This window comes from Carassius auratus, chromosome 28 (genome assembly GCF_003368295.1).
Source record: "Carassius auratus strain Wakin chromosome 28, ASM336829v1, whole genome shotgun sequence".
Taxonomy (NCBI): domain Eukaryota; kingdom Metazoa; phylum Chordata; class Actinopteri; order Cypriniformes; family Cyprinidae; genus Carassius; species Carassius auratus.
The window spans coordinates 8847207-8919295 of NC_039270.1; the positions used below are offsets into that span (position 1 = coordinate 8847207).

General features: G+C 39.9%; 2 protein-coding genes and 1 long non-coding RNA gene across 5 annotated transcripts; all 3 read left to right on the forward strand.

Moving 5' to 3' along the window:
- Positions 1-7681: 7681 nt before the first annotated feature.
- On the forward strand, positions 7682-29340 carry LOC113046702 (beta-1,4 N-acetylgalactosaminyltransferase 1-like). Of its 3 annotated transcripts, XM_026207622.1 has the most exons (13): positions 7682-7805; positions 10928-11059; positions 20733-20762; positions 20852-20977; positions 21307-21410; positions 21549-21607; positions 22004-22184; positions 26584-26670; positions 26845-27026; positions 27243-27386; positions 27475-27559; positions 27642-27700; positions 27819-29340. In XM_026207622.1, the coding sequence occupies exons 2-13, from the start codon at positions 10941-10943 to the stop codon at positions 27846-27848; spliced, it is 1206 nt and encodes a 401-aa protein (XP_026063407.1). In that variant the 5' UTR covers positions 7682-7805; positions 10928-10940; the 3' UTR covers positions 27849-29340. The 3 variants fall into 3 exon arrangements, with proteins under 3 accessions (XP_026063407.1, XP_026063403.1, XP_026063404.1); XM_026207618.1 differs by having other exon boundaries at positions 7683-7805; positions 27475-27700; XM_026207619.1 differs by lacking the exons at positions 20733-20762; positions 20852-20977 and having other exon boundaries at positions 7684-7805; positions 27475-27700.
- On the forward strand, positions 25096-25481 carry LOC113046703 (uncharacterized). The gene is made up of 2 exons (XR_003276142.1): positions 25096-25142; positions 25174-25481. It is a non-coding gene; the product is annotated as an uncharacterized LOC113046703 (long non-coding RNA).
- A 19732-nt stretch (positions 29341-49072) lies between the features above and the next one.
- gngt2a (guanine nucleotide binding protein (G protein), gamma transducing activity polypeptide 2a) lies at positions 49073-51403 on the forward strand. The gene is made up of 3 exons (XM_026207623.1): positions 49073-49614; positions 50653-50742; positions 50903-51403. The coding sequence occupies exons 2-3, from the start codon at positions 50659-50661 to the stop codon at positions 51026-51028; spliced, it is 210 nt and encodes a 69-aa protein (XP_026063408.1). The 5' UTR covers positions 49073-49614; positions 50653-50658; the 3' UTR covers positions 51029-51403.
- Positions 51404-72089: the final 20686 nt, after the last annotated feature.

The window sequence follows — 72089 nt, forward strand, 5'->3', positions numbered from 1 at the left end:
TAATATGGCGGTTTGGGTATTCTCGTTCCCAAAGCGTTATCGACGCATCGTCTCTCCCTCGATGGGGAACGTCTCGGTTACGTCTGATGCGTCTCCCTGCCATACTTCCTTCGTTCCTGTGATCGACTTGCTTCGGCACTGTCGAAGCTAACACCGGTTGCTCCGGTTAGGGTTTTTATCAATTCCTGGTCGTGACGTCACTCCTGACGCTCACTCTCGCCATTGGACTAGTTGACATGGATGCTTCAGACGCACTCACGCAGAATGCGTTCCCAAAGCATTATCGACGCATCGTCTCGTTCCCTTCTCGGGGAACCGAGGTTACAGACGTAACCGAGACGTTTTTTTAGCTGCTAACACGTAAGTATTTGTACGTTTTACTGCTATAAATATGTCTAAATTGTACGTTTCTATGTGCATGAAAACGTAAGTAAATATACGTGTGATAGAACCACATTTAACGTAAAAATACACGTATTCTCATGAGATCACGTTGAACACTCGAGTAATGAGTCATGGATTTCACAAGTAATTTACAATAAAATTATCTGACACATACTGTACAGCCATATATTTCTGTGAGGAACTAGTGATATTCTACCAGACATTGTAATCTGGAAGATGTTGTTTTGTGCTTAACACTATAAATGCAGTCAATGTTTTCATGAAGGATGCAAGTTTTGACAAGAGAACATCATTATTTATTGTCACTTCCTAAAGAGAAGCTCTCCCCAGCATAATATCACTAACGTTAAAGTTATTATAGTTGGAGACATTGAACTTAATGGAGCTCATAAAATATATCATATGGATAGGCTATATATATATATATATATATATATATATATATATATATATATATATATATATATATATATATATTACTTATACTTATTAACAACTTATTATCGTTACTTATTAACAACGGACCATTATTTTAAAGTGTTACCCTTTTCAGTAACACTGAAAAGTTTAGGTGTAGGTGTTGGGTGTCAAGATTTTTGAAGATTTTTGCTTCATTTAAGTCTTTTTGTAAAATAATTGAAATCGCAAGACAAATAAAAAGAAAAGAACATCTGCAAAGTCTTTCTTTTAGAGCATTTATTCCTCACGCTACTTCTCTCTGACCTAGACCTAGGGATTTGACATAGTATAAAGAAAAAATGTCTACGGTATCTGTGTTCAATATTGCCCTTTTTGATTTTTATCAGACAACCATAGAAATAAGCGCAGCACCCGAGACGCGCTGTGGTGAGGAGCAGAGTGTTCACTCAGAGTTGCATTAATAGAGTCAGTAACTACTAGATAGTAAATTTATAGTGTACAATTATGGATGTTCGCTGTATTGTAAAGAGCTGCGACAATAAACAGGGGAGACCAGGTAATAATATGATGTTTCATAGAATTCCAACCAAAAACGCTGACCTGATGAATCGATGGCTACTTGTTCTGGGTATAATTCCAAACACACCTGTAAACACCATCACAAATTATTTTGTTTGCTCTGAACATTTTACTGTAGACGACTATTTTGAAAAAATGCACGTTGCCACACAGACCATGAAACGTGTGCTAAAGGATACAGCCATCCCATCGATAATAAAGACAGGGCAAATTGGATCACCTGTTGCTGCGGTAAGTGTTCCATTATGTTTTGAGATGACTAACATTAGTCATACTGTAACAGTGCCATGCTAATGTAATATAACCTTAGTAGTGACACTATTACGTGAATTGGCATGTTCCACATTTAAACCACCAGTCCGTGTTCGTTCTGATTCTCCCTTCGACATCAATCTGTTCGGCATCTTGTCTTACAGCTTCCAAAGTTTGTAACTCCTCGTCTGTGTATTCTGACTCAAAACTATATGGTTCTGGATCTTGGTTTGATACACAGTAAAATTCCTCTGAGTCTGACAATTCCACAAAGTCAGCCATGATCACAAGTCACGTCTAGCTAGTTAGTCACTTTTGTTTTGTTTACGGAACCATCAACAGGGCGTCTCGTGTGCTGCGCTAATCACTCTGCCCAAGTAGCCACTCCGCCCGAGTAACGTTAGCTGTGCTCATATGCCTAGTGAGAATATAGTTCCCAGTATTTACACAATTAAAAATGGTCTCTGTCTCATATAGCCTTGTTATTTGTACACGCTGTGACTATACAGATCACAACATGTAAATAGAATTTTTTTTCATTTTGCATTATTGTATTAAATGCATTATTTTGTCACTTATTGGGATTACTATGCTACCATAATCCATTGACATCCAGTCTTTGTGCTAAAATAGGCTAGCGGTGGGTGCGTCAAATAACACTTACAGAACGGACAAAAATGAAAAAGGTATGTATGGACTTATCTAACTCTGGGGGATACTGTGAATAAGCTAAAGTCCCAAAAAGTCGGGGTGTTCCTTTAACTAAAATAACTTGTGCACTGTGATCAATGAGAACAAGATTGAGTGACTATTTTAAATGGCCGTATTCAGCTAATAATAAAAAGAAAAAGAGGGAAATTATTTTTTCTTGACTTTTGTTGTCACAGTTGGTAGACTATTTACAAGATTTCAGTCTGAAGTTATAATGCAATGCATCATACTGATGTATTTATAAGAATTATAGAAGTATGAAATGCTCATCAGACAGAATAGATTACTATTTTTTTCTGCATACTGCAAGGAAGGAATTGCTTTTTTCCAGCAAAGAAGAACTTGCTTATTAAAATAAAGAACTGCTATATATATATATATATATATATATATATATATATATATATATATTGTTAACTGGATGAGATACCTACAATTTTGGAAAGTTGCACAAGATACTGACAATAGCAGAGATTGCTTGTATGCAGCTGTGGTCAAAATGTACCATGCGGTTCTCCTGAGTGTTCATTTCATAGAAACCAGATGACTTCAGGGACAGCTGCCAATGAGCGATACAACGAGGCTGTGGAGAATAGGAAAAGCTGATGGGCGATTGGCTACACCCCCTGTAACTGTAAGAGGAATCTGACACTACTGAGAGGGGCTAGAATGGAGAAAGGCTGAGAAACAATGCAGACATGAAAAATCTGAGCATGAGGAGAGAGAGAGAGACTAAAACAGCCAAAACATGTTCAACTAACTAATGATATCAGAGACTTTCATATTTTCCCTCGTGGGCAGGTACTGCACAAGCAATGAATGATCACTACAGAGACTGCCTTAGATTTTTATTTTTTCATATTAATTTGCAACTCTCTAATCTGTTCAACTAACAATACACTGCTTTCTTTTAATAGGCACCAGTCCAACTTTATGAAAGAAGGTATCTGTTTGCTTGATTTCTCAAACCGCTAAAACTTGGACTGGATTTAGCATAGAGAGTTAAGACTCTGACGTAATGACCGAGCATCTTGTAAAGCTGATAAACATTGATGTGCCAGGATTCCAATAGGACTAGTAAATAGTAACTAGTAAAGACTAAACTAAAGTACACAGATTAATTATATCTCAGGAATTGGTTTCAAAAATTGGTTCTTTCAATAATGGCATGCCTAGGCCTAAAATATTATTTTGACAAAATATTGAAATATTTTGGGGTTATGGATGCGATGGGAAATTCAACCCCATTGTGATGGACATTGTCCAACTGTTTAAGTCCAATGTTTAAACACTCTTAAGGGGAATGCCACAGTGCCACGTTTAGTAGCTTCTATCGTTACCAAAATTGTTTTAAAAGACTAGACTTGGTGGTATTCCACCTTAAAGTGTTAGTTCGCCCAAAAATGAAAATTATGTCATTAATAACTCACCCTTATGCTGTTCCAAACATGTAAGACCTCCTTTTATCTTCGGAACACAGTTTAAGATATTTTAGATTTAGTCCGAGGGCTCTCAGTCCCTCCATTGAAGCTGTGTGTATGGTATACTGTCCATGTCCAGAAAGATAAGAAAAACATCATCAAAGTAGTCCATGTGACATCAGAGGGTCCGTTGGAGTTTTTTGAAGCATCGAAAATACATTTTGGTCCAAAAATAGCAAAAACAACGACTTTATACAGCATTGTCTTCTCTTCCATGTCTGTTGTGAGAGAGAGTTCAAATCAAAGCAGTCTGGATATCCGGTTCGCGAACGAATCATTCAGCTCACCAAATCGAACTGAATCGTTTTAAACGGTTCGCATCTCTAATACGCATTAAAGGGGGGGTGAAATGCTATTTCATGCATACTGAGTTTTTTACACCGTTAAAGAGTTGGATTCCCATGCTAAACATGGACAAAGTTTCAAAAATGAAGTTGTACGTTTGAAGGAGTATTTCTGTTCCAAAAATACTACTTCCGGTTTGTCACAAGTTTCGGAAAGTTTTTTTCGAGTATGGCTCTGTGTGACGTTAGATGGAGCGGAATTTCCTTATATGGATCCTGAGGGCATGTCTGCCGGAAGAGCGCTCCCGTATAGCACAGCACTGAGAGCACAACAGACTTCACTGATCAGAGCGAGAGCGTCGCGAAATGTCACAAAAGGAGTGTGTTTTTGGTTGCCAGGGCAAGACAACCCTGCACAGATTACCAAAAGAGAAACAGCATTAAGGGACCAGTGGATGGAGTTTATTTTTACAGGGCATCAATGGAGTTGTGCAAGTGTTTGTGTTTGTTCTCCTGCATTTCGAAGATGCTTGTTTTACAAACAAGGTCCAGTTTGACGCTGGATTTGCACATCGTTTATTTCGATTATGCAGTCCCAACGAAAAAGGGTCACGATCGTGTGTTGGAACCGCAGGCGGTGAGTAAAACTGCTTCAAATATCTCTGTGTTGTTAACTTAGCTATCGGCACGTAAGCACATCAAGTAAACAACATGCGATGTTGTCATCAAACTACACTTTCCACATGTACAGCTTAAAAGAAGAAAAAAAAAGACGACAAAGAAAGTGGAACTTAGTCATTTTCCAAAACCGCTAAGCAAATATATACAGTTTCAGTACATACCACATAGAGACTGATTGCTGATGCTGCTCTTGTTCAATTTCAGCCTCTGGATCTGATTCTGGATCATAAATATACGCTGAATCTGACTGTTAGTCGTGGTTTGTTTTGGTTGGTTTTATCCTCACAGTGTCACAGCTTCCAGACGTGCTCAACACAAAAGCCTACTGGCGCTCGTGATTCTTTAGCTCCGCCCACACGTCACGCCTCCAGGCACTCGTGTTTTTCCGGGAAAAATTGGTACAGACTATCTTTCTCTTATGAATATAATAAAACTAAAGACTTTTTGGAGTTATGAAGGATGCAGTACTACTCTATAGGTACTCAAGATTAACAGGATATTGAGTGAAAACGAGCATTTCACCCCCCCTTTAATCCACAAATGACTTAAGATGTTAACTTTTTTTTTTTATGTGGCTGACACTCCCTCTGAGTTCAAACAAACCAATATCCCGGAGTAATGCATGCACTCAAACAGTACACTGACTGAACTGCTGTGAAGATGAACGCCGAGCCAGATAACGCACAATAGACTGACTCGTTCACGAGTGAAGAACCGGTTGCATCGGTGTTCGGATCACCAGTAGTTCTTTCAGACAGTTGGATTCAATAAACCGGTTGAAGAAAGCGGTTCACCGGTTCTTTTGCGCTCGACGTAATGGCGTCATTTGCGATGATTGCCCTTGATTCAAGCCTTCGGTTTACCCGCGCCCATAACACTAGCACAGAATCAGTTCAGAATCAATCACCAAAAGAATCAGTTCAGTTCAGACGCTCTGTGTGTCGGTCTGCTTCACGTTGAATCACACATGCGCAGTATCATCAGCTCGGTTCACGAATCGGACGCGTCTGACAAAAACGGTTCTTGACTCGTGAACGATCAATGTTTTGTTCGTTATCTGGCTCAGCTCGGTGTTCATCTTCAGTTCTCTCTTCACAGCAGTTCAGTCAATGTACTGTTTGAGTACATGAATTACTGCGGGATATTGGTTTGTTTGAATTTAGAGGGAGTGTCAGCCACATTAAAAAAGTTAACAGCTTAAGTCATTTGTGGATTAATGAGTATTAGAGATGCGAACCGTTTAAAACGATTCAGTTTGATTTGGTGAACTGAATGATTCGTTCGCGAACCCGATATCCAGACTGCTATGATTTGAACACTCTCACACAGTCACGGAAGAGAAGACAATGCTGAATAAAGTCGTCGTTTTTGCTATTTTTGGACCAAAATGTATTTTCGATGCTTCAAAAAATTCTAACTGACCCTCTGATGTCACATGGACTACTTTGATGATGTTTTTCTTACCTTTCTGGACATGGACAGTATACAGTACACACAGCTTCAACGGAGGGACTGAGAGCTATAAATATCTTAAACTGTGTTCCAAAGATAAAAGGAGGTCTTACATGTTTGGAACAGCATAAGGGTGAGTTATTAATGACATAATTTTCATTTTTGGGTGAGTTAAGGTCTTATTAATGATATCCAATTGTTAAAAAAAACTTTTAGAAACCAAAGATCTGAACAATGTAATGCAAAAGCATTTCAATTTTTGCAATCTAATATCTTATGTTTTGAAAGAGAATAATGTGAAAGAAACTAGAACTTGCAAGAATATTCCTAAAATTATTAGGCCATGGCTGTTAGACTGGTAATATGCCTGGCGTATTGAAAGCCTGCTAACCTGTACACATTTCCTTGTAGATATGGGTGAGGAAAACTGTGTAGATAATGCAGATACACCATACATTTTCTATGAACATGTTGTAGTGAATAGCCAACCCTATTGTTAAGACTGAGGCCAAAGAAAAGCTACAAGGCTCCACCGCGGTCTTCCGGAGCCCCGCTGCTGCCTCGGTCACCTCACCCTACTGCTCTGCCTTGGCCTTCCAGATCTTCTGTGTCAACCTGGCTCTGCGGATGCTCTGCTCCATCCTGGGCTCCTACTGCACTTGCATCCTCTCTGTCAGTCGGCCCCCAGGTGTTGTTGGTCCTATCTCCACCATGGTTATTCCCACCATCGATTTGACCATGGGCCGCAAATCTGGCTGGCTTCTGGATCTCCAACTGGAGACTCCTGCTCAAGGCTCCTACCTAGCTCCTCCCTCAATCTAATCCACCCTGGTCCTATGAACTGTGACCCTTTCCGATTGCCTGCTCCACGCCCGCCTCCTGAACCCCCCACCCTCCCTCTGCTGTTGGACTGTTTGTGGGTGCGAGGATGTGCCGTTCCGGGAGGGAGCGAACTGTCATATGTATGAACTGTATTGGATTAGTTTTATGTGTCTCTGTTATCCTTCCCTAGTTAGTTTCCATGTTTTTTTTATTAATTAGCTCTACACCTGTTTCTGTTCTTTTTTATTAAATTCACTGTTAATAAGTCCTGGTTCTCCCCTGATTCCTTTGTCTGCTATTGTTTGCTATTGCCTGTTCTCTCCTGTGGATTATTAAAAGAACTCTTTGTTTATACTCCTTCGTTGAGCACTTTATTTTGCACACCGAACGCATGACAGCTGATAAGAGATAAATATATTTTCTTTGTATAAAAGAGTCTGGGGTTCAGGTGGCTCTACTCATAATTATTTGTTCTTTGCCCCTTACTTTCTGCAGATTTTCCACTGCTTCAATTCTTAAATGCATTATGCTGTTGTTCAAGAGATCTGATACACATTAACTTTCTACGTCTAGCTTGGAGGTGTGGTGTAAAGTGATCATTCACTGGAAAAAGAAAGAGCAGGATATCTCAAAATGTTAGAAAGAGAAAGGAGCTAAGATTGGGAGGTTTTAAAAAGACTCGAATTTACTGCTCTTCTGGAATGGTAATTTTATACTGGTAAGTACAGTACATCTCACTTTTGTCTGTTTTCCATATGTGTTTGTCATTTTGCTAATTCATAAGTTTGTACAAAAGAGGCTGGATCTATACGAGTACAGAGAAGAGACGATGATGGCTTTTGAGGCTACTGTGTTTATTAATGACTGCTTTGAATGCTTTGACCATTGGCTTTCATGCTTATATTTGATTTTGTGAATTCCTTTTGATCTTTAGTACAGACCATGTAAGATCCACAGTCAATAAACAAAAAAACTGTGGCTGCCAGGCATGTTAGGCAAAGCAAGGCAAGTTTATTTATATAGCGCATTTCGTACACAATGGTAATTCAAAGTGCTTTACATAAAAGAAAGTAAAATAATCATGAAGAAAAATAACAACTAAAATAAAACAAGCAATTTTAAAACTTTTAAAATGATTAAAAATTTTACTTAAAATGAATTTAAAAACAGTTAGAAAATGATTTTACATTAAAAAAAAAAAACAGTGAAATATAGTGCAATCAGTTCGGACATTGCACAGTGCTCATTCAATAAATGTACAGCTAAACAGATGGGTTTTGAGTCTAGATTTAAATGTGACCAGTGTTTTAGCACATCTGATCTCTTCTGGAAGCTGATTCCGACTGCGGGCGGCATAGTAACTAAAGGTGCGAACCCTTGGTATTTCTAACTGACTTGATCCTAGTGATCTGAGTGGTCTGTTAGGTTTTATTCAGTGAGCATATCTGCAATATATTTCGGTCGTAGGTCATTTAGTGACTTATATACGAGTAAAAGTACTTTAAAATCAATCCTAAATGTAACTGGAAGCCAGTGTAAGGACCTGAGGCATGGTGTGATATGCTCAGATTTTCCGGTTCTAGTCAGAATCCTGGCAGCTGCGTTCTGGACGAGCTGCAGCTGTCTAATGGTCTTTTTGGGAAGGCCAGCGAGGAGCCCATTACAATAGTCCACCATGCTGGTTATAAAGGCATGAACAAGTTTTTCCAAGTCTTGGCTGGAAACAAAACATCTAATTCTTGCAATGTTTTTTAAATGATAGTATGCTGATTTAGTTACTGTTTTGACATGACTACTGAAACTAAGGTCTGTCTCCAGACCGTGAGGGGCTGACGCGCTGTTTTGTCTTTATTTTATTATTAAAGTTTAATTTGATTGTCAAAACATAAAATAAAGTCCAGGCCCAGTCCTCTCTTGTCCTTCACTGTCTTCGCTCCTGTTTTATATCCTTCCATCTGCTCCATGGGACTCGAGACTGGTGGGTCGAGCAGGTGTTGCTCATTTCTAATCACTCCACTGACCTCGCCCCATTCCCACGGCTATCGGCCCCGCCCCACTCGTCACACACACCCAGATTCCTGACTTGATTTTTAGTTGTTTGACCCCTTTAAAGTCAAGGTATGCATTCTCCTTGAAAACTTCATCTTTGTTTCCAAATGCAATTCAGTTTTTTTCCTTGTTTAACTGAAGAAAGTTCTGGCACATCCAACTATTAAATAAATAAAAATAAATGTAAACAAATTTATGCATTTAGCAGACGCTTTTATCCAAGGTGACTTAAAGTGCATTCAGGCTATCAATTTTTACCTATCATGTGTTCCCGGGGAATCGAGCAATGATCTACCAATTGAGCTAAAGGAACACTATTAATTTCATCAATGCACTGGCAGCAGGGAGTCAATGGGGCTGTAGTCATTTGGAGATATTGCTAGGTAAATCTGGGCATCATCAGCATAGTTGTGATAGGCAATTAGATTTTTTCTCATTATTTGACTTAGTGGAAGCATATACAGGCTAAACGAGCGGTGCAAGAATTGAGCCTTGTGGGACTCCACATGTCATGGACGTCCACTTAGACTTATGCTCTCCTAGACTCACATAATAGCCTCTCCCTTCTATGTATGACCTGAACCATTTGAGTACCATCCCAGAAAGCCCAACCCAGTTTTCCAGTCTCTGTAGAAGTATGTTATGATTGACAGTGTCAAACGCAGCACTGAGATCTAGCAATACCAGCACCGATATTTTGCCAGAGACACAATTTAAGCGAATATAATTTATTATCTTAATGAATGCTGTCTCTGTGTTGTGATGCAGTAAATATTGGTCTAAAATTGCTGCTATGTTTTCCCACTGTTTTGGAAGTCCAGCAAGTAACTTTGTTTGAAGAATCACAATCCTTTGTAGAAGTTTGCAGCAGTTCATGAAACAAGTAGATCCAACAGGAGGTATTTTCTCTCTCTTCTGTTTGAATGTAGGCAGTTGTTATCCCGTCCCTGTCTCAGGAATGTAAGCTGCTAGCAATGGGAGGCAAAATCTTCTTTTTGTAGAATTATTCCAGTCCCAAAGTTTTTAGTTTTAGCGTTTGTGCCAAAAATCTGTTGTTTGAGCACTGGGGTTTGAGTAAAGGGAGCATCTACTTGTTTCATGATCTGATGTAGTAAAAAATCTTAGAAAAATCAGAGAAAAGTACAGAAATAAAAAGCAAAGTGCAGAGCAGTAAGATAGAACGTCTGAACGGTTAAAAAAAGTACTGATATCATTCAGTATATAAGCTCATGGGTGGCACTCAAATATGTTGCAGTAACAAATACAGCACAGTTATGTGATGAATGATGCAATTAATGATGTCTTTTTGCAGAAATATGCACTTTTTTGTGTGTGTGTTGGCCTTTGGAGCATTTATAGTAAGTGTGTGTTCTGCAGCTGTGTTAATTTCGGCCTATCCCTGTTCCTTCTCACTTCACCCATTGCTTTGTGTTTTTCTCTGTTTTATCTAATAAATGTGAAAATATAGCTTATAGGAAAACCTCTCACTAAAATCTGCAGAAAATGTACTCCCCCACAGGCCATCCAAGATGTAGCAAGATGCTAAATTTCTCCAAATCTGTTAAAAAAAAAATATATATATATTTTTTTTTTAACTATTCTTTTAGAAAACTAAATGTGTACATGAAATAGCTGTTTAAAATTCATTTAAGTCACCAAAAATTTAAATTATTTACTTTTTGTGTTGTTACAAGCATTACATTAATTTTGCATGTTTAGCATTCATTAAAAAGTTCCTGTATAAATGTGTTACAGTGTGACTTTTATTGCTGTGTGTAACTGTTCTTTCAGATCATCCCCCATAATGAGGTGCATGAGGTACATCCGTCTTATTTTTTTCCTGATTTTTCTTGGTGCGGCACTGGGCATCTACTTTATACAAAGTGGCATGTTTGAAAGCAAGAAAAGCACACTTGCAAGCTGGTATGCATAGTCCTTTCTTCATATTTACTGCTCTTAGCCTGTATTTGTTTATTGATATTTAGAAACTCTTAAAATGATCTACACTATTCTTAGAGCACCTGTGCACTGTGGTGATTTTAGTAACAGGGTGTTTCTTCGACTTGGAGCACTTATAGAGTCTGAACTTCTGCAGCAGGTCTCAATTATGTTCCTGAAGTATAACACTGCACATTTTTGTATGTCTTCTTCAACTCATCTGTTCATTAGTAGAGTAGAGTTTAGTTTCAACCTTAAGCCAGCTAATCAAGGTCTTCCTAGGCATACTAGAAACCTCTAGACAGGTGTGTTGAGGTAAGATTGAACTAAACTCTGAAGGGCAAAGTGGTGGCCTTCAGGACTGAATTTGGACACCCCTGCTATAAAGTAGTGTGAGCCTGGCTTTATGTGAACTCTCTTAGTCCAAATTTGCTGAAAACAACCGATGAAAACATCACAATAATCCACACAACTGTCCACTCATTCTGATAAAATCAGAACCAAAATGTAAACAAGCTGTTTCCTCATAAAAGCAGTTAATTCAGGATAGTGAAGCTTCTCCTTCTTTGACATCAATATAAAAGTACTGTACGTCTCTGATTCCCACTTGGAAAGAACCTATACTTGGATATATGCGCATATATGAAACCTATAGGCAGTGTATATGCACATAAATGCACATATATGATTATATATGCTGCTGCGTATATATGCTGCATATATGCTGTATATATACTGCATATATGGTGCATATATGCGTATATTTTGCCACATATAGGCAAAATTGAGGTGCATATATGTGCATATACAGGAAATATAGGTCTCCTGTATTGCTTCTTCATATCCACATATATACATACAAGATATGTCTTCTATATAGCTAATGGCAGGATCTGTTCATTTTGTAGCTGTTACGTGATGTAGTGGTGTTTGACTAGGGGCGAGACGTGGGCTAGTGACGCCATATTTTCAGAAAATGTACGGATTTGTCATCGAGACGAAACGCAAAGGCAGCGTTTTCAAATATATCCACTCTGGGACCCTGTTTCAAAACATCGAATTCACTCTTCCAAAATGCCAGATCCGTGTGGACGAAAAATCTGATAAAATATTTGTGCGCCAAAAAAAAGAGGAAAAATAAAAATCTCGGACACCCTATCAAACGTCATTTGATAGTGCAGGAAGGAAGAGGAGGAGGCAGGGGGGCAGGGTTTCATATTTTTTTGAAGCACGCCTGTGCGCCGCCACCTGCTGTTAGCATTCCATTGACTCCCATTCATTTTGGTGTCACTTTGACAACGAATAACTTTACATCTGAGGCGTTTAGACTCCATTTGTCCATTCATTATTTCTAAAGAAACACAAAAATGTATAAAAGGCTCCATTACCTTGTATCTTACTTTATGGTCCCGTAGAAGCAGTTTTTGTAAAAAATAGGCTAACGATTGCGTCATAACCAGCGACTCTCTGTCGCACAGTAGAGAAATTACCGTATGGACAGGAGGAGAAGCTCGCAGGCAGTCTTTTACTGTCTATGAGGCTATCGGGGGGATGTGGAGGCATGAAGCCCAGGGCTATCTGTCAGTCACTACGAGTTATGTCAAATGACATATGGGGTCCTATGGAAAACGGCAAAACCTGAACACCGTCACAACCCTGTGGCGCTGCAATTGTCAGCAAGCCGTGGCGCGCCACAAAAGCTACGCTTAAAGTCATAACCTTCCCAAAGCCCCAGCGCAAATTCACTGACCTTGATACCGAAGGGGCCAAAGGGTGAGTACATTGCTTCTGGAGAAGGATACGCTGCTGTTCCGCCCACACAAAGTTTGTGGAAGGGATTTCAACCTTTGGAGAAAGATTGCTTCAAATCTTCCCTATTTGTTCCTTTGCCAACTTGGCAAGACGATGGGGAAGCGCGCCTTAGGAAAAGGTGGCTATGGAGACCACATCCTACCTGTAGGGAGTTGATGTGGAGATACTGATATGGACTGACCCAGGGGGCAGTACTACATGTGGAATGGGCCTCAAAGGCAGGTTCTACCTTAGAGTAGGGATGGAACAGCTGCCAGAAGAAACTGACAGAGCAGGTCTGTCAAGAGGGAAACCTTACCATGGAAGGATACACAAATGGGATTACCCATAGGGAATCAAGCCATATGGGCTGACTGGAACTCCTGGCATGCTTACACCAGTGCTAGGCCGGGCGACAGACTGCTCCGCCAAGTCTGACTGCCAAGGGTGCTGGAGGATGCTCGACCGATGCTCGACCAGGGTACGCCAACCGGGGAACTCTACTGGGAGAAGAAAGGCACTCGCATCCCTGTGTTGGGGGAATGGTGCAGCAAGCTACACCCAGCCAGCCCTTCCCGCGAATTACCTATTACCCAACACATTGGAAGAAACTGGCTGTACATGATGGTTGTAAAACCTTGCGAAGGTATTAGGTGTTGCCCACCCCTCAGCTCGACAGATGTCCGCCAGAGATGCACTGTGCGGCAATGCATAGGAGGAGGACACAGTCCGTGTGGAGTGGACCCTCATCCCCAGGGGTCACGGCTGGCCTTGGGAATGGTATGCCAAGGTGATGGCATCCACTATCCAGTGGGCCAACCTCTGCTTCGAGACAGCGTTTCCCTTCTGCTGACCTCAAAGTAGACCAGGAGCTGCTCAGAGCTTCTGAAGCTCTGGCTGTGGTCCACGTATATGCGAAGCGCTCTTACGGGTCATAGGTGGATACATTATCTGCCTCCTCCAGGGACAGCGCTTGCAAGTTCACCATGGGGTCAAAGAAAGGAGTGGTGCAGGGGCATCGCTAGGCCCTTTTTAGGGGGGCTTCACCCCTAAACTTATGCCTAGCTCTCCTAAAAAATTATTTGATTAATTAATTGGTGATTGCTTCAGTCACCTTTAAAAACTCATTTCAAATGGCGGCAAGCTACGGCAAGTCTCGGCTCCTCCCCTGAGCTGGATCTGCATGGATTCAGCACATTTTTCAGACCACAGGGGTGCCTAGCAGAGAGTACAACAGGGAGTACAAGGTGTGTGTGTGTGTGTGTGTCTGTGTGTGTGTGTGTGTGTGTGTGCGTGTGTGCGCGCGCATCCAATACCGATGCTTTCAACTTCAGCCCTAATCACAGTGTGACAGTTGTTTTTTCTTCCAACAAAAATGAAGCGACTTACACCTTTGAAAACATACTTTGTAAAACGATCATGATTTATATTAATTTACTTTTTAAAGTTTAAAACATATTATTGTGTATTTCGGCATTACACTATGCAGCCATGCACAGAAATTATTAACGACACACATCATTGTCTGAAAGCACTAAATGTCACAAAGAGAGAAACATCATGTGGAGTTATCTTGTTTTGTATTATTAAATATAATTTTGTAGTAAGTAATAATGAATCATTAGTGTATCATGATATATATATATATATATATTAGAGTAAGAGTAAAGGGATCTGTGTTTTTTTTTGTAAGTAGTTGATTCATAGAAGTGGCAAATTGATAATTCATGTTGTTATTTTTAATAAATAGAAATAAATACATAACAGATTAAACATATTGCCAATAGACAATTACATTAATACATGTTTTGTCTATGTTCTCAATGAATATTAGCTGGTTAGTTAAATGATTTGAAATAAAATAAATTTTCAGGGAATGGCTTGGTGTATAACCAACCGTATTGTTGATTATAAAGGCACTTCAGAGCATAGGTCTGCCATGTAGAGGGGGCTCTAGCCTGAGTGATAGTATCTACCACTGCTGGTAGGTCTGCCGCGTCCTGTCCAGAAATCACACGTGGAGGTTCCAAAGATCTGGAAGAAGGTGCCAAATGGTGCCCAACCACTGAGAGAGGATGTCCCTCCTTAGGGGGATGCGCCAGGGAAGGCCTATCACGAGGAGCATGAGTTCCGAAAACCAGGTCCAGGTTGGCCAGTAAGGCACAACCAACAGGACCTGTTCCTCGTCCTCCCTGACCTTGCACAGTGTCTGTGCGAGCAGGCTCACTGGTGGAAACGCATACTTGCGTAGAGCCAGAGGCCAGCTGTGTGCCATTGCATCCATGCCCATGGGGGCCTGGGACAGGGAATAGTACAGCTGGCAGTGGGAGGACTCGTGGGAAGCAAACAGGTCTACCTGGGCTTACCCCAATCGACTCCAGATCAACCCGACCATCTGGGAATGGAGTCGCCATTTCCCAAGGAAAGTGAGCTGCACGTTTGAGCTCCCCCCGGATGTGGATAGCGTGCAGCGACTTGAGCTGCGTCTGACTCCAGAGGAGGAGATGGCGAGCGAGTTGAGACATACAACGTGATCATAGACTGCCCTGTCGGCTGATGTACGAAACAACCGCAGTGTTGTCTGTGTGGACCAATACGTGCTTGTCAAGCAACAGTGACAGGAACTGCCATAAGGCTAAATGCACAGCCAGCAACTCCGGACAGTTGATGTGCCAAAGCAGTCGAGGTCCTGTCCAGGACCCTGAAGCTGCCTGCCTGTTGCATGTCGTGCCCCAGTTTTGCGGGCACAGGTGTACCGCAATCACTCTCTCCCCCTGGGGAATGTCCACAAATACACCCTGGCTGCCCCACCATCGAGGGTGATGAGGATGGAAGAGGGAGACGGGCGGCTTCTGACAATGAAAGAGGCCGTCCACGACTTCATCAACTCTTCATGCACGTCTGGAAAGAAAGGAACCAGAGCAGAACAAGGATGTGAGCCGCGCTCTGTGCCAAGAGACCAATCGTCCAGCTGTGTGGACTTGGGGCTAGGCGGTGTAGTCACCTCCAAACCAATACTCACGGCTGCCTGGGCAAGCACGGCCGACAACTCCAAGTCAGATTTGGCAGCAGTAACAACACCCGAGGGGGGAAGCCCCTCTGAATCTGTGGCCCGGCGGAGAAGCTCTCACTGTAATCCTCAGATCTCCCAGAGCGCCAGCTGGCGGTCCCCTGCTCGAGCCAGGGAGAACGGGATGGGAGGCAACAGAGGGGTCTGCTGCGTATATTCATACGCCCACAATACACATTTCACCTATTTATACCCATAGGCTCGGGGAGTGGCTCAGATATGTTAAATCCACTAGCCAATTTTCATTGCCGTTTTCTCTTAAAGGTGCCATATGCAAAAATTGAGGTAAAAATATCCATAACATGATCTACACGCATCAAAAGAATGAGAAGAAATAAGGGCGATGATGTCATAAAAAAATGTCAAGTTATAGTGCTGCAGAGATATCAACCTTAATTAGCATTAGCATTACTAGCCCCGGCCCGACAGGTGTCGTAATACCAGTTCCGGCCATGGGAGGTGGTATGCGGGCAACATAACCACCAGCCAACCTTCAATACACGAATAACTCGCACGGCTTGTGGGCGTGTACTTGAACCTGATGTCAATCATGTGGGAAGTACAGCCCACTAGTTCATTTCAGTTAAGGGAACAGAGCGTCACCCGCTACAGGGAAACAACCGCACTCGGAAACACAAATCAAGAGTATAAATCAGCACTGCTTTTAATCACTGGAGACAACTGATGGACCTGAAAGAAATGAGGTTCGACTCCGATCTTGCAACATTTCTTTTGGATTGGTAAGTTAGATGCTGTTAGTATTTCGCTAGAAGTTTGTTTTATATGTTTGTGTATTTGTTTTCGGGAAGTTATAACATAGAAATGTATCAAAGGCTGTTCGATAAACGTGCTAATGTTAGCGATGGCTAACCGTAGCTGCGTTTGATAATTAGCTAGCTATAACTTAACGGTACCCATTTTATTATATAGGGCTGTGCATGTCTTTACTCATGTACATCTCATCAGTAAAAACGCTCCTGTAATTAGAAGTATATCTCCAGCACTTGTGTTCAGATCAGGGCTGCCAGGTTTTCACAACAAATCCTGCCCAGTTGCTTCTCAAAACTAGCCCAAGCCCGCTTCCAGAAGGTTCCCCGATAAAACATTGCTTCCCAGGGTTAAAATATACGTTTTTTAGCAGGGTTGCCTTGGTATAATTCGCATTTTAGGGGCTAAAGATCACGTTATTTGTATTGGGGTGGCTGCGACCCGCAGACATGAAAAACAACCACCACAGACTTGGCAACACTGGTTGGCATTTACTACACAGAGCCGTAATTCACTGACAATCTACACAACATCGATGTTAAAATCGCAGGTGATTCTTTGTCGATTTTGAAAACGATTTTGTGTTAGTTGTCGGTAGACTACGGCTCTGTGTAGTAACTGCCCCTCCACCTGAACCAGTGTTGCCAAGTCTGCGGTTGTTTTTCATGTCCGCGGTTTGAAGCAATCACAATACCAATAACGTGATATTTACCCCTAAAATGCTAATTTTACCAGGGAAACCCTTCCCAAGAATGTATATTTTAACCCCGGGAAGCAATTTTTATCGGGGAACCTCCCGGAAACGCGATTGGGCTAGTTTTGAACTAGTTTTAAGAAGCAACTGGGCAGGATTTGTTGTGAAAACCTGGCAACCCTGATCTGAACGCACAGGCTTCTAATTACAGGAGCGTCTTTACTGATGAGAGGTGCATGAAAATCGCATTCGATTTTTTGCACAGCCCTATTATTATATCATAACTAACCTGCTCTGTCTAGTCTGTTGGTCTCTGTGTCCTCTTTGCTTCGTGGTTTTTCTGTGCGTGAAAAAATGTATGTGTGGCGTGAAAGCGTGTGAAAAGAGTCAATTGCGTGTGTCTCACGGTGAATGCTTGAGAGTTGGCACATTAGTTTCCAAGCAGAATAAAGGACAGGTTGATTATTTCTGTTTAGCGTTTGTATTAATCTATGTGTCCCTGTTTACGTACAGGGACATAAAAAAATTAATTAAAAGTGATACGTGGACCAAGGTGTCTGAGATTGTTCATTTTAAGTAAAGGATCCTAATATTTTGTCCACAACAATATTTAATGAGGTTAACTTATAACTCCTTGTGGTTAGTCTGCACGAGATCAACAAGCTTGTGTGCTTTGCGGCCGCTTTAAATACAAAATAAGCATTCAATCTACGTTAAAGCGTCTGAGCGCTCACAAATCTTTCTGCAGCGTCGTGAGCAGAGCGTCGAGAGCGATTTTTGACACTCTCGACGCCGGCGGTGTGAACACACAGTTAGGCTTCGGCTATGGCTGTAGTGTTGTTGTGAAAGTAGGGGCGGAGCATAGAGACTATGCCGTTTCTCGTTTGTTACTCTAGAGTAGACCAATTCACTTTATTGAGGCATACTGCCCCCATCTGTTATGGAATGTGGAGTATGACTTGATTTTTTTTGCCAAACATTACAGATGGCACCTTTAAACTCAGAGATGATTGGCCTCCCAGGTGATACCCCATATGTCGTTCGACATAACTCGTAGTGACCACCAGATAGGCAACATTGTTTATTGATAAACAACAACAATATCCATAGTTTCAAATAAACAATCACCTTAAATAGTCAGTACTGCACATCATTATTCCAATTCATGGAAACATCAGTGTGAATACTATTATAAACAAAAAATAAAACCTTTACACCTTGACAAAACTGTAAACAAATAAATGTGACTCAAATATCTTAGAACTTTTCATATGCCAAAAAAAAAAAAAAATTTAATTAATTCAATTAAAATTGTATGTATAGTGCAATCAATAATACATTTTCTTTCCTGTTTTAAATAGAGGTCACTGATTGGGAAAATTCACACAGGATATTTTTAGAAATTGATAAGCCTCAAGATAGCTGTATGTAGCTTAAACCTGTCACGAATGCACACACGAAACGAGAGATCCAATAGCAGTGCTTAATGGGTAATCCAAAAAATCTATATCCAGAACAGGCAAAAAGGTCATAACCATAGAATCAGTCTTAAAACTATAAACAAGCACCAAGAAAAACACAGGAAACATGAGAAAGCCGGGTGACGGAAAACAAGGACTCCATGACACAGATAGAAAACAGACCAGTTTATATAGATGGGTGAAGCCAATGAAAGTGGCGACAGCTGAGTGCAATTAACAGGTGTGCAATTAACTGTGATGAAGAGACAAGGCTTTGTGGGAAATGTAGTGCCTGCAGTGGGATGCCTATGGGGAAGTGAGACCACTAGTGAACACCCAGGGAAACACAGACCAGACACTGTGACAAAACCCTTTTCACATTTCTGTGTTTCTCAGCAGCAGAAGTCGTCATAGTTGGGTAAACTTCGAGAGCAGTGAATGGGAGAGTACCACAAATATATATTTTTGCATTCTCATTTTCTCAAATAGCAAAATAAAAAATCTACGATAGATTTTTCATGACTTAATAAAAGGAAAATTTTAACAGAGACTGATAACAGCAGTCAAAAGAGAGAATGATGTCAAATTTAGTATCCCTCCCAAAGATGCTGCATTAAAAACAGCTTTGAATTAGCATTAACTAGATTTTTAAAATTTGATACAAACGTGACATAATTTTTTAAAATTAAAATATACTAAAATTTTGATGATTTATGATGCTGATGACTGCTGACCGTCTTGTGAAAATGGGCCATGATCTTCTGAATGCCTAACAGATACAGTAGAAAAATAGTGCACTTTTAGTTGCTTTTCTGTATAATGCTGAAAAGAACACAGGCACTCATAGTAAAGTGGACTCATGTGGGCAGGTTCATCAGCAAGTAGCTCCTCACCACCAGGAAAGACTGCAGTGCTGTTCTCACCAAATGGGTCTCCTGTTATTAACACAGCTGTTGTAATATTCTGTGTAGGCTGTTCATTGAAAAAAAGAGGGATTAACTTTTAACCTGCCCACACTGCTTTTGGCCACCTCCACCCTTCCTCCAGACTCTAGGACCTTGGTTTGCAAATTAAATTAAAAAATTGCTCTTATCTGAAAAGAGGACTTTGGACCATTGGGCAACAGTCTAGTTCTTCTTCTCCTTAGCCCAGGTTCTCCTTAGCCCAACTGTAAGCTGTAAACTGTAAGAAAAGCTTTGTAAAGGTGTATCCCGAATTTCAAGCATAAGAAAAAATTGTTTCCAGCAGTTTACTGACACTCATAAGTGTAATTAATGTATTGTGAAACTGCTTCATGTTAAAGCAAAATAAATATGATCTGCAATCTTCCATTTTTCTGTCATAATACTTTTGTTGTTTTCGCTTTTCTTATAGTTTACAGCTTAAGTTTTATGTACACTTCCCTAACTCTTACCCTGCGTATGCAAATCTATTTGGGATTAAATAACCTTCATAGGTGGCCTACAAGATGGCTTATATATATATATATATATATATATATATATATATATATATATAAAATTTATGGGGGGGCAAACCTGTCAGCCCATTAAAAGATAGCCAGCATTTATAGCAGTGATTTGTTTATTGCTAAGAGCTATGGATGCAGAATGAACTGTAAGCTGTCATGCATGCACTAAATTGTGCAGCATGATTGAAGCTAAACAGACTTGATTTATGCAAAAACAGTGCAGCATTGATCTGAAGTGCCTCGTAAAATGTCAATTTGAAGAAACACCCATTTTTATTAACTTTTCAGTTTCTTCTATTTGTGTTACATTATATATTTACAATGATTCTGTACCTTAACCTTCCTTTCTCTTACTATTTACGAAGCAATGTTATTACATCTGCTTACTTTATTCTGTTAAACAGCTTAAGTCCTGAAAAATATAATATCTCAAGGTAAGTATTATTTAAATTTTGTTAATTAATCTTAAGAGGATCCAGTTTAGATGCTCTGCCTAACCTGTGATCTTTATATGTTTGTCAAGTTTGACAGAACTCATTGGGCCAAATGTTTCTTGTAAAGAAGCTAAACTCACGAGGAAAGTTGTGCCACATGAAATGGATAACATACTTGAAAGCAGAGCGAATGAATACAAGCAATATCAACTCAGGTTTAACTGGATTTTTCTTCATCTTGCCCACGGTCCTGTTAACACAACCCAATCCTACGTCATGTTACCATTTGTCATGAATGTAACTTTAAATGCACATTTGATTTATTTATTTATTTTTTGACAGTCGTCATATTTTTAGAGCATTTTGACCTTTATCTGTGTATCTTTGTTGTTACACCTCTCATTGAGGATTGACTTGCTCCATTATATTTTCTCTTAGCAAGGGTGCAGTTGAAATTTCCAATGATTATTCTTTCATTAGACATTCTTGGAGCCATTTATACCATTTTTCCAACATTGTGGTATTTTTCATGTCATTTTTTCAGGAGGAAGACAAACACAGAAATTATTATTGCCCCAGCCAACTCTCCTCTCCAATATCCAATCACAGGTTTCAGGGTAGCTCCTCTGAAGAAAAGTTTGATACCAGGTTAACTTACATTCCTTGTAAATGGAGCAAAACCTCAGCTTATATGTTGCTTAGAATATTAAAAATGTTACAAAAGTATATTTTCCTCTGATCAGTGAATTTGAAACAGTTAACTGTGTTTTTATATCATCATTTCAGGTCTTGCTCTTCAAACACAAGGGAGAGGTTTAACAACAAACAACAGGGAGTTGTACAAGGTTAAGCAAACAATGCCATTTGTGCATCTTTTTTTATTTTTTTTTTATTTAAGGACAATTATAGGTTAAAACCCTAATACACTGTAAGAAGAAACTTTTGTATTTATTTATTTTATTTAACTTGTGAATAAAATAAACAGTATTTACAAGAAAATATTATTTTACTTTTTCAAATTCAAAATTTCATGTTTAATTCAGTATTACAGAAATGATGTAATAATTTATGAAATTAGCTATTTCTGAGTGAAAATAGTTTCTAAGCCAATTCCTCTTTTGAAGTGTATGAGTTACTCATTCACAATAGATGCGACTCTAAAATGCTGTTTTCACCATAAAATTCTGTTCTAGATGTGAATTTAAAGTACTTAATTTGCATTAACACAGTGATGTCTGCAGGTGTCTTTGAGTGTGAAGAGTGGAGTGCTCTCAGTGGAGGATCTTCTGGATGGAGATCAGGTGGAGGGACAGGGTCAGAGTGAACTGACCATCTCATCCAGCAACCTCACACAACTCAACGATCTGCTGTCCAGAGTGACCTACACCAGCACAATCTACCACATCAGAACATCAGACCTGGGTAAAGGCTATTTGTACAGGAAAGACACTTAGGCTTACAATATGTACTATGTGTTGCGATTAACACTCAAGTTACAAGATACATGCTAGCCAGTTAAGTGCCTCAATGTTTAAGAAAAACAAAAAAGATGAGTCTTTATATGTTTCTTGAAAATGAGTTAAGACTCAGCTGTACGAATTGAGATTGGGAGGTCATTCCACCAGCTAGGCACAGTCCAGGAGGTCCGTGAGAGTGATTTTGAACTTCTTTGGGATGGCACCACAAGGCGTCGTTCACTTGCAGAGTGCAAACTTCTGGAGGGCACATAAGATTTAACCAGTGAGTTTAGGTATGTTGGTGCCGTGCCAGTGGTCGTCTTGTAGGCAAGCATCAGTACCTTGAATTTGATGCGAGTGTCTACTGGTAGCCAGTGTAACCTGATGAGGAGAGGAGTAACACGAGCTTTTTTGGCTCATTGAAGACAACCCTCGCTGCTGCATTCTGGACCAATAGCAGAGGCTTGACCGTACATGCAGGAAGGCCCACCAGGAGAGCATTACAATAGTACAGTCTGGAGAGAACAAGAGCTTGGACACGAAGTTGGGTGGCTTGCTCTGACAGGAAGGGTCTAATCTTCCTAATGTTGTATAAGGCAAACCTGCAGGACCGGGTCATTGTAGCAATGTGGTCTGTGAAGCTTAACTGATGATCCATCACAACTCCTAGGTTTCTGGCTGTCCTCGAAGGAGTAATGGTTGATGAGCCCAACTGTATAGAGAAGTTGTGATGAAGCAATGGGTTAGCTGGAATCACCAGGAGTTCTGTCTTCGTAAGGTTAAGCTGAAGGTGATGGTCATTCATCTAGCTAGAAATGTCTCTCAGACAGGCTGAAATGCGAGCAGCTACTGTCGGGTCATCTGGCTGGAATGAGAAGTAGAGTTGGGTGTCATCAGCGTAGCAGTGATAAGAAAAGCCATGCTTCTGAATGACAGATTCTTATGACGTCATGTAGATGGAGAAGAGAAGTGGCCAATGTACTGAGCCTTGAGGAACCCTAGAAGTAAGGTAGTGTGATTTGAAACATCAACCCTCCAAGACACACTGAAGGATCTGTCAGAGAGGTAGGACTTAACCCACAGGAGTGCAGTTCCAGAGATGCCCGTCTTTCTGATGGTGGAAAGGAGAATCTGGTGATAAACATTGTCAAAAGCAGCAGACAGGTCCAGTAAGATGAGTACTGAGGATTTTGAAGCTGCTCTTGCTAGTCACAGGGCTTCAGTAACCGAGAGCAGAGCAGTCTCAGTTGAGTGGCCACTTTTGAAGCCAGATTGGTTGCTGTCCAGGAGGTTGTTCTGTACAAGGAACATAGAAAGCTGGTTGAACACCGCTCGCTCAAGTGTCTTTGCAATCAATGGAAGAAGGGATACCGGTCTGTAGTTTTCAAGAATCACTGGATTTAGAGATGGTTTCTTGAGCAGTGGGCTTACCCGAGCCTGCTTGAATGCTGAGGGAAATGTTCCAGAGTGAAGAGAGGAGTTGATAATGTGAGTAAGCGAAGGTATGACTGAAGAAGAAATCGCTTGAAGGAGGTGAGTGGGGATCAGATCAAGTGGACAAGTAGTAGGATGATTGGACAGGAGAAGTTTGGAGACGTCCATCTCTGAGAGTCGGGAGAAGGAGGAGAAAGAGAGTGCGTCGGTCATTTTGAAGATGTCCTCAGTCTGCGGTGTGGAGAATTGGTCACTGATGGTTCTTGTCTTATTTGTGAAGAAAACTGCAAAGTAGTCCGCTGTAAGAGTCCGCTGTAAGGAGGAGGTGGTGGTGGCGGATTAAGAAGAGAAGAGAAAGTCTTGAAGAGTGTCCGAGCATCACAACAGATGTTTATTTTGTTGTGGTAGTAGGATGTTTTAGCCGTGAAGACATTTGCAGAGAAGGAAGAGAGGAGAGACTGTTACACCCTGAGGTCGTTAGAGTTTCTTGATTTCTGCCATTTCCTTTCTGCAGCCCTGAGTTTAGAGCGATGTTCACGGAGAACCTTGGACAGCCAGGGGGCAGATGGGGCAGTGCATGCTGGTCTAGACAACAGTGGGCAAAAGTTGTCCAAGCAAGATGTTAAAGTGGAGCGCAGAGTGTCCGTAGCACTGCTCGGGTCCAGAACTGAAAACTGAGAGAGTGCAGGAAGTGCAGAGGAAACCACAGAAGATAGGCGAGATGGAGAGTGTGAGCATAGGTTCTGTCGAACGGTGACCTGCGTTGGAGTGTGAGGCGCTTCAGGAGTAAGTGCTAGGTTAGCAGTAATGAGGAAGTGGTCTGAGGTGTGCAGTGGAGCAACTGAAGAGTTGTATACAGAGCAACAGCGCATGTAGATGAGGTGCAGTTGGTTGCCTGATTTGTGAGTCACTGTAGTAGACACTAGCTTGAGATCAAATGAGGCGAGCAGGGTTTTGAAGTCAGCAGCCTGGGGTTTATCTAGGTGGATGTTGAAGTCACCAAGCAGTACCAGAGGAGTACCATCTTCAGGAAAGTTTGATAGCAGCACATCCAACTCCTCCAAGAACTTTCCCAATTGACCTGGGGGACGATAAATGACCACAAAGTGTATTTTAACAGGGTGGGTTACAGTAATGGCATGTGATTCAAATGAACCAGTACCTGTAGGTAATGGCTGAAGATCAAATTTCCATTCTTTTGATATAAGTAGACCCGTACCTCCACCCCTCCCAGTGGTACGAGGAGTGTGGGGACAAGTGAAATTAGTGGAGAGGGCTGCAGGGGTGGCAGTATCTTCAGGTGTGATCCAAGTCTCAGTCAGTGCCATGAGGTTGAGACCGGAATGAGAAGCAATAGATGAAATTAAGTCTGCTTTGTTAACTGCAGACTGGCAGTTTCAACTGCTCTGTGTAGGCTACAGGTTTCACGGTTCATGAATGCACGTCTCCAGCTGTATTCATGTTACGTCATGTTGATTGTTTCATGTGGGTGTTGCCGCTGATCGTCTGATCAGTGGCAGGTGCTACTCATTCCAACTGCCTATTTAACGCCCTGTCTTTCGTCTCCTGTTTGTCAGATCGTTGTTTGTAGATTCGTGGCTGATGTCTGATTCGTGTGTTCCTGCTTTGCTTTGTCTCCGGTCTGGTTTCTGTTGGACCTTTACCTTCACACACGGATTATTATCACTGCACTTGGATTTACCACCACCGTCATCGTCATCAGCGCACTCAACTCGTCTACTCACCAGTCTGTGCTGCCATCGTGGTTCCTGCGTCATTCTCCGACCTTCCATCATCTCATCTTGTCTAATAAAATCTGTTTACTTGCTTTTGTCTCCTGTCATCCATACTCGAGTGTCACAACAGGAGCAATGAGCAGCATAGAGTGCCCTCTCACGGCGACCAACTGGAATAGAGAGCGTAGTAGTAGAGGTCAGAGGGACAGACTGTAGGTTTGTCAGACAGGCCTTCCTGCGATGTACGTAGCGTGCTCTTCGAGTGTTAGTAGTGATAGTAGAGATCTGAAAGCACATAGTGACTACAAATGTAAGATATATTTGAGAACAAGTTATACAAAAAGTAAAGAAAGGGGGGGGGGGGGCAATACTCAAGTGCCGTGTCGGTGTCCTTGTTCGGTGGAGTCGCGCAGGTAGAGTCTATTGTCTTTACACTCGGTCTACACACGAGGGGTGCCACAACCGCTGCTGCGGTGAAACCTACCGCTTTTGTATTTGCCTGATTACCTGTGATTGATGTCAGCTGGCCATGCCTCACTATTTAGCAGATCGAAACTGGGCAGTCCCGTGATAGGCAAATGCAAAACCAAGCGCTACTTTCAGCACGTATTTACCAGGGTAAGACAAACACAATTTAAACCAAAACCTTTCCTAGCAATGACGATCACACAGTAGTCTAATGAGAAAACGAGACAAAACACTCACAGGATATCATGCTAGCAAGAAACCGAAACAGGATTGTTGGTGTGATTTTGCTTTTATAACCATTCAGTAAACAAAACTTAATATTGTTACTCACCTTTTACACAAAATATTGCTGTCCTATGCATTATTCATTCGGCCTATTCTTTATCCTCTGACAAAGCCACAGCAGATTAAACCATATCTCCTCTCTCTGAGCAAGTTAATTATTGGTGATGATTCATTCTTGACTGAATTTGTGTTTTGATCGAATCTGTTGAGTGAATGATTAGTTGATTCACTCATAAAGATATATACTTTTGTTGCCGTATATTGGGATAAATTTGTGAAGAAAAGTCACTGACAAATCCCCACCACTAATGCAGTGTGTGGGCTAATAATCCCAGATGAGAGGAGTGATAACATAGCATAATGTCTGCTGTTCTTTGAATTTCTTTTTAATAAAGGCTCATTTAGATATCTGTAAATATTAGTTTTATCTTCTTTCCTTAGTTTATTTCACTTTTGAGGATCACAAGGCCATATTTCCAATCATTATCAGGAGACCGTCAGTTCCTGTTTTGTATGACCCAGGAAAAGGTGAGACCACCACAAACAAAAAAACAAACAAACAAACAAACAAAAAAAAGGTTATGACACTGGATATGCTTACATAAATGTAATGTGATATGTAAGTTTAACAAGTGAAATTGTCCTGAGTAAAATAGTTCAAATTTGTGCACAGTTAAACCAAGGAACTCTTTTGTCTCTCAGATATCAACTCACAAGTGACCATAATAACCAAGACCTTTCTGAGGTATAAGGAGCTGGGTGTCCTTATCCAGAGTATCAGGAAATTTTACCCAAAGATCAAGATCATTGTTGCGGATGACAGCCTGAAACCTGAAAATGTGCCTGGAAACAACATTGAGCACTACATCATGCCTCCTGCACAGGTAAACATGTCATCACTTACACATGTTCAATAGGCGAAAATTAGTGCCTACTGTCAGCTCTTTATATCAGGCACCAACAGAGGGAACAAACTGATCTGACAAAACTCCACAAACATGTCTGTTGCTGTTTGCTAGTTCACTGTAAATTGACCTGTGGACACCAAGTGTTGATGACCTGGTAATTTATCACTGCTGATGATTTTGGTATCTTCTCAGGGCTGGTTTGCAGGCAGAAATCTGGCTGTATCTCAACTCACAACTAAATACTTCCTGTGGGTTGATGACGACTTTGAGTTCTTGAGTGAGACACGGATTGAGAGATTTGTGGAGATTATGGAAGCGCTTCCGGAACTAGATGTTGTAAGTATGAATGGATATTCTTTTATGAACTAGAGAAAAGTCTTTTAGCAATATATACTTGTTGTAAAAGTTTGTTTTCTGTGATTAGCTTGGTGGTGAGGTTTCGGGGGACCAGTTCTACTTTGTTCTGGAGTATGACGAGGGAGATGAGAATGACGGCGGCTGCCTAAAACGTATTAGAGAGTTTCATCAACCACTTCCAGGTTATGATGGCTGCTTTCTAGTGGATGGTGTTGTGAATTATTTCTTAGCTAGGACTGATGCTGTACGAAGGGTTGGCTTTGATCCGTTCCTCAAAAGAGTCGCTCACACCGGTAAGTGTACCATCTTCATTGATTGATTCCAAGCACATTTCATTCTTCTAATGTCTTCCCATGTCCATCCATTCTTTGTTTCCATGTCTCATCTTTGAATGATCACCACTGACTTCAGAGTTCTTCATTGATGGAGTTGGCAAGCTGATGGTTGCTTCTTGTAAAGGCCTTTCTGTTGGTCACCAGACACATCGGGCACAGGATGAATATGACATTTATAGGAATCAAGGACCAATTGAAAAAGAGCAAAAACTGGCTCACCATTTCTTTAAGAACTATCTTAACTATATCAAGTACTGATTAGTAATAATTAGTAAACAATCAATCAAATCTGATTATCGATTACCGTATTTTCTTGACTATAAGTCACACTTTTTTCATAGTTTGGCTGGTCCTGCAACTTATAGTCAGGTGCGACTTATTTAACAAAATTAATTTGACATGAACCAACAGAAAACAACCAAGTGATAACATTACCCTCTACAGTCGTGAGAGGGCACTCTATGTGCTGCTCATTGCTCCTGTAGCCTACACAGAGCAGCATAGAGCGGCCTCTCGCAGCTGTAGACGGTAATGTTTTCTCTTGGTTCTCGGTTCTAAATAAATGTGACCTATAGTCCAGTGCAACCTTTATATGTTTTTTTCCTCGTCATGATGTATTTCTGGACTGATGGGAATTATACTCAGGTGCAACTTGTAGTCTGAAAAATACCGTAATCACAAAACATCTGCCAGTCATGTCACCTAATGGATAATGCTAACGGCGGAGGACAGAAAGTGAGCTGCATGACCAAAGTTTGCATTAAGAATGTTTTTCTAGTAAGTGCTTCTAACAACTTGCACTGTTTGTTGTTTCAGTAGCAAAATTCTGATATTCAACTCTTACGACAAGCTTGTAGAAAGGCCAAGCACAAACGGAAGAAGGATAAATTATCTATTTAATTTCAGTTGTTTAAAGACAGTTTATCAGCTTTTCAGTCTGCTGCTTAGTCTGCTAAGGCTACTTATTTTTATGATTTTATTTATTTTTTCAAAACCCTATACTCCTAAAGTTCTGTTTTCAATTATTAATTCTGTTGTTACTCCTTTTGTTAACACAGTGACTGTTGCTTCCGATGCTCTATGTGGATGCTTGAAACACTTAATTGATAAAATGTCTAATTTGAGACCCAAAGGCCCAATTTCAGTTCTACCCCTTAGCCCTTTCTACCCCCAATTCTACCCCTTTCCCCTTCCCCTCCGTTTCGTGGGTTCACATGAAGGGGTAGGGGTTTCTTTTGGTTGTAGGGGTATGGGTAGGGGACGGGCCAGACAGTCCCTCATACAAGTTCATATTTACTCAAAGAAATGTTTGCAAAAAACTCTTATATTTGCTAACGTCATACTGTATCGTTATAGACTGCATGATAGTGCCACAACATATTTTCATGTCTGATCAGGGTGTTAATGGGCTATGGTAGACATTGAGGGGCGCTAGTCCCCCCACCACTTTTTTTTAAATATTGCCAATTCGAGAGAGAGGGATAAAAGTTGAGTGTATGCGCATCTATGCGTTTCCCTTTTTAGAGTGTTTACTTAAAAAAACAATGATTTTATACTCTTGTTCCTGGAAAATATAATGTAGCAATTTAGTAAAAACTGTTATTAATAAAAGTTTTTGGTCAGTATTGACTAGTTTCTTTTCTCCTGGATGTGTGAGCTGCGCAATCTCCAATATATGTGTGTCATGTTGTGTATGTGTGTGTGTTTGTGTCAGTAAGCAGAGCATTAATATAGAACGGTAATTAAAGACTTTAATGCACACCAGTATATGTGTGTATTGTAGAAGCTAGATGACGTATGATAACGTATATAGTAGTGGTGTCCAGAGGTGGGTAAAGTACCCAAAAACTGTACTCAAGTAAAAGTAAAAGTACTTCTAGAAATATTTACTCAAGTAAAAGTAAAAGTACTAGTCTGAATAGTTACTTGAGTAAGAGTAAAAGAGTATCGGATAAAAAAAAAATCTACTCAAGTAGTTAGTTACTAGTTACTTTGGGTCATATATACTGAGCCTATTTTTATTTAGATATATAGATAAAATGTATGTAATGTATGTGTGTGTGTATAAATGTATATATTTCATCAGCCTTTACTCCAATTTATTTAATTTATTATAAAACCCTGTCTGTTTACTTAAGTAACAGATATACAGTATTGTTCAAAATAATAGCAGTACAATGTGACTAACCAGAATAATCAAGGTTTTTCGTATATTTTTTTATTGCTACGTGGCAAACAAGTTACCAGTAGGTTCAGTAGATTCTCAGAAAACAAATGAGACCCAGCATTCATGATATGCACGCTCTTAAGGCTGTGCAATTGGGCAATTAGTTGAATTAGTTGAAAGGGGTGTGTTCAAAAAAATAGCAGTGTGGCATTCAATCACTGAGGTCATCAATTTTGTGAAGAAACAGGTGTGAATCAGGTGGCCCCTATTTAAGGATGAAGCCAACACTTGTTGAACATGCATTTGAAAGCTGAGGAAAATGGGTCGTTCAAGACATTGTTCAGAAGAACAGCGTACTTTGATTAAAAAGTTGATTAGAGAGGGGAAAACCTATAAAGAGGTGCAAAAAATTATAGGCTGTTCAGCTAAAATGATCTCCAATGCCTTAAAATGGAGAGCAAAACCAGAGAGACGTGGAAGAAAACGGAAGACAACCATCAAAATGGATAGAAGAATAACCAGAATGGCAAAGGCTCAGCCAATGATCACCTCCAGGATGATCAAAGACAGTCTGGAGTTACCTGTAAGTACTGTGACAGTTAGAAGACGTCTGTGTGAAGTTAATCTATTTTCAAGAATCCCCCGCAAAGTCCCTCTGTTAAAAAAAAGGCATGTGCAGAAGAGGTTACAATTTGCCAAAGAACACATCAACTGGCCTAAAGAGAAATGGAGGAACATTTTGTGGACTGATGAGAGTAAAATTGTTCTTTTTGGGTCCAAGGGCCACAGGCAGTTTGTGAGACGACCCCCAAACTCTGAATTCAAGCCACAGTACACAGTGAAGTCAGTGAAGCATGGAGGTGCAAGCATCATGATATGGGCATGTTTCTCCTACTATGGTGTTGGGCCTATTTATCGCATACCAGGGATCATGGATCAGTTTGCATATGTTAAAATACTTGAAGAGGTCATGTTGCCCTATGCTGAAGAGGACATGCCCTTGAAATGGTTGTTTCAACAAGACAATGACCCAAAACACACTAGTAAACGGGCAAAGTCTTGGTTCCAAACCAACAAAATTAATGTTATGGAGTGGCCAGCCCAATCTCCAGACCTTAATCCAATTGAGAACTTGTGGGGTGATATCAAAAATGCTGTTTCTGAAGCAAAACCAAGAAATGTGAATGAATTGTGGAATGTTGTTAAAGAATCATGGAGTGGAATAACAGCTGAGAGGTGCCACAAGTTGGTTGACTCCATGCCACACAGATGTCAAGCAGTTTTAAAAAACTGTGGTCATACAACTAAATATTAGTTTAGTGATTCACAGGATTGCTAAATCCCAGAAAAAAAAAAAAATGTTTGTACAAAATAGTTTTGAGTTTGTACAGTCAAAGGTAGACACTGCTATTTTTTTGAACACACCCCTTTCAACTAATTGCCCAATTGCACAGCCTTAAGAGCGTGCATATCATGAATGCTGGGTCTTGTTTGTTTTCTGACAATCTACTGAACCTACTGGTAACTTGTTTGCCACGTAGCAATAAAAAATATACTAAAAACCTTGATTATTCTGGTTAGTCACATTGTACTGCTATTATTTTGAACAATACTGTAGGTGTTATGCCATAACATATTTTTTAATACGACTGATGTGAATTTAACATTGAAAGTTAATGTGATATAAAAATTGCTACTAATCTTTCATTGTTCAGAAAGAGAGCAAATAACATTTACATTATCAAAGATCATTTTCACTCACAATCTAGAGTTCACTCACTCTCAGAAACTCCCATTAAAATCACTGAAACTGTTAACACTGTGAAATCAACATCTTAATTATAGATTCATACACACATCTGTACTTTGTTGTTTCTGACTGTTGTCTCCTGTAAGCGAGAGTGAAAGAAGCACCAGGGGGGCAGGGTTTCATATTTTTTGAAGCACCCCTGGGCGCCATTGGCTAGCGGACCCCCACCTTCTGTAAGCATTCCATTGACTCCCATTCATTTTGCCGTCACTTTGACAGCGAATAACTTTACATCTCGTTTAAAGACTCCATTTGTCCATTTATTATTTCTAAAGAAACACGGAAATGTATAAAAGGCTCCATTACCTTGTATCTTACGTTATGGTCCCATAGAAGCAGTTTTTGGGAAAAAAAATTGGCTAACTAGTGCGTCATAACCAGCGACTCTGTGTCGCACAGTAGAGAAATTACCGTATGGACAGGAGGAGAAGCTCACAGACAATCTTTTACTGTCTATAAAGCTATCGGGGGGACGTGGAGGCATAAAGTCAAAGGAGATAATTAATCAGAATATTTACCAAAATTAGCTCCTGTTCACACTCGCCTTCTCTGGGAGATTCGGTGGGTGATTCAGATTTCTCTTGGCACAGTGGATAGAGGATTTACACGTTGCTCACGTGACATCTAAGTCATCAAGCTCAGTTTGAGTCTGCGTAGTACGCCCGACCCCCAGGAAGTAAGTGCTTCTAATTGACTTCACTTGTCTCCGTTGAATCCGATGGGGTTGCTGTGTCCATTTCTTTTACTGTCTATGGGAAGCACCGGCATTTTAGCAATGGTTCATCTGAACGCTTCTGATTGGGCATTGCATTCAAAAGCTCAACAGAATCTTGTGTGATTGGTTAAAATGCACAGCGCTGTAAAAACTCTGGCTCAGCGCCAGCAAGCGATCACAGATCTGAATTTGGCAGCTGATGATATGACTACTCGCACCGGTGTGATTGTATTAAATTAATAAAACTTAATCGCTATATTTGTCTTTTGGAAGCTGCATTCAACTTGACTCCCCCTCTGTTATAAGCCAAACAAATACAACAAACTAATGTTACAGTGTAATTGTGTACTGTAATCGAATGTAGCCCAAGTTATTACCTGTAAAACAGTAGACAGCACATGCGGTGTTCATCTAATAAGGATCTCTATCGCAAGCAAAAAATAGCTTTAACGATATTAAAAACTCCATACTCATCGGGAAGAAGGAGGCGGGACTTTAATTATTCAAAATAAACACAAAACAGCGCGTCAGCCCCTCACGGCGACTGACGCGCACAAATAAAAGCCAAAACATAAAATAATGTCCCAGGCCTGGTCCTCTCTCGTCCTTCACGGTCGTCACTCCAATTTTAGATCCTTCCATCTCCTACGTGGGACTCGATACTGGCGGTGGGGCGCAGGTGTAGCTCATCTCCAATCACTACACCTGGCCTCACTCCTCGTTCCCACGCCTCTCGGCCCCGCCCCACTCGCCACAATAGCCTTTGCAGATTTGCTTTCAATTCAGTGCAGTTCCATAGCCACGTTTTCAACGCTGCTGATGTTCTTAAAGGAACACTCCACCGTTTTTTGAAATAGGGCTTATTCACATTATTTCCTACATTTAGATAGGTGGACAAATGCATTTTTGTGTCAGTGCATGCATTGTTTTAGTTTGACTGGGTCGGCGTTAGCTTAGCTTAGCACAATGAATGGAATCCTTTGTTGCCAGCTAGCATGGCCGGAGTAAAAGTGATCAAAAAAATAAAAAAACCCACCTAATTACTTCTTGTGGCCTGCGTATTCACAACGAGTACAAATAGCGATCCAGATTAACACTAGGCGATTTCCTAGGCAGATATTGACTTGGGACTATATTATGGGGAAGCACAGAAGAAAGCACTGCTACTTCGGCGCAGAGATATCACGCAACACATGAAAACAACAACTCTATGTGAATACAGGTATAATATGGGTCGATCTATACATGCGTCATGATTAAAATAATCACTTACTCTGTGGACAGCTGTCCATTTGGTCCATTCGGCGTGGGGCGTTTTTTCCAGTTCACTTTGTCACACCGGAAAAAAAAATCGAGTACTGCAGAATGGATCAGCGCCGTGAAATCCTCTGTAGATGTGACACAACTTCGGGCACGCTCATCTTGATCTGATGTGTTGAGCCTGGTCATCAATGGCAAAAACATGTCCCACTCTCTACAGCACAGACACTCTATTTCCGTCGGCATAGATTGGCATATTCCCCCACATTCACACCACCAGTTCATGTTGGCTCTCATCCTCACGTCCTCAGGCTGTTGAGCGATCGCAACTAATACACGCGCATATAAATTTCACTCGCGGCTGGCTTGACGGTGTTTTTCTGAAGTGCGGCTGGCTTGACCGCAGTCTCCTACTGTCGTTCTATTTCCAAAGCACGCAGCTCGTCTTCTGTAAACTCTGGTTCAAATAGGTATGGTTCTGGTTCTTGACTGTCTGAGAAGTCACCCTCTTCGTCTCTCTCAAAATCAGCCATGTTCATCGCCATTCGTGTACTGTAAGGAAAATAGCCAGGCAGCTACTATTCACGCCGGTATGTTGACGGAAGTCGCGGGATTTCATGGGTTGCGTGATATCTCTGCGCCGAAGTAGCAGTGCTTCGCCTGTGCTTCCCCATAATATAGTCCCAAGTCAATATCTGCCTAGGAAATCGCCTAGTGTTAATCTGGATCGCTATTTGTACTTGTTGTGAATACGCAGTCCACAAGAAGTAATTAGGTGTTTTTTTGTTTGTTTTTTTGATCACTTTTACTCAGGCCATGCTAGCTGGCAACAAAGGATTCCATTCATTGTGCTAAGCTAAGCTAACGCCGACCCAGTCAAACCAAAACAATGCATGCACTGACACAAAAATGCATTTGCCCACCTATCTAAATGTAGGAAATAATGTGAATAAGCCCTATTTCAAAAAACGGTGGAGTGTTCCTTTAAACGTTACAACTCTGAGTGAACCGCTTCAGACGCTCAGCGCGTGCAGCAGGATACTGAACAAATCATTCAAACTGATTCATGAACCAATTCACTCGTTTGCCAATTGGTTTGATCAAGCCTTTGAACAGAATTGACTCAAAATAATTAATCATTCATGAATGGGCATCACTCATTGTCCAGAGAAAAGTAGACGGCGCGTTTGGAATAAACTGAAGCATTTATAACATTTATTACATGTAGTTTCATAACAAGGTTCGGGAGAAGCACGTCAGATACTTAGCCTAATTAGCACAGGTGGAACCATTTAAGATCATCAACCTTAGGGTATAAATACAGCTGAATCAGCCTACCTGTCTCCATTGACGGTTTATCAGCATGCTGGTTCGCTTCGTCTGTCACCTTACCACAGACCCACTTTTCGTACCAACGAAGAGAGCTACACCGGGGTTTTATAAGACCTGCTGCTTTTGCTGGACCTGCGATTTTTCCTACCCAGTCAAACACGGCCATTGAGCAGCATTAAGCGTCATCGCGACAGCTGCTCTCCTCACCAAGCCACAAGTCGTGGCAAATAGACCGTGCAAGCTCCGAGCTCGCCTCGCTCGACACAATGATCGTGCCGCCCGAGACCGAGCTCTCCTCGAGCTGGAATCCAACCACCCAAGTTCTCCCCGCAGCAAGCCTCTCACTTCCCGCCGCGGCTCAGCCTTTCACCCCGGTGTGATGAGAAATCGATTTCTCATGACACCGGCATTCCGGCCGAGTGGCAGTTTGAGGCCGCTTCCTCTAGCAGCGCAGACCGCGCAACGTTAACCAACACATTTTCAGGCGAAGACGCTAAAAGCAGGTTCTTCTTCTTCATTGGATTTTTACGGCAGTTGGCATCCAAAGTGTTGCATCTAAAAGCAGGTTCGCGGCTAAAGTTTGTTAAATGACGTCATGACGCAGTTCCATCTTCTTCTACTAGTGTTTTGTGGTGGTTTTGGAAAACCAGCGTAAAGATGCATTACCGCCACCTGCTGATCTGGAGTGTGGAGAGCGCATAGATTTGGACTACAGATACAAATTTAGTTCCGTCGGATGATGATGCCACTATTAACCACGAAGCAAAGGCACTATTTCCACACTGAAATGTCCAAGACATTACATTTGCCTTACCGTGCACGTTTAAACCTCATTGAATTGATACAGACATAAGTTCCATGATAAAATTTTTAAAAAAAGTCGCCGGATAAAACCATCGTCTAAATGCTTAATTTAATTTTAAATTTGTATTTCCATGCAAGTTTTCTGGCAGGACCAAATTATTTAGGGACCTATTTCTCCATTCACAGGCGTGATCACTCAAAATTCATCTAAAACGCATGTTTTGACGCAGGATAGCAAGTGGGAGTAAAATTACTGTCACCTTTTCAGGACCGTAATACGAAAAACAAGCAAGTAAATATTTTTAGAAACCACTTAGAAGCGAATAGCACATAACTGCTATTAACCCATTTGCTTGCAAGCATCGCCAACGGTCCCAGTTTATTATCGTTTCACTTCCACAGCATGTAAGAATTACAGAAACTTCAGACACTTTGATCTTCTGAGATATACTAAGGACACACAGTGCATTAACATACAGACATCTGTTCTCACATCTCACTGAGAGAAAATGCAGGAAACGCCTCTCTCACATATGCAACAGTTCCTACTCATTCCATTCCTTCCCTTCACATAGCTCACTCAGAATGGTCAATAGTAGAATATAATGGTATATATTAATGCAAGTGATATTTACAGTCATGTTTGGTGTCATTTGAATTGTCTCAGTGCAACTGGTACAATGGTGTCTGTCTTACAAAAGTAGATTAAAAGATAATTCATTTCCTAAGAATTAAGAGATATTCTGTATATCTGTAATGGGAGGGAGTGCCCCTTCCTAGGGTCCTCCATGTAAATTACCTTCTGTTCCCATTGAGGTGTAAACTACCCTGGTCTGGGACCTGACCTAATGCAAATTCCAATTGTTAGTTTCTGTCTTCATCTCGGGGGATGTTTGTGTGAGGTATTTAAACGATTGCAGCAAAAGGATCAGGGCCTTCTGTAGCTGGAATGAGCCCATAGCATGAAGTGTGTCCACACACTTCATACTATGTATTTTTCTAAGAGTAAGGTATGCATCTTTTACTATTAGATTCATCTTTGAGAATTTGGTGTCTAGTATTGATTTGATATCTATGAATTGGCTATGTAATTGGCATAATCTTTACCTGACTGATAATAAATTGTTACATTTGATTTACTCTGACTGACTCTGAAACTATTTTCTCAAGGAGATTAAGTGAAAGCTATGTTTCCGCAAATCTGCGTCCAGGGTTAAGTGCATACTAAAACTCAGACTAGATGGAGCATGGGGCGCATCAGGTGAGGTTTTAGATTTCTGGCTAAACCGCTTGACTTTAGTTAAGTTGTACTCAGTTGCATTAACTATGGGGGGCTAGTAACAGTACTGGTCATAACCGCTGGTTATTGTCTCAGCTTTAATTAAGTTGTACGAAGTTATATGACTGTCGGGGGGGCTAGACAGATAGTGCTAGCAGAACCGCTGATTATTGTTTTGAGCTTTAACTAAGTTGTACATGGGTAGCTGAGGGGGACTAAATGGATTAGACATAAACCTCTGACTACTGTTGAGACTGGCGAGTTTGTGATCGTGGGGCACACGTAGAAGAACGGCCGTCGTGGGGCACCCTGAGCGACATAGATTCCTAATGAACGAGTAAAATAAAGTAAAGAGTTAAATTAGAATAATCAAATCTCAGAAGAATAACAATAATAATTAGAGACCAACAAACAACCAATTTGCCTTTCAACCTAAATTCGAGGTCATACTAAAATGGAGTCAGATTAGATAAGAAAATGGAGTCAGATTAAATAATAAAATGGAGTCAGATTTGAGCTTAACCTAAACTGAATAACTTTACGCGCTGAAAGACAGAACACGCAGGAAGCCTTCATCCAGCACTGGATACCTTCCTTGGGCCGAGTGCCTGGACCTTACAAATTAGCACGTTAAACATCACTCTTATTTGATCTGGATAAACCGTGCATCAGTTGAAAGTCTAAAGACTCTGGCTTCGATATTTGACCAATATTTCGATAAAACATCTTTTCAGTGACAGTTATTTAGTAAACTATGTCAGGAATACGATTCCTATTCCTGAACGGTAAAACGTCGAAGTGTCAGCTCGTGGACAAATGTTGATCATGTATCTAGTCAGAAAGAATCATGAACAGAAACATTTTTTTTGGGTAATGTAATTTCTGTCTCCATGCCAAAAATGGGGGGTGACTGGTACGTTACTGCTATAATCATGTCTTTCGGTACAATGTTTTGCAAGACTAAACATGCTTCATCATTTCCAAAAGCCTCTGTTGCCACAGTCCATACTACAATGTGAAAACAGCCTTCCAAACGTATCCGCCCTGGAGACCGCCTAATAGCCCGGAGGCCAAATGAGAGGAAAGATGCTTTTCCAACAGTAACATAATAATGTGGACAAGTGTGGAAGATTTTTATTAGTAAAGTTTCAATTAATCAAGTATATAATCAATGTGAATCTAGCCATTTTTGTTGCTAGTTGTTTTTCCATTACAATCCTATAGGTAATGGATATAAAGGAATATGCTTACGTGCAGGAATGTACAGGGCTAATGTATAACATATGGTTAGACATACATTAAGGACCTCCCCACCCTAGGGATTTAGGTAAAGTGTAATCTAAAGGAAAAGTTTTACCATGTGGAACCGCCCTGTAGAGGGTATATAATGAGATGCAACCTAGCATTCGACAGAACTCCTTGCAACGAGCTCTCGACTTTGTTTTGCTTAAAATAAAGTCTTTTCTTCTGAGAGAAAAATCCCTGACTGAGTTTGATCCTTTGGAGAACCGGCAAAATACACCACAGATTTGGCACCCCAGATGGGACTGGAAAGGAGCAGAGTGGACGACTGCTTTTGAGCTGACTGATGAGCAACACACACACAGTGGTGGCCACCATAGAATAAGGTAAGCATTTTTGCTTATATAATTAGTGTGTGTTGTTGACTGGTCAGCTCTGAGTGGTAAGGACACTTAAAATCTGCTCTTCCAAATTTAGAAAAATAATATGATATCTAAATTGAAAAAGGGGTTTTACTCCAGAAGAAATAACTGCATGCACATATTTGGGTTATTAATAGGAAGGCCTTGGAAGGCAACCTCGATTTAAGACAAATATGGTGTAGGCAGAAAGACATGGCATGCTGTGTGTCTGTGTTTATCGGATAGCTGTGCCGGGTAAGGACAGTGATAAACGGATAAGCAGATTAGTTAAGGAATCGCGAGGAAAAGTCCCATGGATACCGCTTTGAGAATGTATAAGGGAAATTCTCGAAGGACTGAATAGATGGGCCCTTAAGGACGCTCTAGGTAGAGCGAGCTCTAGGAAGAGCTGTGTTTTGTTGTGTGAATGTATCTGTGTCCGGACTGAATGAATGTGTGAACAAAGAAATTCCGTGTTGGGTGGGTAAAAGTTGCGCACCATTCTTGGACCGTCACTTCAGGGTGGCTGGGTGGAGTTGGACGCAGCTAGTATCCACTTGAGGGGGATGAATGTATTATGAGCCTTGATAATAAAAGGACAATTAATGTGTGATTATCCCTTAGATAAAGGGAAAAAGTATGCAAGAATAAGCACTCTGGCTCAATAAAGAGTGTAGCAAGTGTGAATGGGTTTAGGAAAATAGCATCAATAAAGTTTGAACCAAGATCTATAATAGATTTTTGCATTTAGGATGTCTGTGTGAAAGGGGAGAAAATTTTCTGAGCCCAGTGTAGTGGGAGTGAGAACAAAGGAGGACGTTTCCACAGTAAAGTTGTATTACATGGGGGGAGCAAGAGGTGCTCTCCCCTCCTGGACCATCACTTGAGAGTGATCAGGTTACTGAGACTGGTGTTGAGAAAGGAATGCAGGAGCCCTAAAACAATAAAGTCAACTGAAGGAAGGTTGTTTTAGAGAAAAATAAATACAAATGTTCCAAGAAATGGACTAATATAGAAATGGCAGATATGGTGGAATATAGAAATAATAATAAATTAATTAAAATAAGATGCATTTATTATTTAATAACTTGTCTGAATAGATTAATTTAAAATATGCACATGCTTAAAACTTTTTTTAATACGTGAAAACATCTAGAATTTGTATCTTGTTATCCCTGGGACACAGTATGAAAGTTAATCCATTACAGAGTTTCAGAGATTGGGCTTGTGTAAATGTAAAAAATAAAAGAAATAACTTGTGCAATGTGGAATGAAAGCAAGATTGGGTGACCAAGTTAATAGACATTTTGATTCAATAGCTATAGGCATTTTACAATAGGAAGGAAACTAGTTGCTTAAAGAATTAAATGTAATTATTTTATTTACAATAATAGGAATTCTTTTATGTTGGTTAGGAAACATTAATTCACAAATACCAGATTATTCTGAATCATGTATGCAAATTTAGAAGAAAAATGATGATTGAAGTCTTTATTTTACCATATGCATGTCATGCTGTTTATTTTATTTTATTGCAGTATACTTAGATAATAAAGGTAGCTGATTTCTGCATTTTGCAAAGAAGAAAAATGCTTGCTATTTTCCTGCAATGAAGAACTTGCTTTACTAACAAAGAATAAGAGAACTGCTGTTTTCAACCAGATGATTTTGTTTTTATTAAGGGACCACTGAAAGAAGAGGTTGAAAAGTGAAAATTACAAAAAGAGCTGATTGCTCAGAAACAATTTGGTCAGAAGTTACATAGGTACATTTGATTAATGCAGTCTCTGAGTGTTAAACTTTCAGATGATTTCTGGAACAGTGCCTTGACAAAGGAAAGCAATGAAATGGAGTCTGTCGAGGAATGGCAAAGCAGCAAACACAGCTGCAGAGAGAAGAAGAGGGAGGGGCTGACGGATGTTCCCCTCCCCTCCTGAAAGAGAAGAACACACTTCAGCAAGGAGAAGCCTGAAATTAAAGCAGGAAAAGGTGAATCTTTCACTTGAGACTTTTCCTGAGGTTGAAAAGAACATTATGAAATGCAAAACTCTGGCAGAAAGAAACCACTCTTTGAGTGCCATCACAGACTGACGACCCAGTACAACAGCCCAGGCTGATGAGGTCACCAGAAGGACTTCCATCCCTTCAGTGCACAGGTCCTGCATATTCAATGAACACTATAGAGACTGCTTCAAATGTTCATTATTTTATTTGATTATTTTATTTACTATGTTTTAATCTTGATTATTCACTGGTCTCACAGCACTTCCTTAAATTCTGTGTTTTAACTAACTTTCTCAATCTGCTTTTCAATAGGTTCCAGTCCAGCCTCATGTCTTAAAGAAAAAATAATAACTTTGACAGACAGAAGGGAGTACTTGACTCACCAATCAGATAAACATGGAGCTGGATTTGGCATAGTAAGACTGTTTCATTAAACAACTAGGGGGAAATGCACAACTAAATACTTGACAACAATGCTGAGCGCTTTGGGAAAGAAGAGAATAAATAAATAAATAAAAAAGGGTATCCTGATGAACAATAGGAAAAATTTATATGGTTGAAAAAATAGAAATATTGGTCACTCCATTTTGTTTTAAGGTAATTTTCTAAGGTAAAACTGAATAAAATAATAATGAATAAAAGATTATTCCAAAGATCCAAAATCATGAAATCACATATACTGTCATCACTGGGGATAACCAGATGGAAATGTTGATGGCCATGGATCCAAGATATGCAGAGATCTCCAATCCTCTTCTCAGAGTCGCTCATGAGCAATAACAAAAAAGTATTTGACTAAACTTTAAATTAGACAAACACGTGACATTTGAGAAATGATAATTGGCTCTCTCAAATGCCCAATGCCTAGGCCTAATATTCTAAACAAATTCATCTATGAGATTTTGGAAAAAGGAAGGAAAGAAAGAAAAGAAAAGTTTTTGAGAAAAAAAAAAAAAAAAAAAAAAAAAAAAAAAAAAAAAGGGGGAGTGAAAGTGTGTGAAAAAGTATGAATGATGGTGTTGTATGGCATGAAAGAGAGTGTCTGACGAGACACTGAGGCAATTCAATCAATTTGCCCAAACAGCTGTATACAAATTTGAATGTGGGCCCACAGGGCAAACTTATGCCCAGAAAAATAATGACCATGGAGGAATTTAGTTAAGTTTCCTGGTCAGTACCTAGGTCTTTGTTGTGGCAGAAAGAAAAACAGTGCCACACATGCACAGCGTATAACATGGGAAGGCAGAGCAAAGCACGCTTGCTCTGTCCACCCCACATCTAACTTTCTTTTCAGCATATCATGATGGAGCTGATTGTGTCAAAAGGATGATATATTATCTTTCTGACTGTTAAAATAAAGTGGGTTGAGTGTTTTCCAGGTCAAAAGGCATATACTACTGAGCAAAATAGGAAAATATCCAGTGATATAATGGAACTCAGTTTACAAAACAAAGAAGATAACTAAATAAGCAAATTGCTGAGAATAAAATTGAAAGGAATTAAAAAATAGTAAAGACAGCACTGAAATTGTGAAAACTCAAAAAGGGGCCGAGACAGCCCTCAACCCACATTACATTTCCACAGGTCACACCAAGAAGGACGACTAGCAAGATGAACAAATTAGCATGCTTGATAACACTAACAAAAAACTCAGAAGTTTTCCATTTACAGGTGACAGCAGTTCCAGTAAAGCCAAGGAATGCTTCGCTCCGTCAAAGAGAACCAGTGAGGGTGCAGTTATGATCTCAAGAGAGCCTTGCATGAATCAGAAAAACGGTTACAGAGTGACACCTGAGTTCACATCTCTAACCTTAAAATACACCAACCAGCTTCAACAACTCCACACAGCATGAAGTGAGGGATGAAGGGCGTGCTAGTAACGACCCACCCTTGCCAACGAGGGAAAGACCATTGCAACGACTCGCAAAGAGTCTCCCTGGTGAAGATGGAATGAGAGAGTGATGGGACTGCTACTGAGATCAAAATACTTGGGTGCAAATATGAGCCGAGAAATGGAAAAGAAAAAGTGGAAAGAGAATGTTAAGTAATGTTAGATGAAGAATTGAAGGTTATGAGAAGGGAAATATGGATGTAGGAAGATTTGAAGGGAGAATAGAATGAAAGGAGCAAAATAGAAAAGCTCAAGATTTGTAAACTGAAGAAGGAAAAGTATGTGTTATGTTTGGGGGACAATGCTGTATTTATAGAAGGGAGCATTTAATGAAGTAATGATCAAATTGAAAAGGCTAAGAATGGTAGATAAAGAAAATGTTGGAAAAGATAAAATGTAAGACTGGTTCGATTTACAGTTAGGAGCATGGGGAGCATAGATTATAACTAAATAGGGAAAGTTTTTAGGAATTGCATTATTGACAGGAGATTTACTATTTTACTGTATACTTCCTATATTGAGGTCACTAGTCAAAGCCACAGCTAAGCAAATTAAATTCAAAGATATCAAAATAATGGGAAATTGATACATAAGGTATCTAAGCTGAAGATCAACTCTTATAATCTTGTGATATTCAATGTGTGATGTGATTTGTATTTGTATGTGTATGTATTTTTACGCCTTTTATACAAAACTGTGATAACCAGGCAAATGCTGAACCAATTGCATATTCATGCTTTTAACAATGTTTACTATTAAAGAGGGGTTAGGGAGACTGGATCTTTTACTCATTCCTTGTCAAATTAGGAGAGAGATGTTTGGTCCAGTAATTCCTCAGAGTGGAATTTCATAATCTAGTCACTGGTGATAACACAATGTGACTTATTTAGTCACTAGGTAGTGTAAATAATATGACTGGATTATGGAGTAGCACTCTGGATAAAAATAATCAAATGTGAGACTTATTAAGTCTCAAAGGGGAGAATATGTGGAAGATTTTTATTAGTAAAGTTTCAATTAATCAAGTATATAATCAATGTGAATCTAGCCATTTTTGTTGCTAGTTGTTTTTCCATTACAATCCTATAGGTAATGGATATAAAGGAATATGCTTACGTGCAGGAATGTACAGGGCTAATGTATAACATATGGTTAGACATACATTAAGGACCTCCCCACCCTAGGGATTTAGGTAAAGTGTAATCTAAAGGAAAAGTTTTACCATGTGGAACCGCCCTGTAGAGGGTATATAATGAGATGCAACCTAGCATTCGACAGAACTCCTTGCAACGAGCTCTCGACTTTGTTTTGCTTAAAATAAAGTCTTTTCTTCTGAGAGAAAAATCCCTGACTGAGTTTGATCCTTTGGAGAACCGGCAAAATACACCACACAAGGCTTGAGAAATTGTCAAATCAGGCAACCAATTGCTAAGCTGGTAACACAGTAGGCTACCCTTCCATTTTTAGCTTACCCCATCATATGTTACTAACCCTTTTTACTCTTCCCGCAGCCAACATCTACAGCAGCCGAAGCAAGTAGCCTTTCCTCCTCACTGCCGCAGCAGTGTCTGCTTCCGCAGGAGCCTTTCCTGTACCTCCTGACTGTCGCAGCAGTGTCTGCTCCTGCAGGAGCCTTTTCTGTATCTCCCCACTGCCACAGCAGCGCCTGCTCCCAGGAGCATATAAAAAAAAAAATTATATATATATATATATATATATATATATATATATATATATAATATAAATAAATAAACCCACATTTGGTCTCGCAGCGAAAACTTTCCCAGCAGAGCACTTACATTTTCTCTTTTGTCCAGTGAGCATTGGGTCTCACAGCGGACGCAGCGTGATAAAATCTCCCAGTCAAGCTCTCATTTTCCTCTTTCCTGTTTTCTCTTTCTCTGCAGCGAGCAATTGGTCTCACAGCGGACGCAGCGAGAACTTTCCCAGTAGAGCACTTACATTTTCTCTTTCGTCCAGCAAGCATTGGGTCTCACAGCGGACGCAGTGTGAGAAAATCTCCCAGGTCAAGCTCTCATTTTCTCCCTTTCCTGTTTTATCTTTCTGTGCAGCGAGCATTTGGTCTCAAGACGGACGTATATAAAGTCTAAAGACTCTATAATACTTCAGTTAATTATATGTAAGTGTGAACTTGTGAAATGTAGTTTCATAACAAGGTTCGGGAGAAGCACGTCAGATACTTAGCCTAATTAGCACAGGTGGAACCACTTAAGATAATCAACCTTAGGGTATAAATACAGCTGAATCAGCCTACCTGTCTCCATTGACGGTTTATCAGCATCCCCCTCCACCCCATCTCCTCCACTAGAGTTCATTTTACACTTTTATATACGGGGGGGTACTCTAGGTTCGGGCCATTCCCGAGCTCGGAGCCCCTTCCCCGGACAGCACGCCAAATATGCTTTATAATACTTCAGTTAATTATATGTAAGTGTGAACTTCTGAAATTAAGATAAAGTAACAAGAGGAGCGTTGCCCACAGTAACGAAGTAAAAGTACAGATTTTTCCCAAAAAATTTAATCAAGTAAGACTAAAAGTACCCATCTTTAAATATACTCCAAAAAGTATTAGTTACCCCAAAAAATTACTTAAGTAAATGTAATGATGTAAATGTAACTAGTTACTACCCACCTCTGGGGGTGTCCCAATTCTTCGGGGAACATTTTCACCCCTAATCCTTGACACTCTTTCAAGGGACAAGGCTTTAGAAAAAAAAGTATTTAACCAACTGCAGTTCTTTCTAAATCTTAATTGACATTTTTCAATTTGGTTTTAAATCTGCTCATAGTACTGAAACAGCCCTTGTCAGAGAGTTATACATTATACTTACATTATGCTACCAACACTGGTTATTCTGTGGTCCTGGATCTCTTAGATTTATCAGCAGCATTTGACACTGTGGACCACTTTATTTTGATACCTACTGTAGATTAGAATCAGACGTGAATTTAAAAGGTACTGTCCTTAAGTGGTTTGAGTCATTTTTATCTGACAGAAATTTTTTTCAAACTAGGTGACTTCTCTTCCTCTGTTGCTTCTCCAACCAGTGGCCTACCTCAAGGCTCGATATTGGTACCCTCCTTTCTTTCTCTGTACATGCTTCCTTCCATTATAAGAAGGCATGGGGTGTCTCCTGTTAAGAGAAATCTTAATCTCCTATTAAGACTTTGTACCTTACTAAGTATTACAGGGGCAGCTGTGGCCTAATGGTTAGAGAGCCAGATTTGTAATCCGAAATTTGAAGGTTCAAGTCTCAATCCCGGCAGGAGTTGTGGGTGTGGGCAGTGGATGAACAGTGCTCTCCCCTCCCTTGATATCCATAGCTGATGTGCCCTTGAGCAAGGCACTGAACCCCAAAAGTCACAACTTTCACTTTTAAGGTCATAAGACATGTTCAAAGTCTGGCTAACTCAAAATGTTTTACCCTTAAATGAATGAATTCTAGATCTGGGAAGCTTATCGGCCTTCAGATCTTCTCATGTGGGAGATCTGGGTGTCCTTCTTGATGAGTCATTAAAATTGGACAAACATATCTCTTCTTTAATTGGTTGCAGTTTTACCAACTCCCCTTGCTGTCTAGAGTCAAACACTTTTTAAATGCTACAACGTTACAGATGGCTGTCCACACTTCTATTACTTCAAGATTATTTTATTGCAACTCACTATATTGCAATATTTAAAAGTCAAAAACTACTCTCCTGAAATGCTGCTGCTAGGTTTTACAAATGTGTCATTAAAATGGTCACAAATGACCACATCACCCCCATACTGAGGGCCCTCAATTGACTGCCTGTTCAATTTAGAATTTATTTTAAAGTTCTCTTACTGATGTATAAATCTTTATATAACTAAGCCCCTAGTTATCTCTCATTTTATACTCCCACTAGTCTAAGATCCAGTAACCAGAATCTCATTTTAGTTCCTCAGTCCAGACAAAAATGTAGAGGAGATCAAGCTTTTTCTGCCGTTGGGCCTCAATTATGGAACAATCTGCCACTTTTGGATTAGAGTGGCACTTTCTTGATCCATTTTTAAGTCACTTTTAAAAACACACTTGTTTGATCTGGCCTATTAAAATCCCATTCTTATTATATTGTATGATGGTCTTGTTTATCTATCATTCCTTTGGTTTTAAATTCGTATGTTTTATTCTTTCTGTTTTATGTGCTTATGGTTTGATTTTAATGTTCAACACTTTGGTCAATCTTGTGTCTGTTTTTAAATGTGCTTTATGAATAAATGAACTTGAAATTCTTTGACAAATGCAGCATTTGAGACCTACATGTTAGAAAGCATTTCCAATTTTCATAATGGCCCATCCTGGCAGAAAGTGAGTGGCTTCTAAACACAGACTGCACTGAATCTGTGCCGATGCACATAAGTGTGTAAAATAAATGAAATGCAATTTTTGACTAAAATATACATTGTGGTAAAATATTTGTTTCTGGATGTTAAAGTTTTTTTTTAATTTGCTAACAGGTGTTTACCAAGACCTAAAGTACTTTTTCAAAATTCTTAGCGCAACAATGTGAACATGTATTTAGTCTTCTCACCTGCACTATAACAGATTCAGAATTTCTCAGAATGAATACAGTGAAAATGATACAGAATATTATACAAACCTGTGATAGTTAAATTTGTTAAATAACACAAATATTATTAAGTATTTAATCCCATTTTATTAACCCATGTGTTTGCTACTGATCTTCGATGATCCAATTAAATCATACCAAGCAAAAATGACACATCATTTTTGTTATTGCTGAATAGTGTTAATCTTTCTTCTCCTGCTTCACATGCTTCATGCAATTTGTTTGAGCTGTTTACATTTGTAATGAACTTTTTATATTAATAACATTCAAGCAAACCCTGGCCATATTTAAAAGGTAATTTTAAATAACATAAAACATTACTTTCCTTAAAATGTAACTAAGTAATATAATTAGCTACTTTTTTAGAGAGTGACGCAATATTGTAATGCATTACTTTTAAATGTAACTTTCCCCAACACATAGTACCACAACCATTTTTAAGGGTCCCGGTATACAACAACAATATCATTCGTGTCACAGGGAAATTCAGATGGGACAGACATTGTCAATGAATCAACTAACAATTTAGTTAATTTCATTTAAAACAAAATCACATTACTGGGTTTTAAAACCTATGAATATAAGCTATCACCAAAATAACAAGCAGGAAGTGGAATAAATAACATTGCTCTATATTTCACAGTGAAAATCAAGAGTGAGAGTGACATCTCTGAGTCTAATCTCTTAGATTAAGACAGTCAAGACCTGGTGATGGGATTAACTGAGGTGACACACTTAAGGCAAGAGGCTTGTCTCTAGGATAACAGATCACTCAGATGAGGCCTTTAATTGGCATTGACATCACGAAGATAAAAGACCAAATATACGTTCCATTGTAGGTCAGGGACTGCATTACATTCATTGTGTATTTCAGTTCATTCTGATTGCATTAATACTAAATGTGTTGATCAATGTAACTTGGCTGCCTACAGATGGATTGTCTTATGGGACAGAGGACTGAATAAAGGAGGCCTCCATGTCAACAGTCACATATTACTGTATTTCATGCTTTGAAAATGTATTTAAAAATGAGTGGTATTGATATTACATGATTTTTTTTAACCTTGCCAGTTATCTCTATCGATTATAATAGATGATGAGCTGATATACCAAATGGGATGATTAAGTGGCCGCTCTGAGTCTACAAAAAAGTGTTGTCGATTGAAAAATAAAATGTTTTTGAACCATTTTGAACCATAAATATTTAAGAAATGTTGAAATAAATGCATTTGTTTTTTACTTGCATGATCATAAGTATTTACAATAAGTATTTATTTAACTTATTGTGTAATAAATGTACATTTCCAAATCCTGAGTAAATTTTTTACACAGTATTTATAAAAAAAAGTAATACATTAATGTTTCCACTTTCTTGAGGGAATATTGGCTTACTTTAGTATCACTGAGATACGTTTTTGTTAGTATATTTTTGTTAAATTTCATGTAATGATTTGTGTGTGTGTGTGTGTGTGTGTATACATATGTATATACATTTTAATTTGATTTAATTTGTACATCTTATTTGTGTGGATCCTATTAAATTGAAGTAGGCATGCATAAGAATTATGTAAAAGCCTTGTGTGCAAACATTGTATTTTCACCCACCCTGTGCCCTACAGTCATTGAAAACCCCATAGCAGGATTTACAGGATAACAGGATAATTAAGATGGCTCACATTCAGTCAGTCACATCTAGGCTCTCTGCTTTTTATTCAAAATGAAATCTAGAGAAGACCAGTGACATGTTGACCACAAACATTTCTTAAACACATCAACTGGTCATCAAGGTGGATAAGGATGCCATGGAAGAACCCTTTTGTCTAAATGGTTCCATAAAGAACCTTTAATATTTGAACAATCTTTCTGTGTCTCAAAAGGTTCTTTGTGGCTAAAGAAGGTTCTTAAGATTATAAAAAGGTTAGAAAGAGATGGCTCTTTTTCATAGACCCTTTGACTGAATGGTTCTTCTATGGCACCGCTGTGAGGAACCTTTTAAGCTCCTTTATTTTAAATAGTGTACCAACTTCAACTTTTCTCCACGTTACATGAAATCTTGCAAGAAGAACAGCCCACATGCACTGACAAATAAACCGCTCTGCCTTGATTTTAGGTGATTTGACTTCATTAATTACCAAGATGGCTTAAGCTGATTAGAAATCTGGATGGAGGAAGTGTGCTTGTTGGGGATCAGTCTCCACCCCTCTCAGCTCTTACCATCTGGAGGTAATCCTGAAGAGGCGAAGGCAGCAGACCGAAGCGCCCAGTTCATCCCCAGACCCCAAACCCTGTACATGGTCCCCTAAAGTGCAGAGAGCGACCCGTTCCCTCCATTGGCTGCCCCACTGAACAATAGGTAAGTGAAACAACCAGCAGTGTAGGTGACAAATCTGTATATATACAGAATAAATATATTTTAAGGTTTAATTATAGGAATGAAAATATACATAAAACTATTCAACCAGAAAAAGGTAAACATTTGATTACAGCAAAGGCTATGAGGAATTGTGAATACTGTTATGTAATCTTCTCATTCAAAATGATTCCCAGTAGTTGAACAACATCTTACCCCAATGGCAGAACCATAAAGTTTGAGTTATCAAAATTAACTGTCGTATTTGTTAGCATGTTTCTCCATAAATATACCCATGTACAGCGCGTTTACTTCATTGTGCTTATCTGGGAAATACTACTAATGATCTTGACAAAATTATATCAACATTTTAGGTGACATTAACTACAATAACCACATTTTGTAGAATAAAATACATGCATAGCTAGGCCTCACAGTATACTCTAGTTATGGTAGAACAGAGATTGCAGGCATTTATGATACACACTTGTTTATTATAATAAAATTTGATTTAATTTTAGGAATGTGGTGCCTTGATCAGAATTTAAAGAGAGAAGATGTGTGTAGTTTTTAAAACCTCTAAACAATAACTTGTTGTATGACTGGTTTGAATTGTTTTATGCTGTTAATCAGTTATCAGGAGAACCCTCTCTGTTTAGTTTGTTTGAAGTATCAACATAGCAGTCCATTTACAACTGTGACTCCAATTATTTTTTTCAGAATTATTAGTTTAGTTTTGCACAATAAACACATTAAAACTATTCCGCTCACTTAAATTCTGAACAATAAAGCCTGTTTTTCCAATGACACACAACATAAACATTTCAGACTACTTATCACACGTCCCATGTGTCAAACAGCTTTTAAATGTGATTTGTCTTGATCTTAAGGACATATATTGCAGAACTGTGATATAGGGATTTATGAACATTACATTTCCTCCTTCTAGAAAAGTGATCTTTCCAAAGTGTGTGACTGTCACAGATTTGTTGATTTGATATGTGACCCTGTAACTTTTGGTTATTGATTTATTTTTCTCAGGGCAAGATGGCACGGGATATGTCCGATAAGGAAATCCTTAAAATGGAGTTGGAACAACTCCAGAAGGAGGTGAAGAACACTAGAGAGCCTGTAAGTTTCTCTACCTGCTGACTGGCAGCTTAAATAAGTATCTGTCAACTTCTTTACATCCTGCCACCCTTGCATTTTATGTTTATTAAATAGGATATTTGGCTTTTTCTGAGGATTATATAAGAGGCAAAAGTCTGACATACTTTCCCTCTTTGCTCAGGTTTCTAAAACTGCAAAGGAGATTTGTGAGTGGGTAGAGGCCCAATCTGCAGAAGATCCTCTCATAAAAGGAGTTCCTGAAGACAAAAACCCCTTCAAGGAGAAGGGTGGCTGCATAATAACTTAGCACATGTGATTTCTTGTGGCAAAATTATATGAGGATGTTTTAGTTTGTGCAAATGAGCTGTTTAGCAGTCTGTTATCCAAACCTCAATGAGGAGTGAGCACATTGTGCTTAGCATTGGCATCTCCACTAGACACCATATACACGGCAAGACTTGAACAAATACTTGACCTTACAGAGTCAAAAACATATTGGTTTTAGCTGTGTGTAAGCGATCTACTCTTATACTGATCAAAGGCAGCCCACTTGAAGCTAACTCTTTGTAAATAAAACAAGTAACTTCGTAACTGAACTACTGTAAATCCATTCTTGTTCCATCTCCCATCATTCCATTTTCAAAAAAATAAAGTCGCATTCAGAAAGCACACACAAAAATGACTTTATTCTTTCCATGTCTTCTTTCTACGCTTAAATCAATTGAGCGTTTTTGTTTTGTATATTATACATCATGAGCAACCATAAAAGACTTCCAAGAGTCACTCTAATGTGTGCGGCGGTGTAGATAACAACACTGCTAAAAAAATAAAAACAGCATATGCTGGTTAGGTATGTTTTGACACTGGGATGCTGGTTTATGCTGGTCCTTTGCCAGCACATAAACCAGCACATGACCAGCATAAACCAGCAAAGGACCAGCATAAACCAGCATCCCAGCATCAAAACAGCATATGCTGTGTAATTCAACAGTGAAGGTAGTCTAAATAATTTGAATGTTTTATAACATTAGGCTATAACATACCTAATGTAAAAGATGTAAAACAGTCCTCTTTATTGTGTGACAGCCATGATGATGCATGTACAAACAAAATTATCATTGAATAACCAAGACACTAGGTAAAATTCTAATTTAATACTATTTGTTATAGCTTTACATTAAATACCCCAATAGATGAAGAAGGCCATAATAACTAAACTAAATAACTAAACATTATTTTATCAGTAACTTTTCAAGTAAGGCCTATTTGTTCAATCTATATTATTATTATTAGACATATATATATATAAATTTCAGCCTACATTTTATATAAAGCATCACCTTATCAGTGGCTATTTCTCTAGTATTGAGAGTGTGTAATTTTAGCTTGTTATAAAACCCTCAAACACACCAGAGAAATCGCGATTCTGGTTACACCACACCTGTAGGGGGCAGCATTGTAACATAAATGGGGAGGGTATGAAGCCGTAGTGAGATAAACTCATATCCCTTAAATATATACGTAAATAAATGAAAAGTCGATAAATCCATCAATCATTCCAAATTAGGAAAACTATCATGGGATTTGATGAAACAATTGGTTTAGTGATCAGGTTATAACGGGCGCCAAAAGCTCATTCACATCTCTAAAATACCCCCAAAAGTGTGTTCCATGTCTTTTCATTATAGGTTAAAAACAAACCCATTTAACTATTCAATCAGTGATAATATCTGCTTAGAAATAAGCAGCAGTTTGGAGAGCAAGCAGTGTTTCTTGTTTGAAACCGGTTTAAACCAATTTGTCTTTGACTTGTGGGTTTATTTATCTGGGCCCCTAGGGCCCCTACAATACTTTCACCACTGATAGTGTTATTCTTGAGAATCTTCCGGAGGGTATTTGGACAAGACCTGGAATCAAAGAGGTGGTGCTGAGCCTGTGCTCTGGAGGACTAAGTGGACATTTCCTTGTGAGACACGTATGGCATTAGCCTAAGGTACAATGAATGAAGCCTTTGTGAGAGACCAAACTCCAGTCCTCTCCCTTTTGCTTCTCTCTGACTCACTCACTCTTTTTCAGACACTATAATTTCGAAGCATCTCTGTGTCTTTTGGATAGAGCCTTTTTTTTTTCATAACCTTCATTTAATTTTTAGGATGTTCAGCTGTACAGAACTTTGTGGTTGCTTGCGTGTTACTATGACTGAGTTAAATTTAATCTCTAATTAATTTAAAACACTTTCATGTTTTGACAAATTGGCCCCAAAACACCAAGACCTCGGTATTTTAGCTCAATGCATGTTTTAAAGTGAAAAGAAAGTGGAAAAAAAACATTATGAGGGCTACAGGATGTAATTAAGCCGTCTAAAATAGTCTTGAGAGCACGTTTGGCCCTCAATGGCTTAAATGTTTTTCCGGCCCCTTTTAGATCTTAGCTCAGATATGAAAAACGATTATTTTCTTTATTTGTCAGGGGGAATTAATTGTAACACTTCACTGAAAAAAAAAATTTCATTCAGAAATTGCTAGTACATTTCACAACTGCAACACATTAAATTAAACATGACATTTTAGTAGAAAGACTTATAAAACGTACACAAATAATCTTTAAAACTTTTTCAGGGAAAAATGAGAAAGAAATGTGTTGGAAACTGAACACTAAACTGTTGAATTCTTTAGCATTTTCAAAACGTAGTTGAATTTCACCAGAAGAATCTTTTTTATAGTCTGTCCCTGGATCATGATGCTTCCAGACTTCATGTTTTGGGGCCCGACTCAGAAGGAGAGAGCGGTTGATGGTGGTAAGCATTTGAGCGTAGGAGGTTTCGCTGGATTGTCTTTGTGCTATGCATGTCAAACCTACTGCAATACATAATTAGCCTGTCTTTGCTGGGCAGTGCCAGGATATCTATAGCCTACGGTGGCTTGCTGTAATTCATGTTCTTTATAGTCTAAATACTGATTCAGAGGAAGGAAATCTTGCTGAGAGAAATTGAGTCAAGGCAGTGAAGCACACCTCAAGCTGGCAAACTACAAATGACACTTTTTGAAATAAAGGTTACAAATAGCTTTTTTGTAGCAATTTTGGATTATAAGAACCTTTTATCCAAAGATTCCAGATTTCTGTGGAACCACAGATGCCAATAAAAATGTTTATTTTTAAGAGAGTGCAGTATTTGTGATTTTCTTCTGTGGAACACTGAAGATGATGATTTTTATTGCGTATACAATAAAGGTCGATGGTATACAGTGTTGTTTGGACCTCAGCGTTCTGCAGAATATCTTACTGTGTTCTGCAGATAAAAGAAGGTCAGATTATGAAAAAAAAACTAAAGAACAAAAAAAAGTTCATTATGACAGGATTGAAATTTTTGGGTTGAACTGTCCCTTTAAGTTTTATAAGGATGTTGTGCCATTTATTGCTGTTGACAATGCTGTTTTAGTTATAAAGTCTCAAAAAGATACCTCATATCTTCCTGACTTTAAAGCTTCATAAACAACAAATAATCTTATGTTTCTTTGTGGACTCTTTACATGAAACCATTTAACTGTACTGCTTTAAACGCAGTGCTCTATTATTATAGGTTATTATTATAGCCATGTGTGTGTGACTCGCTTTGATCAAATAGGTCTGGTTTCTCTGGTTGTCCTTGAAGAATCAGTGTTTCTTTTTTTGGGTTGAGAACAAAACTTGCAGGCACTGTGTAGAGAGCACAGACAGCACTGTCTGTCAGTGTTTGTCAGGTAACTAAAACTGCTCAGAGAAAATACACCAAAGAAAGTGCTTTATAAAGGTCAGGTCATTTTAAAGATCCTATCATTAAAGTAACAGCTATACATTGTTTTAGTGAAAAAATGTGGAGAGTTTTTGTTTAGGCAGGGTTGATGTAGCAATGTTCCGTCCTTAAATACAAACTGAAGGAATGCACATTTGCTGAGGTGACTGCAAAAGGAATGCAATTGCTTATTCTTTTTATAGCAATTTTGGGACTCATTACTTTGTTGTTTGGTACATGTAATTTACATACATTTTCAGTAAAATCGGACTATAGACTATCTTGTTTTGCCTTGTTTTATTTTTTTTTATTTAGCTAGCCAAAAACAGAATATTATTTTGTTATTTACTGGCCAAATTCATAAAACTGAGAGCTAGGGTATATTTTAAGTTAAGATTTGAGTCTATTTCCAAAACTATCATATTGTCACGGTTTACGCTGCCGGAAGAAACACGGAGCCGAGGATAAACGAAATAAGGCTTTTAATATATTCAACTAATGGAGCACAGCGATAGACACACGTAAGTTAGTGGCAAGTGAGGAGACCCGACAAAACAGAACTGAAAAGACAAGGCTTATGTACAAAAGGATAATGGGGAAACACAGGTGGATGGAATAACTAAATTAACAGGGACATGGAACACATGAGGAAGATAATAGACACACCTGGGAACTAATCAAACTAAACACCGAAGACACAAACTGGGTCACGGGCAAAAACACACTAAATGAGTCCAGGTGTGACACATATGACTTTGGAAGATGTGGAATATAAACTACTGTTCAAAGGTTTGGGTTTTTCACAATAATTTTGATCCAAAAAAAAAATGCAGCTTTGGTGAGCAAAAGACCTTTCTTTCAAAAACATTTTTATTATACAATACTTTGATATGTTCATGGTGTTATATTATGGTTATACTTAAGAGCAGCCAGGGTGTACTTACCAAATATACCTTTTGTGTTATGTATAATTCATATATACAGGTTTTGAAATAAGGGCGAGTACATGATGACAGAGTTTTAAATTTTGGGTGAACTATTCGTTTAATAAAAACATCAGCTCCCAGCATGCATTTTCTAGGCCTCATTTTTTAATCTCCTCCCTCACATCAGCAGATGGGAATATTCTTCCCTCTCCCACAAGGACGGGTGCGTCTGAGAGAGTGTGTGTGTGTGTGTGTGTGTGTGTGTGTGTGTGTGGAAAGAGAGAGAGAGAGAAGCTGAAACTGGAATTTGCCGGGTCTCCTTTTCTGCTGGCTCTCTCTTCTCCAGATGTGGATCTCCTATGGTCTTTCTCATTGGCTGATCCAGCGCTCTGACAAAACATCCAGCTGTATAGCATCCAGGATGGGCCACAGCTGTTTCCAATCTGTGTTCTTTTTCAAAGGGGAGGGGAAGCTCAAGAAGTAGATAGAACTTTACTCTTACCACTAAAAGATTCATTAGATCGTCTTAGAAAACAAATTAATTAGTCAAAGAAAACAAACAAGCAAAAATAAAGAATAAAATAAAATAAAAACATTTAAGCATATGTCATGATTTAGGTTAAAACATTCTTTAATAGCAATTGTTGCTGTATTATTACAAAAGTTCATCCAGAGAAACATGAGTTCACTGTGCATGTTTTTGGGTTTTTGTCTTTCCAAGAATACCTGGCTTACACATAACCCACTAATATGCCTCTAATATCCAAATCCATTTTTAGGCTGCATTAATTAGGTAATCCGGAACCGCGAACACTTCCCATAACACCCGGTGTACTTGCAACATCATTAGAAAAATGGCATCTACACTAATATTAATCTGTTTCTCTCTTATTCCGAGGTCACCGTAGCCACCAGATCCAGTCTGTATCCAGATCAGAGGGTCACTGCAGTCACCTGGATCCAGTACGTATCCAGACCAGATGGTGGATCGGCACCTAGAAAGGACCTCTACAGCCCTGAAAGACAGTGAAGAACAGGACAACTAGAGCCCCAGATACAGATCCCCTGTAAAGGCCTTGTCTCAGATGACCACCGGGACAAGACCACAGGAAACGTCTTGGTTATGCATGTAACCCTTGTTCCCTGAAGGAGGGAACAGAGACGTTACGAATGGGATCTTGCCCGAGAGCCCAATCACCTTCGAGTGGTACAAAACGAGCCAATGGTACACAAAGTACCTTGGTCTGCGGAATTAGCATCGCGACTTCCGCCCCGCAATGCGAGCAACTCGAATTCAAGTCTTCGCTGAGGAGCCGAGCCAGTGACCCGGCCATTCAGCGGAACAGCGATGTGGGAAGGGGACGTAACGTCTCCGTTCCCCCCTTCAGTCGGTCACGTTTGATGTTACGAATGGGGTCCCTTACAAAACGCCACATGGCTGTCTTCCAGCGACCCGTGTGAGTGATAGCACCCTGTCGTGAGGCCAGCACGAGTGAGGGCCTATAGCTCACACAGAATACACTGGGTAGCATATTCCAGCTGGACATATGCTAGCAGGCTGCCTGCCCGTGGGAGGACTTACAGAAAGCAGGTGTCTACCAAGGTGGTGATACATCAGAACTCTGAGGTACCCAGCCCACAGGGTGGAAGTTTCAATGACAGAGCTGGCACGACACATGCTGCGGAGAGACTCACTGTGGACATACACACGTGGGATTACACAGAAGGGGAATCACAACTCATGGAGGCACCTAGTCCCACACATGGCTGACCAAGGGGCATGTACGCAAGTGTTGGACATCAACAGTGTTGGAGGAACCCAGGGTTCTGACTGAGGAACTCACCTGAGTGGAATAGCGCACGCATCCAGTCTGCGGAGTAGAATGGCGCAGCAAGCGGATTGACACCGAGCAGGTCCTTACTGGCCCGAAGGGGCGAGTACCCGGGAGGACACGGGCTCTACAAGGAGATTATAAAATCTTGCAAATGTGTTAGGTATCGCCCAACCTGCAGCTCTACAGATGTCTGCTAGCGAGGCGCCATGCGCCAGCGCCCAGGAGGAAGCTACACTCCTAGTTGAGTGAGCTCTCACCCCTAGGGGGCATGGCAGGTCTCAAGCCTGATAAGCCAGGACAATAGCATCCACTATCCAGTGGGATAACCTCTGCTTGGAGACAGCCTTTCCCTTCTGCTGGCCTCCGTAACAGACAAAGAGCTGGTCTGAGGTCCTAAGGCACCGAGTTCTGTCCACGTAGGTGCGGAGCGCACGTACTGGACAGAGCAGCGCCAGGGCTGGGTCTGCTTCCTCCAGGGGCAGCGCTTGCAAGTTCACCACCTGATCCCTAAAAGGAGTGGTGGGAACTTTGGGCACGTACCCAGGCCGGGGTCTTAAGATAACGTGAGAGTTAGCCGGCCCGAATTCCAGGCACGCTTCGTCAACTGAAAATGCCTGCAGGTCCCCGACCGTCTTCACCGAAGCCAAAGATAAAAACTTAAGCTCTACTGAGAGCAAGGGTTCGAAGGGAGCTCTCTGCAGTGCTGACAGAACCACTGCGAGGTCTCAAGAGGGGACTTGCTGAGGGCGATGCGGATTGAGCCTCCTTGCTCCTCTCAGGAACCTGATGATCAGATCATGCCTCCCAAGAGACTTACCTTCAACAGGGTCATGGTGAGCCGAAATGGCAGCCACATAGACCTTTAGTTGAGGATACGGACACCTTGTTCCCTGAGAGGAGCCAGGGCTCCCTCCGCGACCTTCGTAAAGATGCGGGGAGACAGGGCCAACCCGAATGGGAGAACCTTGTACTGATATGCCTGCCCCTCGAAAGCAAACCGAAGAAATGGTCTGTGTCGAGGAAGAATGGAGACATGAATGTACGCGTCCTTCAGATCGATCGCTGCAAACCAATACATCGGACGAATGCATTTCGAAAATGCGCTTAGGCGTTAGCGTCTTGAATGGGAGTCTGTGCAGAGCTCGGTTCAAGTCACGCAAGTCCAAGATTGGCCGTAACCCACCTGTCTTCTTGGGTACTATGAAGTAAGGGCTGTAAAAGCCGGACTTCATGTTGGCTGGAGGGACCGGTTCTATCGCGCCCTTTGCCAGCAGGGTCAAAGCAGGGCATGACAGGGGCATCTTTGCCCACCATCGTCGAGTGGACACCCCGAAACCTGGGGGGACGCAGGGCGAACTGAATTGCGTAGCCAAGCCTGAGCGTCCGGATGAGTCAGCGGGAAGGCCTGGGGAGCTCTAGCCAGGCTTCCAGGAACCGAACCAGCAGGGTCAAGGGGACTACAGGCGTACCCACAGTGGGGCAGCGTGGTGGAGCAGTAAGGCCCCGGCATGGGAGGCATAGCGTCCCTTAGCGGGGGCGGAGTGCAGGCACTCGTCTGACTCCAAGTGGCAAAGAGGGCATGAGAAGGCGAAGCGTTCTTGAGCCATCTTTGCATGGAAACTGGCAAGGGGAGAGGGGAACGAGAGCGGCGAGGAAGCACGTCGCCAGCTGTCTTTCGTGGCCTCTTGGGACCCGGAAGTAGAGGAAACAGCTCTTTTGGTGAAGGTTTGGGCGGAACGAAAAGAAAACGAGAAATGGCCTGGCGTTTGGCAGGTTTAGGGGCAGAGACAGGTTGCGCTGCCCTTCTGCGGCCATCTCCTCGCTGTGGCCGGGGTGAAGGCTGCTGCTGTGGCCGAGCGGGGGGCACCCTCAGCGACGAGCAGGCTGAGGTTGCGCCGGCGGCAGGGTGGAAGCAGCAGTGGGCCGCCGGGGCAAGATGTGTCTGATGGCCTCAGGCTGCCTCTGGGCGGCAGAGAACTGCTGGGCAAAGCTCTCTACCACGTTGTAAGAGGCCATCCTGGGAGACCGGGGAGTTGAGGAGCTGAGCCGATCAGACTCTCTCATGTCTGCCAGGTTCAGCCGTAGGTGGCGCTCCTGGACCACCAAAGTGGACATCACCTGACCCAAGGAGCGCGCAGTGACCTTCGTCGCCCGGAGAGTGAGGTCGGTAGCAGTGCGCGCCTCCTGCAAAACCCCTGGGTCAGCACCGCCCTCGTGCAGCTGCTGGAGCAGCTTGGCCTGATAGACCTGAAGTGAGGCTATGGCATGCAGGGCAGAAGCGGCCTGGCCTGCAGCTCTGTAAGCCTTGGCCACAAGCGTGGATGAGAACTTACAGGCCTTGGAGGGCAGCTTGGGACCACCACGCCAAGCGGAGGCGCTCTGTGGACACAGTTGCATCGCAACAGAAAGCTCCACAGGGGGAATCCCAGCATACCCCTTGGCCGCCCCGCCATCGAGGGCAGTGAAGGTGGAGGAAGTACCAGAACGGTTTCGGGCAGTTAAAGGTGCCTTCCATGAACTAGTTACTTCCTGGTGCACTTCCGGGAAGAAAGGAACCAGAGGGGGGTGCTGGCGATCCGCATGAGCAGCCCTCAGGAACCAATCATCCAGCCTCGAGCGCTCGGGACAGGGTGGAGGATTCCACTCAAGCCCGATGCTTTCTGCCTGGGAAAGCACGGCCGTCAGCTCGGGATTGGACTCGGACAACGCTGGCTCTCCCGAGGGAGGCAATGCAGCCGAACCCTCATCTCCCGAGGACTCAAGCCCACCTTGTGATGTGGCGATCGACATACGGTCCTCTCCGCGAGCCCCGAATGAGATGTCAGGAGCCTGAGAGGGTCCAGCAAACTCATCCGGGAACTCGACCGGTTGCGGCGTATGTGAGGGGGGTGTGGCCTGAGGAGGTTCGCTCATCGGGGAAGCCCACACGGTAACCCTCAGATCACCCTGGCCACCAGCCGAAGTAGCTCTCTTACGAGAAGAAGAGCTAGAACGGGGTGTGGCAGAGGGGACTCTATACCTTTTAAGGTAATCGGGTCTCGATCTCAACGCCGAGATGATCATGTCCCCGCAATGAGAACATGAGCCATCCACAAACACAGTCTCAGCGTGCTGGAAGCCCAGACACGTGACACAGCGATTGTGACCATAACGAGGAGTGATATATCATCTGCACCCAGAAACACACGGGCGAAATGACATCTTTTAAAAGACGCAAATCGGCCCGTATCTCTTTTGAGAGAGAAATTGTCTCTTTTAGAGGTGTTGAAGCGCTCAGGGGAATGCGGGAGCTGTCGCAGGAAACCCAGACGAACCACTGAATCGCGCCGTCACACCAACACCAGCTCTTGCTTGTAAACACTCCGGTGATTGCAGCAAGCGATGTGCTCGGCTCCGAAGCGAAAGCTTGAATGCGAGTTGCTTGCGTTGCTCCTTATATACCCGCTCTGCGGGGCAGAGCTCGCGATGCAAATTCCGCAGACTAAGGTACTTTGTGTACCATTGGCTCATTTTGTATCACTCGAAGGTGATTGGGCTCTCGGGCAAGATCCCATTCGTAACGTCGAACGTGACCGACTGAAAGGGAACAGTTGATTCTTCTGCTCAATCTTACTTTGCTGCAGCCTGGAACTGAACTGCTGGATTTGTCTAGTCTGAAGAGAACTGGCCCCTCGATTGAGCCTGGTTTCTCCCAAGGTTTTTTCTCCATTCTGTCACCGATGGATTTTTGGTTCCTTGCTGCTGTCGCCTCTGGCTTGCTTAGCTGAGGACAATTCCTTTGCAGCGATATTGTTGACTTGATTGCAATTGATTACACAGATACTATTTAAACTAAACTGAGATGACTGACATTTCTGAATTCAATGATGAACTGCCTTTAACTGTCATTACTGACACACTGTTTTCCTAATTAATGTTGTTCAGTTGCTTTGATGCAATCCTTTTTGTTTAAAGCGCTATATAAATAAAGGTGACTTGACTTGACTTGACTTGACTTAACCTGGGCTAAGGAGAAGAAGAACTGGACTGTTGCCCAGTGGTCCAAAATCCTCTTTTCAGATGAGAGCAAGTTTTGTATTTCTTTTGGAAACCAAGGTTCTAGAGTCTGGAGGAAGGGTGGAGAAGCTCAAAGTCTGTGATGATTTGGGGTGCAATGTCATCTCCTGGTGTTGGTCCATTGTGTTTTTTGAAAGCCAAAGTCACTGCACCTGTTTACCAAGATATTTTGGAGCACTCCATGCTTCCTTCTGCTGATCAGCTTTTAGAAGATGCTGATTTCATTTTCCAGCAGAACTTGGCTCCTGCCCACACTGCCAAAAGCACCAAAAGTTGGTTAAATTACCATGGTGTTGGTGTGCTTGACTGGCCAGCAAACTCACCAGACCTGAACCCCAAAGAGAATCTATGGGTTATTGTTAAGAGGAAGTTGAGAAACAAGAGACCAAACAATGCAGATGAGCTGAAGGCCACTGTCAAAGAAACTTGGGCTTCCAGACCACCTCAGCAGTGGCACAAACTGATCACCTCCATGTCACGCCGAATTGAGGCAGTAATTAAGGCAAAAGGAGCCCCTACCAAGTATTGAGTACATGTACAGTAAATTCCCTAAAAATGTTTTTTATTTATTTGTCTCATGAAGTATTCTAATTATTTGAGATTTTTGTTAAATGTGAGCCAAAATGTGTTTGTGTGTCATGTGACACAGACTAAAGTAATGATTCCAAAAATTCAGCTTTGCATTACAGGAGTAAATTATATCAATCATATTCAATTGCCCCCATCAAATTGAAAAAGGTTAGAGAAAAACGTACTGTGCCATGGTATTACAGTAATACTCACTCTTTCAAGAAAGTAACTCGTAGTCTTGAATGCAAATGGAGAAAAACGAACTTGGAAGTTTTCAGAATTGCATGGAAAAACAATATGTCCAGCTATAGACAGGCTCTAAAAACTGGTAGGGCAGAGCATATACACAAACTCATTGAAAATAACCAAAACAAGGTTTTTATATAGCACAGTGGCTAAATTAACAAATTACCAGACGCCACCTGATTCAAATACTCCACCAACGTTTAATAGTAATGACTTTATGAATTTCTTCACTGATAAAATACAGTAGATAACATTAGAAATACAATAGCGAATGTAAATTCTACAGCGTCTAACACTTCAGTTTCATCCATCGCACCCAAAGATAAACTGCAGTGTTTTCCAAATATAGGACAGGAAGAGCTAAATAAACTTATCACTGTATCTAAACCAACAACATGTTTATTAGATCCTGTACCCACTAAATTACTGAAAGAGTTGTTACCTGTAGCCGAAGAACCACTTCTCAATATCATTAAGTCGTCGTTATCTTTAGGTCACGTCCCAAAACCATTCAAGCTGGCAGTTATTAAGCCTCTTATTAAGAAACCAAAACTAGATCCTAGTGAACTGGCAAATTATAGGCCTATTTCAAATCTTCCATTTATGTCTAAAATTTTAGAAAAAGTTGTGTCTGCTCAATTGAGCACCTTCCTGCACACAAATAATCTGAATGAAGAATTTCAGTCAGGTTTCAGGCCCCACCATAGCACAGAAACTGCACTTGTTAAAATTACAAAATACCTGCTTCTTGCATCAGATCAAGGCTGCATCTCGTTTTTAGTCTTACTTGATCTTGGTGCTGCATTCGACACCATAGATCATGACATACTCATAGATCGATTACAAAACTATACAGGTATTCAAGGGCAGGCTCTAAGATGGTTTAGATCCTACCTGTCCGATCGCTACCAAATTGTTTACTTAAATGGGGAGTCATCTCATTTATCATCAGTAAAATATGGAGTGCCACAAGGATCCGTCCTAGGTCCCCTTCTATTTTCAATATACATGTTGCCCCTTGGTAATATTATTAGAAAATATGGAATTAGTTTCCACTGTTATGCTGATGATACTCAGCTATAAATCTCAACGAGACCAGATGAAACTTCTAAATTATCTAAGCTAACAGAGTGTGTTAAAAAATGTAAAAGATTGGATGACAAATAATTTTCTCCAATTAAATTCGGATAAGACAGAGATATTAATTACTGGACCAAAAAACACTACACAGAATCTTGTAGATTACAATTTGCAACTAGACAGATGTACTGTTACTTCCTCTACAGTCAAAAATCTGGGTGTTATATAAGACAGCAGCTTGTCTTTGAAAATCATATGTCCCATGTAACAAAAACTGCATTCTTACATCTTATAAACATTGCCAAGCTACAAAACATGTTATCTGTTTCTGATGCAGAAAAGCTAGTTACTGCATTCATGACCTCTAGACTGGACTATTGTAATGCACTTCTAGGTGGTTGTCCTGCTTCTTCAATAAACAAGCTACAGGTAGTCCAAAATGCAGCAGCTTACAAGGTCAAGAAAACATGACCATATTACCCCAATTTTACAGTCTCTGCACTGACTACCTATTAAGTTCCGTATCAGTTACAAATTATCATTACTTACCTATAAGACCCTAAATGGTTTAGCTCCTGCATACCTAACTAGCCTTCTACCACGGTAGAATCCATCACGCTCCCTAAGGTCGCAAAATGCTGGACTTTTGGTAGTTCCTAGGATAGCAAAGTCCACTAAAGGATGTAGAGCTTTTTCACATTTGGCTCCCAAACACTGGAATAGCCTTCCTGATAATGTTCGGGGTTCAGACACACTCTCTCTGTTTAAATCTAGATTAAAAACCCATCTCTTTCGCCAAGCATTCGAATAATGTATCTTTTAAATTGTGAGTGTAGTTGCATCTGATCAAATGTGCATTTTTATTCATTAGCTTGGGTTAAACTAATTTTACTTTGTTGGATCAGCAGCTATGCTAATGATGTCTCTATATTTTGTTTCTATGTTTTGCCACGGTAACTAGGATTTACACAAGCTCCAGTCTGGATCCAGAACACCTGAGAAGAGATGATGCTGACACTCAGAGGACCTCAGATGATGCTAACCCTGAATCAACAAACAGAACTAACAAATATTGCTACAAGTGTGACTGCATCATATAATAATTATTAATTATTAATAATATTAATAATGTTTATCATCTGGCTGACTACGTCTTGTATTAATTTTCTGAAAAATCCTGTCAAACGTGCACAAACTGACAGTCCCCACTCATAAGCTATTACTAAATATTGTAGAAACATAATTTTCTGTAAAGTTGCTTTGTAACGATTTGTATTGTAAAAAGCGCTATACAAACAAACTTGAATTGTATTGAATTGAATATATTTAAAAAGAAAAAAAAAGAAAAAAGAAAGCATATACTGTAGTTATTTTAGATTGTAGAATTATTATTTTTTACAAATAAATGCAGTATTTGTGAACGCAATATATATATATATATATATATATATATATATATATATATACATACATACATATACATATATATATATATATATATATATATATATATATATATATATATATATATATATATATATATATATATATATTATGTTCATTTAAATTTAATGTCAATTTAATGTTTCAACAAATGTCTACTGAGAATAATCTTTCCTCCAATACAGGAGAGATCTGGACCTGGACCCAAAGAGAAAGACAAGAAAGGTCTGTGGAGTGATAGAGCCTACAGAACTCAAGCTTCTCTCATTTATCCACATTGTCTCTGAATAAGAAAAATAGCTGTGAATGATAAACAAAGTTCTAATACAATATTACTATTAACAACACTGTTTGCCTGTTGGAATTGAAAAAAGTCTCTCATGCTCACCAAGGTTAAATTTATTTGATTGAATACTGTGAAGTTTGTGAAATACTGAACCATTTTTTATTCATAATATATTTTAAAATGAGTTTTTGTTTTTTCATTTAGTGTCACATGATCCTATACAGAAATCATTTTAATATGCTGATTTGGTGCTCAAGAAACATTTCTTGTTATCAGTGTTGAAAACAGTTGTACTGCTCATATTTTTGTGTAAACTGCTACCATTTTTTTCAGGATTCTTTGATGAATGTTAAAAAGTTAAAAGTCATTAAAAAAAAATATCTTGCTTTCCCCAAACTTTTAGCTGGTAGTGTATCTTATAGTGTGTGTACTAAACTCATATTAAACAAAACTGAACAAGCCTAGAATAAAATGTTAGGAAATAGATCAATGTTAGATAGTCTATAAAACAGAAGACTTCACAATTTGGGCATTCTCCCGGTAAACAGATCTCCTGTTTAAAAGTTTACTCAATCTCATAACGTAGCAGCAGGGATTTGTCCTACAAAGTAACATCTTGTTAATCTTCTTTCTCTTTTAATCTTAATCTGTAATTAACTCTAGTGTTCATTCAAACTTAGTTTCAGTCTCACACTCAGATGGAAAACTGAGAAGCTGTTAGGGAGAGAAGAGCTGGTTTGTTATTTCTAGAAAATCCTGAGAAACCCTGATCTTCGTCCTGCCGTCTGCACCGGACATGTCAGGCCAGCATGACTCCAGCAGCCGCCCGGTGGGTGGCCGAGAGGAACTAGACAACACTGAATATCTCTCAAAGAGATGAAACATTACCAACAGAGACTTTCTAGTTCATGCACATTTCGCCTTTCAGTATCTGATATAGTATTAGATTCTGAAATGTTGCTTATTTATCTAGCATTTGAGATCTGTTTTAATATTTTAGCATCTATTTTTCTTAATCAAATTTGCTCAGTTTGGAAGAAAGCTGATGACAACAAAATTATGGCTCAAAACACTATAATCAGTCTCCACCACATTACTACACGTCCTTATCCTTTCCACCCAAACAGATAATGCCTGCAGGGCATTAAAAGTGTGTGTGTGTGTGTGTGTGTGTGTGTGTGTGTGTGTGTGTGTGTGTGTGTGTAGGTGTGGGTGTGTTGGTTTATTGGGTGTGGATTCATGCATGATGATTGACAGAGCTGCGGTTATTATACTGGTTATATACCTGTTTCTGGTTGTGTACTTGTTTGTTAGACAGTAGTTCTTTCTTTCTTTCTTTCTTTCTGTCTTACTTTCTTTCTTTCTATCTCTCATTTTTCTGCCCTCATCTATAATGCATTAGTTGTTCTCAACTTGTGACTCAAGATTAAGGCAAAAGTATGATAAATATGTGTCAGACATGTCAGTGGATTTGAAAGAAGCACATTTGAAAGAGAATCCTATATTACAGATCTACATGCATGAAACAGTTTAGTAAAAAAGTGCTGATTTGGGATAATACCCTTTTACTTGCTTTTAATCATTTATTCAGGTGTCACAGTCTCATCTCAGATTAGTTTGCTTGATTTGAAGCGGGGAGTTTGTTTTGTTTTTCAGTTATGTGGAGGGCCAGTAGAGGGCGTCAGTCGTGCTGTTGCTGTATGTTTCACAAATTCATTGTCCTCCTTTCCTCTTCAGATCTGCTAATCAGTTAGGTTTAGTGATGTGACATTTGAGATTCTAAAATTTTGAAATATCGACATGATTGAAGAATGGGGATGAGATGCTGTACTGGGCTTTTACTTCCAAAAAGAAATCTTCCCCACTACCTCCCCAAACTGATGGATATTTATGAAGCATTCTGTTTTAAACAAAAGAGAACATGTTAATGCTGCAATAGATACAGTATGGCTTGTAATGAAGAGATTAAATCAGTTTGGTATCCTTATTAAACAGGCCCAGGCCTGTTCTGGGACTTTAGAATTGTGAGGTCTGTGCAAGAATATTAAATGGAGGTCAGTAAGATATAGGAAAACATGTGCTTCTATTCTGTCAGGTGAATTGACAGCGCAGCTAAGCGGTCTAACAAAACGGGCTTCCAAGACTCCTGATCAGACTGCAGCACAGGAAGAAAGCTAAGGAGAGAGGAAAGTGGGAAGATCACAGTCCTTCTTTCCAAAGCCCACTGAGGAATGTTAGTAAGTCTGGAGGAGATTGTGAGATTCCAGCTTCTAAATGCTGTTTTTTTCTCGCCCTCCATAAATAATTATTAATCTTTATGTCATAAATGCCTTGTTTTTTTGCCCACAAAGCAGGATAAATTATTGCATTAGACACAACAAAAGAAAACAAGTTATATACAACAAATGGCCTGTAAAAATCCAACTGATTAATGATAATGGGTTGTTTTCTCTCCACTTATTTCAATCTGATTAACTAATAGTAATTAAAACAGATTTGTCTTGTCTGGGTTGTGTGTTCACCGTTTGTGTGTGTGTGTGTGTGTGCACTTGGATTGATTAAATGCAGAGCACAAATTCTGAGTATGGGTCACCATACTTGGCCACACATATCTTCTGCAATCAAAAGTACTGAAAATATATGATATTTTTTTATTGTTGTTCAAGCTAAATATAATTATTATAGGATGGATGTACTCCAGTTGTCAGTGACTGTTTGAGTATGTTGTTACTGAACTAATATTTACAGCTGATTGTAAGTGATTTGGGAGTCTGTAATGCCTGTCTTCAGCAGGGAGGGAAAGAATGAAGGCACTTTAGTTATTCTGCAGGCAGGTATAGGCAAGTAGCAGCAAAGGGGAGATTTAAAGGTGTAATTCTACATCATTAAACCTATAGTACTTTATAAATCTCCATATACCCTCCTCCTGAAAGACTTGAAGACACCATTCAAAGGTTTTTAGGACTTGCATGCTAGAATGAGTGGATTTAAGGTCAGCGCAGTTGGTGTAAATGTAAATGTAACAGAGTGGGGTCCAAAAGTCTGAGACTACCCGTGAAAATGATTCAGGACATTTGTTCTCCTATCACATTCGCTGCTTCTTTTTCTTTCCATTTTTCTTTCTTGTTCTCCACTCACCTTATTGTCCGATGGTCCAGCCTCCCTGCTCTCCTGCTGTAGGTTTGTGAGGGTTTGGTTTTCGTGATGTCCATGTGTGGAGCTAATCTTTGTCCCCCTCTCCTGTTTGTGTGTGAGATTTGCTTTCTCAGGGTCTCACAAAAAGACTGTTGGTGCTTATGTAAGGACCCAGTCAGAGTTTGGACTGTTTTCCAGTTAGAAATAGTAACATTGGGTATTATAATCAGTCTTCTGTGGAAATATATATATATATATATATATATATAATGTTCATTTTTTATCATACACACTACAGTTCAGTCTGTTGTTTGTAAGATTTTTGTAAATATGGTTAGGGTTAGGTTAGGGTTAGGTAATAGATAATAGTTAGCCTAGTTTATTTTTTTATTCAGAACAGGTTCAAATATTTTAAGAACATGACAAATCTCTAGTTTATTTGTTTTCCCACATAGCTTTAGAGATTACACAACTAGTAATTTGGTTAATTCTGAGAGAGTTACAGAAAAGAGCTACAAACCTGTGGTAAAACTAAATTTTAAAGTTGCATTATTTCTCATATATATATATATATATATATATATATATATATATATATATATATATATATATATATATATATATATATATATATATGAAGAGTTCAGATGCAAAAGCCTCTAAGTGCCATCTGAAATTATATATATATATGTATATGTATATATATCTTTATTGCAATAACTGTCAAATATTTGATTTACTGTATTTCTTTTGTTGTCGATGTGTTTTTTTTGTTTGTTTGTTAGTTTTTTTGCCAGATGGCAGATTATTTAGAAGTTATTAGTCTGTTATTCCCTAAACTTTCTTTCCCGAGGCCGAAAACCAATAGTTATCTGACTTTCTATTTCAGAAATGACCAGCTGATCAAGGTCTTGTGCACAAAGAGCGTTCTTGAGCACCGAATGTCATCAGAAATGATGTTTTCATGTTTTCATGGATGTTATCTTTGTAGTTAAATGTAGGAACTGTGGAGGATGAACACACTGACCATTTTAATAGTGCTAATATTTATTTACCTTTAATTCAATTCTTTTCCTAAATCCTTCTTTCTCTCCTCCTCCTGACGTCATTCTGGAGAGAGAGAGATCTGCTTCAAGGCGTGTGTCTGTCTTGTGTTTTCTCTTCTCTCCTCCTCTATGAGTTCGAGTTCAGGACATCTGATCCCCCCCCCCTACAGTTTTTTTCCCTTTCATTACTGTCTTCCCTCATACTCTGACATACTCCGAGTGTTGATGTGGCAGAGGTTTAGCTACAGTGGAAGAGAGAGGGAGGAGGAATATATGTCATTTAATTCAAACAAAGCAATGGCATCTGTAAATATGTGATATGGCTGTGAATGTCTTCCTGTAAAATGTACACTTGACTAATAACAAATTCAGTACATATATATATATATATATATATATATATATATATATATATATATATATATATATATATATATATAAATATATATATATATATATATATATATATATATATATATATATATATATATATATATATATATATATATTGTTGTATTCAACAAAAACCAACCATTATATATATAGGGAAAATATACAAAAATTATTTGTGACCCTGGCTGTGAAAACCCAACTGTAGTAATTTTTCTGTGATGTACTGTTACTGTAAGGTAAAGAATATTCGGTGAAAATGTAACACTGATATCTTTAATAATGACTAAGATCATAATTAAATTAATGGTTGAAATCAAACTTTGATGCTTGTTATCTCATTATTCGATCCTGAGACTTTAGCCTGGATTTCACAGAGACAGTCACATTTTAATATGATGATTTTATGCTTAAGACAAAGAGTCGAATACAGTTTAACTCTGCTGCTTAGGATTTTTGTGAAAAATGAATAGAAATTTTTTAAAAATTTAATAGGAATCTTTTGTAACATTATACTGTAAATGTCTGTGCTGTCACTTCTGATTAAATTAACGCAACCTTGCAGAAGAAAAGTATTACATTTAATATGAATCTTTTAAATATCATGCAGACTTAACACTTTTGAACACTAATGCATTTCTTGGTTATTGTTTGTTTCTGTAGATGCCACAAAGTTTAGTCAGAAAATGTCAAAACCATTTCTGATAACAGTATTGTATAATGAAGTACATTTATTAATTAACATCAGCTGAAATTACTAAATGTTTTAAATGCATGGTTAGATCATGATACATTAATTAATATTAATGTATACTGTCTAACGTTATTGTAACGCATATCGTATTAGTTAAAATCATGATGATTCTTCCTGTGAATGACAGGGGGAGTTTAAGCTTTGTTTTGGCTCACAGATGTGAACAAAAGAATGAGTGTGGGAGAGAAAAAAAGCAGAAAAAAAGAAAGAGGCAAAGTGAAATAACAGATGGAGCAGTGGAAACCGCTCATCTTGTAGTGGATGTCAAACATCGGCCAGTTAGAAGGCTGCATGCTGCATATCGGCCCGCCCATCAATGAAATAAGCCCACCCTGTATCCCTTTCTTCCTTTCTACTGCACACGAGTCCTAAACCCTTTGGTATACACGAATTCAGCTTAGCATTTTAAGTTTTTTTCCTCCTTGTTTGTTTGCTTGATTTTGGAGTTTCACAGTGTCATTTAACCTTGTTGCATCAACACCACCAGGGGGATAATTCTGGGATCCACACAGTACATATACCTCCTCCGCTGTTACTGATCGCTTTGGTGTACACCCCTCCTCCTTTCCTCATCTACTTTCTTACTCACTCCAGACAAAACTGCTAGGGGGGTTGAAACAGTGCTTTCTCTGACGTGAGATCAGCTCGGGGTGACTAAATCAGATGTCAGAAAAGCATGCAGCTGATTTCAGGTCAGCGGCTGTGGTCAGTCGTACAGCTGAGTTTTTCCATGTCTTGAGACCTCTGTAATTCGTCAGAGCACTTGAGTCATGGAAAAACAGAGACAGAGAGAAAGAGTTGGAGGCAGAGCAAAACCAAAAAGGCCAGCTTTCAGGAGGAAAGTGCCTTCTTTGTCGAAATCAGTTAGACTGTAGATTTATAAACACAAATTAACAACAGAAATAGGAGTGGGGGGGGGGGGTACTAGACCTTATTTAAGTAAAGTTAGTTGAGTATGGACTAGAATAATTTTTATGATTCACTTTATGTTTGGCCCAGAGAAACCAAAAGTGGAGTGTGTAAAAACAATCATGCTATTTTGTTAATTTAATGTGTTCCTCTGACCTATTTAAGACCCAGTAGACAAATGTTAATCCGTACACATCTGTTTTTTTTTTTTTTTTCTCACAAATAGCCTTGCACTTTTAAGTATACTAACATTGCTAAATAAAGTAAAGATGCAATGAAAGAAATCAAAGTAAATTGTTGGCAAGAGGTCCTAACCATTGCATTTGTACATGTTTTAAATCTGAAGCTGCAGAGACCTTAGTGTAGAATTAGTGTAACGTGGAAGTCATTTAAAATGTGCAGCTTTCATAAGATTGGAGTTTCAGTCTGCTTCGGAAGTGTGTTATGTTGTTTTGAGCTTGCAGACTGGTTTGGGGGTCTCTCTGCTCAAACAGAACATGTTTTGACACCTGGAGCTGCACAACAATTAAGGCTTTCCACTTTGTAAATTCTCTCCGCAGACACTCAGTCATGCACATGCAAGTTTTACTTGCACTTACTTATATGGATGTATTATTTCTTAGCCACCCTAGAGGGCGATGTGCCAGAAACCTTCTTCCTGTGAGACCAACGTGCATGCAGTCTGGTTGAGAAAACTTAACTGATCATGCTATACTTATAAAGTAGCCTACACACTTGAATACTTGAATGTATTTAATGAAAATCAATTGCAATATCATGAATCAGTTGGATATTTTAATGTAAATTAGGCCCAATCCCAATTCTACCCCTTAGCCCTTCCCTTTTCCCCTACCCCTCCATTTTGTGCGTTCACGTGAAGGGGTAGGGGTGTCTCGATTCTCTTTTGGTTGGAGGGGTAG

Bases quoted from the DNA above. Each gene is read 5' to 3' on its own strand.
- LOC113046702 (XM_026207618.1), top strand. From the start codon at position 10,941: ATGAGGTGCATGAGGTACATCCGTCTTATTTTTTTCCTGATTTTTCTT. The intron at 21,411-21,548 runs GTTAACTTACAT...TCATCATTTCAG, and splicing joins GAAGAAAAGTTTGATACCAG to GTCTTGCTCTTCAAACACAA. The intron at 21,608-22,003 runs GTTAAGCAAACA...TGATGTCTGCAG, and splicing joins ACAACAGGGAGTTGTACAAG to GTGTCTTTGAGTGTGAAGAG.
- gngt2a (XM_026207623.1), top strand. From the start codon at position 50,659: ATGGCACGGGATATGTCCGATAAGGAAATCCTTAAAATGGAGTTGGAA. The intron at 50,743-50,902 runs GTAAGTTTCTCT...CTCTTTGCTCAG, and splicing joins TGAAGAACACTAGAGAGCCT to GTTTCTAAAACTGCAAAGGA.